This window comes from Ptychodera flava, chromosome 13 (genome assembly GCF_041260155.1).
Source record: "Ptychodera flava strain L36383 chromosome 13, AS_Pfla_20210202, whole genome shotgun sequence".
NCBI classification, from domain to species: Eukaryota; Metazoa; Hemichordata; class Enteropneusta; family Ptychoderidae; genus Ptychodera; species Ptychodera flava.
This window is the reverse complement of record NC_091940.1, coordinates 15,863,068-15,935,156: the sequence shown is the minus strand read 5'-3', so window position 1 is coordinate 15,935,156 and position 72,089 is coordinate 15,863,068. Positions and strand designations below refer to the sequence as shown.

Below are 72,089 nucleotides of genomic sequence, written 5' to 3'. Positions count from 1 at the left end.
GTGATCACTACTTTTGGCACACATTCGAGCGACTTCGTGCACTTGCGCACAATAACATACGTCGATCGGATTGCTTGCGTTGTTAACAGAATGTGTGCACTGTACCATAGCCGATCCCGACGGCCTCAAAGCCTTCGATCAAACAAAGATCAGCTGTTTGGTCCAACTCAGGACGCACAAACTGCCGGTGTGGCGTGTGGGTTTCAATATAATCCCCTCACACACCACTGTAGAGGGATTGTCTGCCCGTACACTGACGAACGCTATTAATAAACGTCTAAACGCAGTATTCACAGCCTTGATATTTTTTTCAGCTTCAAATCGTATTTTATACAACCTGCACTGAGTCAGTCATATTCCATTGCGCAATGCATGCGCAGCAAATCGATCGATCAGCATTGAGAGTGTAGTATTGCGTCGTTTGTTGACAATCATGTAAACAAATTAACGTAGGCTTTCACGTACCTGCATATTAAACGGGTTTTTCTCGGCCCCAAATAATCATACATAGCACCGGTTGGGAAACATCCGCACAGAGTCATAGATATGGCGATTGTAAATACCAGATTCAACCGTTCATCTTGGGCGCTACAAGAGCGATACTCCCCGCTCTGCCCATCCGAGTACGCTGTACTGTCCACCGCTAATAGCGTTCTGCTGTTGACAGCTGTCATCAGCGCCGTTCGCGTAGTCGGCAAGTCCAGCGGAAGAGTCTCGTTCGGCACGCTGCCGTGTGTGGCGGTGGCATTTTCGTGGCAGAGCCCAGCGAAAAATTCCTCAGATTTAAGCACTACGACAAGCGAGGCCCATCCGTAAGGAAGCGTTGTGAAAAACCCTTCTAAAACAGCGAGAGTAATGATGACAATATTCCTCCACCTAGGTCGTCGCTTCTCACCGTGGAAAGCGAAAAATTCCTTCGTCATAGCGGCTACCGATGCATTTTATCTATAAAACTACACTCCGTTGATAGAGTCGGTATCATACGTATGTAAAATGTCATTGAAGGGTGTTGACCTGACGGAACAGTAAAAATCTTACAGAGTGTTAAATCTATCTACGCACTGTCTGCCCCTATTGCCCGTTATATCTCGTTGGTCGGCGTTTCGTACCGAAAGCGATGATGTTTCTGTATGCTAATTAATTATGTACGTTGTTGCTATTCTACTCAACGGCAGGGGAGGTGCCGCTAAAACAAGATGGCGGGCGTCGCGCGTCGTGTACAAGATACATTGTATACCATGGTCAAATGTACAAATTGTAAGTACAAAATCTGTAAATTTCAGTCCATGACCCACTTTAGGACAACGGCTATTGGTAGTTGAATGGCAAAATTGCCAGTTGGCTGAAAATGATACGCTCCTAGTTCTACTTCCTTCCCTTGACAGAGTAGTTTATTCTCCACCGATTATTAACCTCTGACCTCAATACAGCATATTCGCCCAGCTGAGACATTTCAAAGTTTGTCTCTATATGTATGTATGTATGTATGTATGTATGTATGTATGCATGTATGTATGTATGTATGAGGGACGGGGAGGGAGTGGCAGCGCAGCGGTATTAGAGAGCCGTCGTTATGTACGGGGGGGGGGGTCCGTAGGAATTTCATCTGAAACTCTGAAATTTCGAGTACCCCCCCCCGGCCAGCCCTGATGAATTTTTGTAACACCCCTCTCTAACACAGAAATTTTGACTGACCCCCCCTACTTAGAAAAGTTAAATATCGATAAAAGTATTTGTAAAATTTAAAAAAATACAGCAATACTGAGTAAAGACCTTTCATATACTGGTGTGCCCTGCTAGATTATCATTGGTTATCTCATGACGGTTGAAAAAGGTGAATACAACCAAATGAAATTTAAAGTTGATATAAATGTTGATATAAAAGCTCACGCTATAACCAGTATGCAACCATATAGTATTGATTACTTTGGATGGGTACCATGACAGGGTATTCACTAAGATATCTAACAGTGCAGAATTGGAAAGTACAGGGTAGGCCTACAGGGAAGAACACGCAGGAGACTGAGGGGGGAAGTGTCAGAGGAGGTTGTACCCTCTCTTGCTAGGAAAAAATGAGAAATTGATGTGTGCAATGGTGCAGTCTGGTGCAATCAGAGAGGTGTTTTCAATTTGTATGTTTACTAAGTACAGTGTAAGTAAAACTATTAGAGCATCCCAAGGGGAGAGCGCGAGAGGGGAGTGTCCGCCCTCTCGTATCGAAAATTTTGAGAAATCGATGTGTGAAATAGTGCAATCTGATTCATCCGTCAGTCGATTGTTTGTTTGCTTGTCTATCGTTGTATGTATTTGCTTACTTGTTTGGTTATGTTTTCTTTTTGGCCTTTTTTTTTCCATTTTTTTCTATTTTTCATTTACTTGTTTACTGTTAGTTAGTCAGAGTTCGCTGTGGTGGGGCTTGTTACAACTATTTCACATATAGAATTAAAATCAAGTCATGAAACAGAATTTGTAAGCACTCTCGTGATTTAATTTTATTTATAACATGAATTTTCCAACATATGCTTTGTAGAGCCAGACACGATCTCAGAAATCCACTTGAACTTTGCTCTGTCCTGACAATGGAATTCCCTGCATACAATCACTTGAAAGGTTGTGATATCAGTATGATGGCCCCAATTGTCCAGACCTATAGAGATTATGTAAAAGAATTGGTAACCTGACCCAGTGAACCTTTCTTATCTAGAACTGGTACCTGTACGTAACACACGATACAATATCGCACATCGAAAGAGACTGTTCTGTATGCTTTTCTCATTAATTTCTGATAAAAGCTTGACGTATAGTTCACAACAAAGTCTTAACCCAGAGCTTAATTATTCGTGCATGTTCACAGGTTTACGGGATATCTACTTTGCACAATAATATTGTGCAATGGCTTTTTCGGTTGTCTGTCTGCCGTGCAAGCAAAGGACTCGAAAATGAAGATGTGATATTGTGAAGAGTTTAAAAATCCGAATGTCTCTCATTGGTGGTTATTACAAGTCTGTAAAACAAAAATGGGGAATTTTTTTGTTTTTTTTTCCTCGTGCGAGTCGACCTTCAAGACGAATTAGCCATTTATTCACGTTCGCTTGAAAAATATGGATGTCTAAAACGCAGTGCGCCACTTACGGTAGAAAATGTTAGAATTACGTGTAGGCACTTTGCAGTATCATACAGTGAACTCATACATCGCTTAGGGACGGACCATTAGATCTTGGGAGGGGGTGGTCAAAAATAGAAAAAAAAAATTTTCAGAGCAGAAAGTTAGGAAAAAAAAATCTTCAAACTAGTTTGAAAAATAAAAAAAAAAATAAATAAGAAGACAAAGGCGTAAAAAAAATTTGCAAAAGTCTTTAAAATTTTGAATTTTTTTTAGATTTTACCGACAGTAAGCAACTTTCTGTATTTTTAATACATCCTCCCGGCACATTTTTAATTTTAATTTATACATTTAGAGTGACTGTATCCCTTATACTGGAAGTTGTGATTATCTTATCTTTTCAGGACTTTTGTATTCTGATCACTTGAAAATTATGAAATTATAGAGCCTGTTTTCTACTTGTTTCCTGCGTACAAACCAAGCAGGTACACTAGGTAAAACAATGAAACTATGGTATGGTTGTCAAGACAGAAAGCTGTATTGCCTTTTAAGATCAAGGTAAACAGATGCAGGCCACATCAGTTTCATTTTTTTCACAGCATTTTATTACAATGATGAATGCAAGAATGGGTGAACAAGTAGAAACACGTCAATAATGATAAAACAACATATCAAGTCATTATGTATTATTTTGCTTTTAAAAAGGCATTTTCAATTCTTTTTTCTCAAAAAACAGCCTCAAATAACAACAGCAACACATGTTTTAACATTCAACAATACACTACGTAGAATGCCATCTATCCAACAAATCCCAACACAAAAACACATAAAAGGGTTGAACTTTGAAGTTTCTCGATAGCAAATACTGAATAAATCTGCATGGTTAATCGTTTTTGTGTAGCAAATTTCAAAGAAATTGGACAAGCCCTTTCAGAGAATACAGATTTTTGACCATGAATAGTCCAGTCAATTTAGGGTTTAACCTAGGACTAATTGCAACAGAAATTATTTCTTCACCATGACCTTTGGAAAGGTCTCACTAATGACATATTAAAAGTATAGGAAAATCTAAGGGGTGCAAATTGGTTAAATTTGCATATATTCAAATTAGCTATATATCGCCTTTAAAATGTCTGCTATAATCACATTTTGGGCATGTAAACTGAATTCAAGTGACTATTTTCATTGCAACACAATTTAGTAAGGTTAAACAAGTTATTTCTAAATGTCTTGAACAATAAATATCATGCAAATTAACTAATTTGCATATATTCGCAGTTTTTCCATTATTTCAGACAAAATGAATGTTTAAGCTCATATATAAACAATTTTTTCTCTATGAAATTGTTAGGGTTTGCAAGAATTATCAATTCCATACCAAAAAATATGAGGTTCACCTAATTTGCATGCTAATTATTTTAATACAAAAGGCCTAATTTGCATAATTGGCACAAACTGTCTTCCGAATACAATACGACTACAATAGCTTCCATTGACATTTTCTGGTTCTTCAGAAATGCAATGAATAAAGAGAAGAGTTTCAGAGCATTGCTGTTTCAATAAAGGGAACCAGAATACTTTCTTTCGATATTCTTCCTTCTTTTTCGACGTTAAGGGTATTCATGAAAAATCATTGGATGTGTTCAGTTTTTTGATATCCATTATCAATAGTTCAGTGATTTTCTCCTACAACATGTTCGATTGCAGTAAAATTTTTGAAGGAATTTTTTATGCTTTTGGTCACTATTTTCAATGACGATGGAAATATTCAGTTACTAATAAATGGTTCACACTCTTAACAGTTGTGCCTGTGAATCATCTTTCTCATTGAACATTGAACTATTGAACATCATTGAACTATCATTAGTATAAATACGAACATCATTTGAATCACCATGATAGTGGTGGTGATGACAATTGTTATGATGGTCATTATCATATCATAAATTTCTTCCTCTTCCTCCCTGTTCACATCTTCCTCTAGGTGGTTCATTTGTTTACAGCCAGAATCCTTTCGTTGACAACAGAAAGTCTTGATTTTGCTTTCTGCCGGGGTTATTCATGCTGCTGCAGTTCATTGTAGAACCCATAAGAATAGGGAAGGGTAACTCAATGAAAAGATGTGAAGCAAGGGATGATATAATTGTACCGCGTATCTTATCAGATCTTAGATGTGCAAGTATCACTCATGGGGCTGTTAATGTAATGGACTTTCCATTTGCAGATTATTAGACTTTTGTATCATTACCAATAAGATCGATCATTCAAGGAATTGACAGTCTGGCCAATCTGAGGTGAGACTTCGATAAGGTTCAAAATACAGGATGACCAATTATATGATAATTTGATGTCAAAATTTGATATCTTAATTGATAAACTCGTTAACGGCAGCTTCTGTGATGCAAATCCCTTCACATTTTGGTTTTCTTGTTTCACGGTCATAAAAATTGGAAGAGCTAGACCATGTAACATTATGAAAAGTATCTAGATTTGCTTTTACCAGTGATTTAGATTATCATGATTCAGTCAACAGATTTTTTCAGTTTTTCCTCAAATGCTATGGCTGTGTACTGTAAGATTTAACAGGAAATCTCTCTCTTCAGTCCATTATATGACTTTATATTAATTTTCAATTGTTGTCTTCAACAATTTCAAAATTTTGAGAAATGCAGTGTCCTTTGATTATCGTAATGTCTTTCAGCTGTTTAAGAACAGCTTTGCTTATCACATATTTCATGATAATTGGCAGTATAGTATAATAATTGTACCTCTATATCATCATGATCATTATAATTTCTATATCATTATTATCATAAATTTCTGTATGTGGCATTAACAGGCAAGTTGCACACAGTCAAAAGTATATCTGATTTACCAGTGACCACATAACCTGGTCTTTAATTACATTTTACCAACACTTAATCTATATAAGTAATACCGGTAAGGGTGAAAATAGAAGAAACCATTAGAGCTGAAACACAAATTTTCTTCAGCCTCCCTTAGTACAAAGCGTTGGTTATTTGGTCAAGCATTTTGGTATGCATTAAGATAATCCAAATCCGTCAGTAAGTTCCAAATTTTATTGACATTATGCAAATTCTCTAGATAATTGAAACGAACTATACGAATCAATCATTGTTTATTTTACAGGGCTTTTCATTCTGTATGCCCCATTAGTATATAATCATTACAATGAGTTAAAATACACAGAAAATAAATAATCATGTCAATTTCTTTGTACTGAGCAAAATGTTCATTCAAGTTATAAAATGATTATCTTTCGATACGAAGTACCATAAGTAATAAATAACTTAAACAAGTAGTGTCTCTTAAGGTGAAGTACTACGAATTACGTCAAAATTAAGTTGTGGTGTAATTTTCTTGAAACTTTGCACAAATATTCTTGGAAGTTGTGCAAGTGCAAAAATGAAATAAAAAATGGGGGTCACCACGCTTGTTTCCATGGAAACGGACGTTAAAATGGCGTCGTTAGAAATAAATAAAAATGATATAATTCACTTAAACTAAAGAAAGCAATTATAAAACGCTTAGCAAATGAGTTAATTTTAATAAATACCAAGACTTAAGATCCATATCTATCGATGTATAGTTTCATGATGTTTGTAAAGAATTTTAACATAAGTATCGATTACAAAATGACGATATCGAAATTATATCAGTACATAATTTTCGAACTTTCTTCCTGTCGCTTTGAATGGTGTCATTTTGACCAAACTTGGCGAATAAACTCCTGACATAATACCATTTAGTTTACACTTTTAATAAAAGGGTGTCACCATGCTACTTTTTACAATATCTCCAGGTGAATGGGTAATTTGCGCCATATAAATGGGAGAGAAATGTTAATTTTTCGCTCATATTGAATAAAAACCAGCTTCCTAGGGGGTCAAAATATGACAAGGTTATAGGTCACATGTATTTCTAAGACACTGGGTCAAAAAATTAGGTAAAAGCGCAATTTCAACAATGACAGGAGATGTTAAATACATGCGCTACAAAATAACCTATTTGCGGCAGGCTGGAGTTAAATCTGCGCAGAAACGTTCTAAAGCGTGTGCGCGTCCGAATTTGTCGCCCTTTACCTTAATGTTACTTCTCATTTTACTGATAATATAATTAATTAAAATAAGTTTACGTCAATTTGAAAAATTAAAGAAAATTATTTTAATGATCATCATATAGGATTTATGCACATGAGGAATCGTTCAAAATTAGGTAAAATATATTTAGCAATGTTAGTAAAAAATTCCAATCTCTCTTTACGATATTGTATAACATTTCAGGTTTCAAGTATTACATTTAATACAGTGTAGGCATTTCCTATAAAATCTTTTACAATTAGCCCTGTTGCACAATGTAGATTGTATTAGACTTTGAATATACCTTTTCTTGGACCTTTTAAGTATTTAGGGTGAAGAAATAATTCATGTTTTTTTAAATTAGAAAAGGAAGTGACATGGTTGACTTATTGGACTAATGCGAATAAGAACTTTTTATTGCTGTAAGATATATTTGAAAACATTGCCTAAACTAAAAACAAAAAAATGATCTTACATAGTCATTACAATGTCAGCTTATCTCTTAAATCACTTTCGTAAATAAATTATCAGCACCAGGTTTGTATAGCATCTATGACCCATTTAGCATTTGGGTAAATTAAACTTCATTAAAGGTACTTTTCGCGATCCCTGGGATCGCCTTTGTTCTAGTCTGTAAGAGGATTATGGAGGTGTGATAGCCTTTTGTTTTCCATTGAAATTGTAATCCGGTGGGTTATTTTTCTGATGAGACAATCTCGTGCCAACAAAGGCCTTTAAACTTGCGGTATTTAATTTCCATGACCCTACTAAAATTTACAATGAAGAAATAGTTCTAATGATCTCGGTTGTTTTTTAACATTATATATAGTAATTTATAGGTAAAAGAAAGAGAAAAGTAAAGTGGTAGGAGGGGCACATTGCAGTTATATAAAATGAGGAATCTTAAATGATATTATGCATTGCCTACACACAAAAAAGTACATTAAATAATCAAATTGCTTGAATAAAATGTCAATTTGCTCACTATATTTTAAAGAAATCTATTGACAGCAACGATTGTTTTCCCATTACTAAGTTATATATTTATTCAAATTATGCACTGTCTCACCTCTTCCTCCTAAAGTTTACCAGTCATTTTTTTTGTCATTCTATACATTCAATACACAGTGGAAACAAAAACTACTTGTTGTGTAGATTAAATATAATTTTAAAGTGAAATGCAGTGAAAAGCGAAACACAGTGGCAGCCATACTTGATTTACGCAAATTAGGAATATTTCTCGGGCGATAAAATGTAATCAAAAATATTGCCTGGACAAAAAATAAGATAAATGCATTCAGTACTTGAACATAATGTCGCATTTTTCTCAATTCAATATGCATATTTCTTTTATTAGTGAATGTATTGCACCCATTATCCATTTATATCTATACTAATTAGGTAATGTTATAACTCTTAGATTGTATTGGACTTTTACTATGTCTTTCTAGGACCTCTCTAAAATACACAAAGAAAAAATTATTCTATTGCTGTCAGAAGTAGCTTAAAATAGTTATTAATTAGGGATTTACAAAGAAAAGCGAAGTGTTGGGGCGGCCATATTTGATGTATGCAAATGAGGAATATTTCTATGACGACAAAATATTTCAATCAACATTGCCTACACCAAAAACAAGGCAAATAAGCCCAAAACCTGCATATATCATGTTTAGCCAAATATTTTTAGTAGAAACATTCTATCAGCACCTAGTTTGTAACCATAATCTTTTTATATTTATGCAAATTAGGCATTGTTTACATTTCTAGATTGTACTAGGCTTTTAGTATGTCATTGTAGGACTTCTCTGAAATACACAGTGAATAAATAATTCTATTGCTGTCAGAAGTAGCTTAAAAATAGTTATTAATTGGGAAAAATACAAAGAAAAGTGAAGGTTGTGGCGGCCATATTGGATTTATGCAAATGAGGAATATTTGTATGACGACTAATATTTCCAACAACATTACCTAAACCAAAAACAAGGCAAATAACCCCAAAACCTGCATAACATATCATGTTTAGCCAATTATTTTTCCCCAGAAACATTCTATCAGCACTAAGTTTGTAACCATAATCTTTTGACATCTATGCAAATTAGGCTCTGTTTACAATTCTAGATTGTACTAGGCTTTTAGTATGTTATTCGAGACTTCTCTAAAATACAATGTGAAAAAATTATTCTATTGCTGTCAGTAGTAGCTTAAAAATAGTTATTATTTAGAGAAAAACAAAGAAAAGTGAAGTGTTGTGGCGGCCATATTGGATTTATGCAAATGAGGAATATTTCTATGACGACAAAATATTTCCATCAACATTGCCTAGACCAAAAACGAGGCAAATAAGCCAAAAAACCTGTATCAAAATCATGTTTAGCCACATATTTTAAGTAGAAACCATCTATCAGCGACAATTTTATACCCATGAGCCCCCTTTACATTTATGCAAATTAGGCACTGTTGCACCCCTTAGATTTTATTATACTTTTAGTATGTTATTTCTAGGACCTTTCCAAAATGCATGGTGAAGAAATAATTTCTGTTGCAATTAGTCCTAGGTTTACCCCTTTTTGGCTTAGATTGACTGGACTATGAATGGCATATATTGCCCCAAAAGACAAATATTGAAATTTCAACACATCTATACACATCCAATCAATTTGGACATGCTGCTACAGAGAAATAGATGTTTTGATCAAAAAAGGGCAACAATTGCTCTAAAAACACAAATATGCAAATTTCACTATATTATTTAGCTTATTTTAGCTTCTCAGCTTGTCAAAATCAATTGTAAATCATGAGATATGCATGATGTTTGGTGGGGTGAATGTAGGCATTTCACCACGCAGTAGAAAGGGAAGCCAGGAAACCAAAATAGTCAATTTTCAAAACTATACGAAGCTACTGAGGAGCAAGAGGACCATGTTTCAGAGGAAGATGTGTAATCCGAAAAAAATGCTCCTAAAGTGCCACCAAATAACACCATTTTTATCTCTATTTTTCAAAAGCTCCAACAGCAGCAGGGGGGACACTGACCTCCCCCGGCAAAAATACTCCCCAAGTGCCACCAAATAACACCATTTTAATCTCTATTTTTCAAAAGCTCCAACGGCAGGAGGGGGACACCCCTCCTGACCTCCCCCCGCAAAAATACTCCCCAAGTGCCACCAAATAACACCATTTTAATCTCTATTTTTCAAAAGCTCCAACAGCAGCAGGGGGACACCCCTCTCCTGACCTCTTGCGTGGCCGCTTGTGGTGCTTGGCACCACATGTTTGCCCTCTTTATCTTCAGACAGCGACGAACGAAAAAAAAATTATAAATCTGAAAATTTACTCTGAAAAAAAAAATTGCACAGCTAATCTCAATTGGAAAAAAAAAAATTTCAGAAATTTACAATAGTAAAAAAAAAATTTTCACAATTTCATTGTGACCACCCCCCTCCCAAGGTCTAATGGTCCATCCCTTAGGGACCGATCACAATTAACGGCAGGGGGTGGGGGCGGAAGAGAAAATGGGGGGCCACCAAAAAAAATGAGTGTTCTTGGGGTGGGCCATGAAAATTCCAGGGAAGGTAAGGGGTGGGCCACAGAGAATATTTTTCAGCATTTTTGTTCCTCGTCGAAGCTGGAGTTCATTTTATGTGTAAAATGAGCAATATTATTATTGATTATAATATACTTAGCTGGAATCCGGCAATCTGATTGGCTGGAGCCGGGGTTTATATTCTCAACAAGAAGACCTGCGCGCCGCGTAACATTTTTGAGCTCGCGCAAATTTCGAACGCCAACTTGAGAGTTCAACGCGCCATAATGTCGAACAAGTCTCGAACAAGTCTATGGCTTCAGATTGATTTTAATTGTTATATTTTAGTCTAGTGCAGCTTGACGAACCAACAAATGAAGAGTTTCTGTAAGGAGCGGAGGCCATGTAACAACAACATGATTTTTTAAAGTTTTTTGAGCGTTTTTTAAGTAAAATTATTCAAGTTCGATGTCTAATCGCGATATCGATGCGCTGCGTTGCGTAACCGTATTTTATGAATTCAACTGTGCACGCGCGCGTGTTCTGAAACGTTCTTTTTTAGAGTATAGCTGGGCGCTCCTGAACTCTCGTTCCAACTTCGGCCCTAAATAACGAAATTGCCCACTTGCTTTTAACTTTAGCATAATATAATGAGGTTATAAACGGTGCGCTCGGGTATTTGGTTGCGGATATTCTAAGACCTCTGGGGTGAAAATTAGCATATTTGGGTGAAATAATCACCTCGCTTCGCTCGGTGATTATTTCCCGTCAAATATGGTAATTTTCACCCCAGAGGTCTTGTATCCGCAACCAAATACCCTCGCTTGCCGTTTATAACCTCTAATTATTTATTTCAAGAATGCAAGAATGCTGTTTTCACTAAAGCATACATTAAAAGTTATAAGGATTATATATCTGTGTACAACTTTGTACCTATGTAATCTTTCTTTTTTGGGGAGGGGGCCACAAAAATTTTGTTGTCGGTGATGGGGGGGGGGCACTAAAATTTTTCCTGGTGTTGGGGGGGGGAGCCTGTAAAAATATATGCACCACATATTTTCTCTTCCAGCCCCCCCTGCCGTTAATTGTGCTCGTTCCCTTATTACCGGCACAAGAACATGTACAGATTCTCGCGTCAGGGTTTATGATACAAGAAAACATTTCCGTTTTGTTGTAAACATGCTATTAGTCCGGCGGAGCTTGTCAAATAAAAAATAGAAAAGGAACTAAATGAAAAACAAAACAACAATGTTGCCGCATATCATTTTTACAGAGACCTGCACTAGGTAGCGCGCCAACAGACGACGACTTTTCATAAGGGACATATCCCCTTGCACTGGATGCCAGTCTAGTTATGAATTTTTTATCTATCTATCTATCTATCTATCTATCTATCTATCTATCTATCTATCTATCTATCTATCTATCTATCGATCGATCGATCGATCTATCTATCTATCTATCTATCTATCTATCTATCTATCTATCTATCTATCTATCTATCTATCTATCTATCTATCTATCTATCTATCTATCTATCTATCTACCTTTGTTTCATGAGACAATGTGCAAAAGAGGCATAACAAGGCCGTTCATTTTTATGAGTGGCAAATCACATTTTATAACTACCGAGTTGGTGTTGCGGTCTTCTCAAGCATTCTGATATGACCGACAACAAGTACAAAATCTTCATGACTGAAAGAGAGTCTGCTACCGAGGCAGCAAGATTGTCGAAAATTATAATATTATCTTCGTTCTTGGTTTATAAAATGACACTCGATTTAACTTAAATGTTTATCAGAAACAATAGGAGTTGAGCTAGCAAGTCCGTTTTCCAGCAAGAGTATGACGCCGTCACGAACGACCTCTTAAAGTGTATGTCCCGCATAAATTCAAAGTTAATTTTGCTTAAAATGAGCCATGCTATATGGTTTTGCCATCCCTACGTTATCAAATAAATGCATCATCCCAAGGAAACGACGCGGTTATATATTGTGAAAAAGCAATATGTTGTGCGATTTTGAAGTTGGCTGCCTTTCGGGTCGTTTCGGAATTCGCGGGCATTGCCACCGGAAATGATTCGTACCAAACTTATCATCTAATTTGGGGAAAAGAAGAAATGTTTGTCCACAATCATAGATAAATGATACAAAGCCTATGAATTAAATGGTCGCATCGTACTCATATAGTCCGAACTTGAAAACCATTCTGCTCTTGAGGGCGCCCCTACTCCCCTCCTCCCACTTCTTGCGAAGGACTAGCTATATTCTGTTTGTTCATTGTGATTCCCCTCTCAGCGCGACCCGAGCAACGGGTCTTCCAGTCTACACATTTCAGGGAAGAAGGAAATTATTCACTGAATAACTCTATTTCAAGCATACTGCACTCTGTATTGTTCGCATTTATGGCGTCGCTTCACGAAAAATAACGTATACAATAACGTATTTAGGATCTTGTTACTGGTTGACCGCAACTTTCAGGTCAAGTGGTGTTTTGACTTTGTTTGGGCTGTAAAATTTGGTTACATCTTCCTATTTTTATTCAAACTTAATGAAGTAGAGATTAAGCCAGGTCTTTCACAATATTTCAAAGGATACGCCTATGTAATTACTCATCTTACATCTTACACAATTGAATTTTATATTTGCACTGCCATAGAGTACAGTGATAATGGCTTTTTATCATAAACCTAGAGGGTCTGACAAAAGGACTACAAAAACCGAAGAAGCTAATAGGACTACATCACGTGACATCGTTTGGAAAAATGGCGGACTCTGGTAGTGAATCTGAAACTGAAGTTTGTGAGGTTTGTACTCTTTTATTTTCACCTTGCTTTTCAAATCGCTACACAAAAGATGGTTTTCGCCATGTGCAAACTTAAGGAAAGATCTGCAACCGAAACGCCTCCTCAGTAATTCGTACGGAAACGTTGCACGGTGCGACGCGACGCCGTTTCGCGTAACCGTCACTACCACTGAGCCCCACTGAGCCGACCTGTCAAAGTTACACCAAACACAGTACGGAGTTCCTCCAGATCTACACCAAAATAACTTACAATACAACACAAGATTCCATTATTTCAGTCATCGTTTAAAAATACGAAATATCTGTCTTGCAGAACAACGTAAAAGGAGGACCACTCAGTGTCAGACTGTATGGCTTGTTGCTTGTTTATGTTCAACGACCCCTGCGTCCTAGTTTTAAAGTGAAATGAATACATAGCCCGGGCACAAATAAGTGGCGGCTTTCAGGGTTTGCCATGGAACCTACATGCGCTTGTAACCGCCTTCCTTCTATAGTTGCTGTGTTATCCATTGCCATTGATCATACCACTGATCTCATTCACAGTCCTATGCACTGATGCATCGAAGCCAAGAGTCTCCCGACACATTGCGGTAGATTCCATTGTCAAGTCAACTCTCGGGGTCAAATATGCTGGTAGCCGAGGCTAAACATCTCGCCAAATACAAAATTTGGTGTACTCTTCTGAGCCCCGTGTGCGTATATACAATGGCAACCCTACTGGGCGCCTGATTTACTAGTACTCTCGAGACGTGAGGAATCCAACTTCCAAGCCGGTTTACCCAATGTTCTGACCTGAACAAAGTTTGATTTTGCTCTTATTTTCCAGATGTCTTTCATAGTTTAAAACTGTTCACAGTTATGACTGTACAGTTGAACATAATCAGAATGTAGTGTTGTAAGTTTGTGTTCATTTTCTTCCTCACAGTCAGCTTTCACTGTACTATTGGCATACAAAAGAATGTTTAACAATGCACATGAAAATGGGTTTTGCTAAAGTCATATTTGTGTCTCAACAAAGATAATGCTGTATCCTATCTTGGCAGAGTGAGTCCCTCCACATTTTCTGGAGGAACCATTTCTACTATAGAAGATGGCATACTAACTGTTGTATACCTACTGACTACTCAGAGGGAGATTTAAATCTGTTTTAGTATTTATACTGTGTGTGAACTTCTCATTAAGTGAGTAAGTGGTCATCTTAATTTTCCTGGTATTCAAAATAATTCCAGCAGTCACGGGCACCCCAACATGCAGTCAGAATTTAAGCTCTCAGTTACACAGTTTGCATGGAAGTAGCGCACAGATGGGTGTTCTTGTATCTCTCAAAGATTCGGATTTTTAGGATATGACTAGAGATCCCTTCAACCATACAGAATATGCCACTTTTAATACAGTCATTCTGAAATTGCATAAACCGTATCTATAGCAGGGCATTTGGTGTCATATGAAACATGGCGTGTTAACCCTTTTCCTGCCAGACAGTATCACTTCCCCATCAGCCAAGTTAGTAAAAAGTGGTATTGAGCCAAAACATGATGTATTTTCACCCACTTGGCTTGGTCTGTTATAGCATCTTTAGTCCAAAAAAATCATGTTTACAATATATTTATGTTTTCAACAGTTTTCAAATGTACAGCATTATGTTAAAATACACCATATGGAATATGTTGTGTTTCATTAATTTGAAGCATCTTGACCTTGTGGTGAAATATGGACTTGGCGGGAAAAGGGTTAAAGGAAAATGGTTAAACAATTTCAAATTATGTATGTTATGTTTTCAAATTATGTACATTTCCATAGGTTCAGAAGATTCTCAAAAGGCGGAAGGTGAAGGGAAAATTGGAATATTTGATCAGATGGAAAGGCTTTGATTCGTCGGAGGACTCCTGGGAACCAGAGGACCATCTTATTGACTGCAAAGAAGCTTTAGAATTATTTAACCTTGTAAGTGTAGGATGAATTATATTGTCACTACCAGTGCAATGGAACATATTCCTTGATATTATCATAGACTCCAGAAGTTTTCCAGGGTCTGTGATGTGGTTCACCATTTGTTCTAAATGTGTACCTATGTAATTTACACTTTGCAAGCCTTTGTATTCCATTGACTTATTTTTTTATCTTCTTAGAAAGCTTTTTTTATCATGTACTGTATATGTATATCATATACCTGTATTAACAAAATTTACCTCTAACACCGCCTAAACATTTTGACACATATAAACAACGATATTTACCGACGTGACCTAATAATAATTTGTGTCATTGCAATGTGTACCATATGGTCTGAGAAAAATGAATATTCGTCATTGATGGTGACTCATTAGCATCTGATTTGCATACTGAAACAATAGCATTAATACACTTTAGATAAATGAGGACCATTATTTTGAATTGCTCCTACTTGTTCTGATTTTGAAATTTTCCAGAAGTACCTAAACATTGACCACATATATTTCAGCATTGTGCTCTTTCTTAGGTATATTTTAGAAATGACATGTTTTATTGTTTCTCTTTATGCAATGATGTACACTATTGCTGCGACCAGACTTTCAACATAAACAGATTATCGTGGAAAAGCTACTTGTTTACAGTACAAATGAAAAAATTGAGATGTACTCAGTGTTTTTATCTTGGGGGGGACCTTGGTAAATGATTTGTTAACCCCAGTAACATTTCTGCTGTCGCAGTATCAGATTGCATTGATTTCCAAAAGGAAAACACTGGTAATAATTGGACTGTGAACTCAAAAGAAACTAAAACAAAACAAAACAAACTAGACAGTCCCTTAGCTTTTCTCGGCAGCAGTTACTGGCTGTTGGCCATTGTGTTCAGCCTATGATCTATGAAATAGCCTACCACTAACGCGACAGTCTGCTGAAGTTTATCCTTCAATTTACTCTGTTTTGATATTTATACGCCCACAGACTTGGAGCAAGTCTAAGTGTGTTGTGTTTGTACCAGCGTATTTTAATAAGCGCTGCAAATACAATGGCCTTCAGCAAGTTATGGCATTCATGTTATCATTTTTATAGGATATGAATAAAGCCAAAATTGTACATATGAGATCGACACCGAAACCAACACCCAGGCAGAGCACCAGATCAGAAACAAGGAGCCGTGCATCTTCTGTCAAGACGTCAGTGAATAGTAGTTCAAATTCAAGTGTGAAAGAATCAACAAGGACTACAACGACGGTGGAAAAAACCACTGTAAGTAGGTCATCTGTGGTGGCAACTTCCACTTCTAGCAAAAATCTCTCATCCGAAACATCAACAGCAATCACAGCCACGCCGACCTTACCTGCTGGGTCCGTCAAACACGGCGCTTTGTCCAAGGTGACGGCCATGTTTTCTGGTTCCTCTACGACAAGGACTTCAACCGGTGTCTACACATCGAGGGCCCAGAGTGTTACACCGTATATACGCCCATTATCTGAGCTGAAAAGACCCCCGATAAAGGTACCATATATGTGTGGGTTGGCAGAGGTGTCTATGTCAGAAAATTTTGTCTCAAAAATCCTGTCTATTATGTCCCACCATCTTCCTGTGTCCTGACCTTCACCCTTTCCTTTGCCGTGGTGATTGTTTATTGCCATGGTGATTGTTTGTGGCCATGGTGATTGTTTGTGGGTTACATTGCAAATTCTCTTTGTTTTTCAGAGCATGTATATTGTTTGTTATAAATTCAGTTGCATGGGCAAGGGCTCACTGTGTCTGATTTTGTAAGGTGTTCCCTGTGTTTGCTAGGGCTGTGCTACTCTTTATGGTACTTTGCCAATGTGTCTGTCTGTCAACATCTCAACTTTCTTTAAAATCCTTTAAATAACAAGCTTGATGTCTCACCATCTGTTACTTGATTAATTGATTGCCGTCTTACAACTTAAAATGCTCTCGTGGACTATATGATGCATTATGCCACCCTCTTCCCGGTATTCCTGATATTTACCTGAATTACGGTAACCGTGTCTGTTCCGTCTGAACTATATTAAAGCTTTTGGTAGCTGTAACTCAAAGTAGCTGTGTTGATGTGAATGTCAATGTCTGCCACAGCGAGGTCAGATAAATTGAAAGTGCAAGTTAATCCTACAAGCAAGCTGGTGACCTATGTCATTGGCAAGAATAGCTGGCTAGATCGTATGCCCTGCATTGATTCATGTATCTACACTCAACCTTGCTCAGCTCATATTCATTCCCCGGCAATGAATTCAGTGTTCTCCACAGCTTAGCAAAACAGGCGTGGCCTCTTTACATGATAATGCATAATTTGCATTGTCTTTTATCGTGAAAATGTATTCTTAAGTATGGGTATTAACATAAGAAAATATTGCTCGAAAAAACTGGGGTTTCCTACCCCTCAAAATCCCCTTTATGGCAAACACCGCTAATTCATATCAGCAACCAAGTAAATTAACATTCATCCACTGTATTATCATTATGATGACATTCTGGTGGTATGGTTTGCCCTTGACTCCTATCTTCAGACTTGAATTACAGGCAATTTGGAAAACTACCATTATGACGGTGTCAAATGCTGTCTTGTAGATTCATTGTACAAGATATGTACTGAGAAGTATGTTTTAAAGCTTGCATTTTGATATATTGAACAAATTATTAGTACCTATTTGATGTTGTCAATTTAGGTACAAGTTTTAGCAAAAATTGATTCTGTCCCCATATTGAAAATGAACCACACCACAGCTTGAAACTGGCGACCAAATGTAAGTTGAGATTTCATTATTTGGTAAGGAAAAAGTGTTTGTGTTGAAATTTGTCATGACTGAATTTTAGCATTTGGTGAGAATGTAAGATCCCATGTACTGGCCACCAGGCTGTCTGGATTTCAGTTATAGGGTAGTACATGCCTTTGAATTGTGAGTCTAAAAGCTTTTGCTCAAACTTTCCTTACAGACACATTAAACCAGTCCCCTTTGAAATCAAGAATAAATATCAGGGGCAACTCTGCAAAATTTGGTTCAAGAGAAACAAATTACGAATATTTACTGTCACTGGAAATTCAAAATGGCCGTCATCCCTGTGGGATCAAAATTTTCGATTATTTCAAAAAATAATCCAATGAAAACTTTATTAATGCCATGAGCTTCAAAATGAGCCCCCACAAGTGGTAGGCAAAATTGTATTGTAAATGTTTGAAAGTCCAAATATCTGTGCCGTGGGTGCAGTCTACCATAAGATTTCATGTGTAACATATTCTCTTTAGAATTGTATGTTGGTATTCCCTGCACTCTGTCATGTGGTGATGGATTCAATGGAAATGCATGCACTGTGAACTCCTAAAGTATGCAGGAGTGTCCTCTTTCTCTCTTTGAATATTCTCTGTGAGTGTTATTTGTCAAGGAGTATCCAATCGAGTCTATGAGAATGTTCAAATCAAAGATGAAAATGATTACACAAACAGTATAGAAGATACATGATAACTTGACCTTGCGATATTTCAAGAGATATCAATGTCCATGATTTTACAGCTGATTTTCATACATATTCATTTTATAAATAGATACAGCATTCAAATATTAATTTGCCAGATCATCAATACACACATATATTTGAATATTCACGCCAAGAATTTTATCAAATTACATATACTCAAAGCAGTTTAAGATTGACTCAATTGCATGGAACTTAGTTTAATCTGATGTCAGCTATGAAATTGGGTGCAAAATATGAACACAATAACTATCTGTACTTTCTTGAATATGATGTACAACTAGGCATGGTGAATATCATGAAACTGATTGAAATTCTTTACAGAAAGTACATGTACAATTTGTAACATGGTGGACAGCAATACCAGCAATCTCGTTTGGTGTAATTTGTGCATTCAGTGAATTTAAGTCGATGCACTAAAGTACCAACAAGTCAAATTAACAAATTGTTTCCTCATATATGTTCTGTCCAAATCACATTGGTGAACAGTTGCTACATGTATACCATCCAATCAGAAGCTCTCTTTCATGACATGTCAACAGCCAATCAAACATTGCCTCCCTCTCACCATAGGCAGCTCCATTGTCTATGCTCACACGAAATACTTTCTCCACTTGTTGAGTAACATTAAGATATATTTTTTTCTTCCTTGGCAGTCAAATCCTATACTAAGTACTGGTAAAATCAGCCATAGCGAGAAGTCTGTCAGGAGAACTCTGGACTTGAAGGAGGCATCATTTTTCCAACGTCATCGATGTTTAGTCATCGGTCTCTTGATGGTGTTCATCGCCATTACAATAGCAGCTGGTTTGAAGATCTATGAGAAGCAGACATCACAGTAGAACGTGTTAAGTTTACAGTAGTTTCCACCTCAAATATTATTTTTCAATATTTAAATTATTTATCACGTATTTTAATATCAAGCTAGGGTTTCCAGCCCTTGGCAGTGTACACTGATGCTAATGTAGTTGCATATGTCGTAGGTTTCAGTCTTGAATCCTCACTGGAAACCAAGGAAAAGGAAAAAAAGCTTTTAAAGTTTAAGTGCTATCCCGCTAGGTGTGGAGATGTCATGTATAATGTGCTTTTAAACTTCTAATAATCAAATTGCCGGTTTTAACAAATCTTGTAGTTACAACAAAGCCACTTATGGGAAAATCTGATGTCTACAAGTTTTTCAACATTGGCAAGATGACCAATTGTGGTATTGTAAAATGATATGTAAAATTATGCATAAATAGTTGTTAGGCATGTACATGTTTTTACGTCAATGGACCTGCCAGCCAATGCAATGCATCATCAATGCTTACTCACCCTGTCACCACAATAGTTTGTCCCAAATCCATTGTTATCAATCACCAGTGTGGACCTGTTTACAAGGGACTTGGGTGTGAACAGGTTAAAATGTCCACTTCTTTCACCGGCAAAACATGTCGGCATTACCGTTATCTTCAAGGCTGAACAGTAGGGAGATGCTATTTTCCAATTTTAGAAAAGTAAAATTTATTTTATCACTCACGTAAAACCATGCAATTTTGCTAAACAGGCATGCAAAGCTCAGTTGATATTGCCTACCTATCTTATTCAACATATACAAGCACATAGGGGTATTTGATCATAAAATCACGTTGCATAGGAAATACAGTTCTCTTCAGAAGCAGACAGGGGTAGATCACCCTTTCCTTTTTTGGTCCACATTGCGAGAAAGCTGATAAGCCGGCCCTGTGAAAAATATGAGTAGACAAGTATGAAAGAAAGTCAAACTATATAATGTAAGTTGATCAAAATCCAAAGCTGGGAGCTGTCAAAAAACTGATAACATGATCAGTTACATCATGAGCTGTCTGTTTACCAATATATATATTTCACAAGCAACGTCACAATCTTCTCTCTGCAATAACACTTGCAATAGGAGTTTCATTTGGGTCAGATGTCACTGTCGGCTCTGATAGATACAAATCACATTTCCCATGCATCAAGTTTTTTTATCGATGTTCCCTTGACCGACAGAAGTTCCAACAATAAACAATCAACTTGAACTCAGGTGAAAGATGTGTATGGTTTTATGAAACAATCAAAAATATCCTAACTTTGTCCACTATTATTATTTGCTAAGTGTTACATTGAAATTGTAATATTGGTGTAGGGTTAGTGGTTGTTACGTAACAATACATGGCATTTCTTCTTCTCAATCATGTCTACCTCAAGCAATACAGCGAAAAGGTAATGAGCATTTCTTTTCTTACAACAGTGTAAACACAGAATAGGATTTTGACACTTTCTGTGACTTCATTTTGCTGTGTGTGTGTGTGTGTGTGTGTGTGCGCGTGCTTTGGTAGGGTCCATATGCTCCTTGATAGTCTGTGTAAATGAAAATGATTACTGAAAAGTCTTTGAGAATTGATAATCTGCCCACAATTTTAGTTTTCAACATTGGCAAGATGACCTGTTTGTGGTATTGTAAAAATGATATGTAAAATTATGCATAAAATGATATATTCAATTGTAAAAAATGGTGTCTGGAAAATGGTATTTTTGAACCTCAAAAAGTGCTTGAAAGTTACTTTAAAGTTCATGAATTTTAATTGAATTTGAGTGCATGGACCCTGGACCATAATCTTGGTTACCCAGACTGCTCTGCAGGGCTCTATTCAGTTGTCCCAACACAGTCTGGGGAAATCCCATTCGAAAATCGCTGAGCAAGATGTCGCGACATGGACAAAAGCAACGCATCCTGGTAGCAACCGATTCTTGATGTAATTACTACGCATTGAGACAAAGTCACGAAAAATACAACTTGAACATGTATCGGGCAGCTGGATAAGAGCCCTGCAAGGCAGTCTGGGTAACCAGGACTACCCTGGACCATAGAATATGATGATGTGTGTCGACTTCTTGAAACAAATATAGTTTAATAGAAATATCTCTTTGAAGCCAGTAATGTAACTTTTAGGGTTTCTAGAATAATATCAGTATAATGTACACTGTTCTTGTTGTTTCAATTCAGAAACTCAGAACTTTTTAAAGTTCAGTCACAGTAAGTTGCTGCAGACTGTTTCTGTCATAAATTAATTTTCATAGTTCAAGTTCAGCCGCTTTGTTTGATATTAAAGTAATAGTTTCACTGGAGACTGTTTTCAGCTGTAAATTTTAGCGCTTTCATATAATTTTGAACAACCTTTAATATATAAATAACTAGTCTGTCTTTTTTGTGTGGTATGACTAGAATATAAATTTTAGAACATCGTAAATGATAATACTAAGTGTAAGTTTGCAGTCCTTGAATCATTTTAAATGGTAATTTTGACTTTTTAGGGAGAAGGGAAAGATAATTCTTGTAATTTTATGAAGACTTTTAACACACTTGATAAGTACTATTTGGTTTTATTGGTAAACATCTTTCAAACTGTCCAATGACGCACAAGAATAAAGGAAAGCGGGTGTAACGTATGTCGTTGTGGTTTAACACAACTCAGTTGTTTTGATTATCAAGACTGCTGTTCAATCTCCATACCTCCACCCTTTATTCCTTCAGGATTTTTATTCTGTTTGTAAAATAAAGTTTATGGCACCACTCTCAAAATTCTGCCATTAATACAGTCTTTATTCATTATGTTGACTTTTCTTGTTGACAGCTGAATTTAAGTCCTGGCTGAAATTCAGTTTTCGACGATAACATTGCATATACTGTATTTGTACTTCGGGGCTGTCAATCATGAAAGCTGACACACCAGAAAAGTAATTCCTTGGTTAAGGGAGGAGGGGGGGAGGGGGTGGGGGTGAGTAAAAGCCCAATTCATTTTGCGTGCATCAAAATCGCAATGAGGATTCTGTTTGAACGAGACACAAATCAGACTGTTAAACCATAACAAATAAGGTATTTTAATCGCAAGATATGAAAGAGCTAAAAGTCACAGCCCCAAGGTATGACCTATCTGTTGCACAAATGTAAAACAAGACTTTCTTGACACTGGGAAAATCATAATATTGACACTCTGTGAACTATCTTCGGGCAGTTTACATGTGTTGTGTCCTGCCACTCTCTTTTTTGGTACGTCAGAAAAGTGTAAACATATAAAGTTTGTTTATTTATATTCATGTGTAGATTTTGCATGTGTGCGTTAAAAACAGATTAATATTCTCCATACATAGACATCACAGTTTTCCTTAACCCTTTCCCCACCATGGTTTGGCCCAAACCCATTGTTATCAATGGCAATTGTGGACCTGTATACAGGGAATGGGGGGTGGACAGGTTAAACCAATCTCCTATTAGGGAATTTTGTTTTTGAAAGAGGGGGAGGGGGATTGACACCAAAATAAATAAGGAAATTATGTTTCTGGTGCGTCAGCTTTTATAATTTGCGACCCCTTGGTTCTGGCAAGATCAAGACTATATTTCAAGATAAATTTGGAAAATAATGTACTTTGTGTTACAGAACAAAAATAATGATAATTACGTTGCTTGTATTAAAAATCATTTTGTAGTAAGGTGTACTATATGTATATCGGTGAACTAATTGTGTATTGTGTATATAAATATGTGATATGACAATTTAGAAGAGAAAGTTTTTCATTTTGAATTTTTGATACCACAAAGTGCCTATCTTTTTAAACACCCTTAAAATGTGTTCCAGACAATACAAAGCTGCTCAATGTTGGTGCAGTTGTTGGCACTAGATATTTAGTAACTGTATTCACATTACTCAATTTCACAGCTTATTCAAATCTGACAATCAACCTGTACCAGCAGAATTTCATGATTCAAATGTGAAGTATTTGCAATTCACCTGTATTCAGAATTTTTCTGGTCACTCATCAGGTGACCACGCAACCATCATAACAGAAGACCTTTATCCTTGTTGAAAAAAAAACCCCGAAGGCAAGACTGAACCATACGGGACCCACATCAAACAATTTCGCTAATTAGCATGATCCTAGGGGTTCAAAATGAAAGCTGCACCCCTCCCCTCAGCCCCCAAAATGGTGATGGTTTTGGTATGGAAAATTGCCCTAGTGTTCTTCAGATGGGCATAAAGAATTGACCCTTTCACCACAATGGTTTAGCCCAAATCTATTGTTATCAGTGGTGATTGTGGACCTGTTTATGAGTAAATTGGGGGTGAACAAGTTAAAAAAGAAAGCACTGCACAATTTTTTTCTACATTTTCCTCTGTGTCAGCTCTTCTGAATGGCACTTTCCAATCATTGATAATCATGTTGAATTTTTGCCATTTTGAGCAATCCAATATGCTGCAATTGCTTTTACTATGTCAGATTTTATAGTTGTTTTTTCTTTTATATAATTCACAAATAATTGAAATAACTGGCTAACACAACAACACACAACTGCATCATAAGTCATGAAACTCTTGCCTCAGAATTGTATTCTCACACTGTAATGTGCCACTTCTATCATGTGGTTAAAAATTTGGAAAAAAGTTGGCCTTTTTTCACTAGTTAGACAATGAGCCTGATATTGCAATGTCAGCAAGATGGATGCGTTGGCTGACTTTCTCTCAGCTCATGAAGTTCTTCGTATAAATGAAGAATATCTTGGCTGTGCAACTGTGAGTGCATTTTTCTGTAATTTTCCATGAACTGATTGTTATACACCCTTCATTTGGAAAGGCATTCTTAATTACAATTGTCAGTTATACTGTCTTTTTTCAGATGGAGTCTTTTCACATTCCTACGTCTATATTTTCTTATTAAATGACCTGATCTGCTACTGTCAATTTTCTCATGTGTGTAATTTTTCTGTGTATGCTGCGTGCCAGTGTGTGTCAGTTTTGTGTGTATTTACATTGCAAAGCTCACAGATTTTCAGATGTTGAAGTAGTTCATGTATTCTCTGTCCCTAAAATCCCCAACCTGTACATGCTCACTCGGTGATTTCCATTTTGAAAAGAGAGTGGGAGATGGAAGATAGATTTTCCAAGAGACCAATCTTCCAATGGATCTGTATAAAGGTCTATTCCTATATATTGCTAGGCTGCATATACATGTACTTTACCTGGCGATGTTGGTTTTATTTCAGCCAGTCTTTTGGAATCATGACTTGTCTCATCAAATTTTATATAAACCACGATAAGTTCATAGAATACAGGATGCCAATCGTAAACTGTTATTTAAATACCATTGGCAATGTCAGGTTTCTCTTTGTAGAAGCAAATTTTCTCACTGCATCAATATTCCTTTTACCAGTTCCATCATGCAGTGCATGCTAGGGTAAACAAAGTGAATGTTACTCATAGAACTTTTAAATCATAGGGTACACGTAGCGCGTGTTACTCATAGTAGACTATGACAGGTTACACCGTGACCTATATTTACGTCGCCGATGGATACAAAAATACATAAGGCATTTTTGGCATTGCAACTTTTGTGTCATTCTTGTATAAAAATCTGTTATTCAACACAAAATCAGTATGTGTGTGTTGTTTTGAATGTGTCTATTCAGCCACAGCAATGCATTGTGGGATATCCAGGAAAAGGCCTGTTGCTCTTCATCAATACATAGATGACCACAGGTGTAATTGTATTATGGGTCAATAAATCTCTGTTCAGGAAGGTGACGTTGATCGAATCCAAGCAACAACACAGCTGGTTTCATTTTTCATAAAATGAACTTTATTCTGCTGAGTGTAGAAGAACCTTGACCTTTCTATATTTTTTCAGAATAAGTCATATTTTTATTTCAAAAGGAAGACCCATATGTAATATGGCATAACTATTCCATTCAAGCCTCCAGTAGTTGCAGTACATCTTGTCGAAAGACAGAAGTATCATTTGGACAATTTTGGGGATTCCGATTCAATAATCTTAGAGGAAATGCAGTCACTTCAGCTTTCCGTGATTGGTGACTGAGGAACAGTTAGTGCTGTCTGACCATGCCAATGTGCAGAACATCAACATGAAATTTGCCTCTAAATCTTTATTGGCTCCTGTTGGACTGGTGTTACGTGCCATACTTCTTCTGCCGTAGACTGCCAGGCAGACTCTCAGCTAATACGTGCAGTGGCTGCTGCACTGCCACGAGCCAGTTGTCCTTCAGTGTGTCCATGAACAGCAATGGCTAGAAGAGAGAAATATATTTTCCAAGAATTCTTATTTATATTCTGATGTTGATTATCCTCTGGGCGGACATTCCTACCTGTCTTGAAATCCCATGTTCTTACCTCGTTCCTTCATACAACTGTGTGGGTAATAAAAGGCACTAGAATGCTTGATAAAAGTTACCATATGACCTGATTATTCTAGCTTATGGATAGTTTTAAGGTAGTTTGTGCCTCCAAATTGAAAGATTTAAACTTGCTGCTCAAACTTTCCTCAATTCTCTTACCAAATCAAGAATGAAAATCAGGGGTCACAGTGCAAATTACCTAAAATTTACTGATATTTTGAAATTCAAAATGGCCGCCATCCCTGTGTTAACTCTATGGGGGAAATGTTGATTTTCGAAAAACTAAGATGGTAAAAATTTTTCTTACCCTATGAGCTTTAAAAATGCTCCCCTCCCCCCCCAAAAAAATTTGAGAGTCCAAATATCTGTGCCTGAGGTGCATTCTACCACAAGAATGGTGGTGATTAGCATACATTGTTTTTTACTCCTGTCACACTAATTACCCCAAGTATGGATGCATAGACAGTGATAAAGCTGTATGTACCAAAGTATGTACCAAAGTCTTATACTAAAAGCAGTGTGTACAAATAGATAGCCAATTTTTGTTTTATGGAGAGAGGGCGTAGGGGCAATTCTGGTTTTATGGAGAGAGGGGTATTGCATTCTGTTCACGACATTAACGCTTTCCCTGCCAGACAGTATCACTTCCCCATCAGCCAACTCAGTGAAAAGCTGTATTGAGCCAAAACCATACGTACTTCCACCCATTTGGCTTGGTCTGTTCCAACAGCTTTAGTCCATAAAAATCATATTACAGTATCTGTAATTTCAGGGGCCTTCAAATATTCAATTTTTTTGTTAAAATGCACCAAATGGGACATATTGTGCTTCACTAGTTTTAATGAAGTTCACCTAATGGTGAAATATGAACTTGGCAGGAAAAGGGTTAAACACTGATATTTCTCACACTGAGTAGGATTACAAAATCACTTTGACTCCTGTGTAATTTTCCACGAAAATCACATGCACAGTTTATAAGAGTTCTATCCGAATACAGCTTAGGACAACTGTCTTCTAGCACACTACAGAACACAGCTACCGTCTTGAACTTCACAAGATGCAAAAGCACGTACCTTATATTTTTTACATATTGGAGTCTTCTTCTCTTCCAGCAGTTTGCTTCCCTTTACTTTTCCATCTTGCTTTGCTTGTTCATACTGCAATCAAGGTCATTTCATCGCTGTGAGGTTAAGACTTGATAATTACTTAAAGGGGGTGGTCGTCTGAACTGCGCGTGCGTGACGTTCTTGTTTATAAACAATGTATTTCATGCATGATATCTATATGCATCACTTCAACATAGCTGCAACTTATAAAGTTTACGATATTCATTGTTAACAAGCATGTTTCAACTTTCATCAATCGCCAACGTACCTTAGATACAGTATTTATATCGGTCGCAGGGGTCCCTGGCAACCTTTGAGCAGAGTTCCGACGACCACCCCCTTTAAGCAAAACAACTGCACAGATGGTGTATATTTTTCAAATTTCATACTTTAATGACTGCTGCCAACGGTGAAATTTATAGCTCTAGCCAGTTGGCAAGATTTACATTTGAATTTTGGATGCATCAACTATCAATTATGATTAGGGATAAATCTTAGTACTTGGCACTTGCGGACGTTTTTCATGACAAACAAAATAATTTTTACCTGTTCTCTTTTAAGTGTAAGCATTTTCTTGTCGAGCACAGCAAACATCTCCAAGTCCTGCAGGAACACAGTATCTGGGTTGGTGGGACTGTAGGCTATCTGTGTGATATTGGTTTGCCTGAAATCCCATTTCTTGCTTATGTCCCGGCTGTACAATTGCCAATGCGTGTAAGCTTTCTGCATAACGTCATATTCCAAGACCTGTGGAGAGTTCACACAGAAATCGCATCACACAATGACACTGTATTTGCATGCGGGTGACCTTTGAACCCTACTGTGACAGACTAATAAGGTCTCCACTTTTTTTGCAAGTCATCAGGGATAAAATAATCCCAGCTGGATCAACTGACTTGGATCAAATATTTTCAGAAGCTACTGATCCCAGTTGCTGGTAACTCAATTGGCTGCAGTATATATATTAAGGTAGAACGCACCTCGGGGACAGACATTCAGACTCTCAAACTTTTACAATTCTCTTCTGATATACCACATGTGGAGGTTCATTTTAAAGCTTTTGGTGAAAGAAAACTTTTTATCGGCATAGTTTTTCGAAATTCGAAATTTTTTATTTTTCTCCATAGAGTTAACACAGGGATGGCGGCCATTTTGAATTTCTAATATTGGTAAATCTTGGGTAATTTGTTTCTCTAGTACCAAAATTTGGACGGTGACCCCCTATTTTTATTCTTGATTTTGAAAGAGAATGATTGAAAGATTCCTTGAGGAAAGTTAGAGCAAAAGTTTAAGTCTTTCACTTTCGAGGTGCATACTACCTTAACATGAAGGTACTTGAAAAATGTATAGCATAGCGCCAAAAATGGCCTGGATATCATATATGGGCTGCACCACAACATCATACATGTATGTCACTGTACACCAATCATATTGCAACACACATTAACATGCATGTGTACATCACCGTGCATCCTCCTTGTACCGACATTGATTAAAAATCTAACTGCTCAGATAGGTTTGTGGAATGTCTTTGGACATGAAAAGCCCCATAATAGAACGGCCATTTGGTGACCATGTTGGATACATATATTATAGTATAATGTGTTGTCCCTCTACAAAATTTTGGTGAAATATGTTCAACCAATACCAAAATCATGGCTCTGGACATGGAAAAATCATGATACAAACGGCTTTTAGCAGCCACTTTTGATTGTATGATGCATACGTGTGTAATAGTACATTGTCCTTGTATCAACATTGATACATTGACTGAGATCAGTTCAAGTACATGTATGTTTGTGTAATAGCTCTAGATGTGAAAAACTTAAAACAGAATGGCAACCTGTCGGCAGCAATACATGTGTTAGATCATGTCATGATAGAAATTGACAGGCTTGTGCATGTAAAGGTACAACTGTCTTTTTACCAAGATTGAATGAGACATGGCTGTGGACATGCAGACATGCAGACAGACAGAGCTAAATCCATCAATCTCGTGGACTTTGTCCATTGGGATTGATACAGGCATATGTATGATAGGCAATGACCGATTAAAATGGCTCATCTCACCACGTATGATCTTGATGTGACAGACGGGTGAGATGGGAGGAAATCACCATTTTTGAATTTATCATTCACTCTGCAATTGTGGTCCTGATAATGGTATTAGCTAAGTTGATTACACATATTTGCAAGTACAACGCTTCACTTCTGGTTTGGACGGAGATGGAGATTCCCCTGTGCTGAACTCACCTTTTGGTTACAGTAGGCCACTATCAGCAGTGAATTGTGCGGGTTGAACGCCATCGCTGTGGGTTGGTGTGAGAGAGTCGGTAAACTGCATTGGTGCTGAAATGAAAGTGTAATGACGGTACCGGTGTTTACAAAGCAAAGTGCAGTAAAACACTTGTCTATTGTGTGATATGGAGGTAGATCCAATGCAGTGAAGAAATAAAAAGAACAGTTAATCAGCTTGATTTGATCTTTGAGAGCTGTGGGTGTATGTGTCAATCAAACCACAGTGTGGTGAATGGCAGCCATATCACAGTGCAGGGTCGATGTGCAGATGGGCAAGATTCTTGATTTTGCAGAGAAGATAGTTCAACTATTATTCTTCTATGTTAAATGCTTACAGCCATTCACAGTTCATATCAAGGTTTACTATATTCAGGATGCAGTTATTTTTTACAACTTATTGTGAAATAATCACTGATTTGTTTCCATGATTACCAGTAAGGTTCCTGACATCAAATTCATCATTCGTATCACATTCAAATTTTTTTCTTGAATTGTCCAAATACTCTGTTGGCATATGCACATAGGCATTTTTAATCTCATACCTGATAATCGTCCAGGCTATAAACGTTGATATGGCTAGAATTGTCGGCGGTGGCCAACCACCGACTGTCTTGGGAAACGGACAACAGATGTAACGGCTGGTCCTTTGGCTGGGAGGTATGCAACAGGCACGGCTGAAGATTGTCCACTTGTAATACTTGTACCGTGCACTGGTTTGTAGCTATGACTAGTTTGCTGCTGTCCGCTGTAAATACCATACAGTGCGCCGCATGGACTTCCTCTGGTATCCCTGCAACCTGTACGACAAGATCAAATGCAAAGAATTTACCAAAATGTTCTCGCTCCAGTTATGATGATAAGGGGTTGTCAGACGAGCCATTTACTGGCACACAGTCCATATAGCCGACAATGAGATGCAAATAATATGCGGTACAGGTCTCCTCGACTAACTTTCAGCTCGTTGCTCACTTTCTACTATTTTTATAGTATTTTATACAAAGGCACAGACTTATTCTATCTTCAACTTAAAACTGATAGTGATTTTGTAGCTCATTCTTTACTATTTTTCATAGTTTTTGGTAGCCAGTAACAGACACTTCGTGTTCATGTCGGCTACATGGACGATCTGCCCATTTACCTTATTGACTACATTGTTTGGCTCTTATAAAGGTGCATGCAAAAGGTATGCCAAATCAGCAATGTTCAATCAATGAGGATAAATTAATTTACAATGTCCATACACTCAAAGTGTACTTAATATATCAAGGACTTTTTCAACAATTTTCAAGTAGGTTTTCAGGACAAAACACCATTTGTACGTATCATTCTTACAATAATTCTTGTGTATCATTTTACAAATAATTTTTGCAATATCATGACTGATCATGACCCTATACTACCGGTGCACATCTGCCCAGAAATTTCACCTATGGAAGCCAAATTTACAAGAATATGAAGATTGAAACAACAGAAACAAAACAAAATCATTCTGTATTCCTCGATTTTATTAACTTACAACAACAAAAACAACAACACCAAATAACTAAGTTCCCTGCACTATCAACTGCTACTGACCTTTGACACTGACGGCGGGTATGACGAGATATGGTACATTCTGATTTTATTGATGTCTGAGTAAGCAGCCCATTTACCACAATTACTGAAGGCACTGCACGCTATGTGATCGTTACCCTGTGAAAAGAGACAGACACATCACTTGAGGAGAGAGTGTCACCAACACACAATTTTAGGTGATGTACTGCCACATTTGCATTCGTAATCTGCAATTAGCTTGAACAGATGAACCACAACAAAAACCTCTTTTTAGACCAAGCTCTGGTCTGATCAAAGTCTTTTCTATTTTCATTCTTATTCAAGCTACATGTAAAAGAATAGTCAGGTGAAATTGTTACTGTAACAATTCAAACTTGCAAAATCCATTTGCGTACAGGATCTAAACTCTCAGAGTTATCTAAAATTCAAGGACTTTCAAGGACTATGTCAGCAATTTTCAAGGACTATCTTACATGTAGGTCCAAAAGACCATTTTCCGGATATCATTTGTACAAAATATCAGTTTTATACATCATTATACATATCATTTTCTGGATATCACGACCAATAATCTTGTTATTTTTGAAAAGTGTGCATGGATTATCAATCTTCTAGACTTTCTAGCATTCATTTTCGCAGACTTTTCCATGACTTTCAGGAAGGCTTCAATATTCAAAGACTTCTAAAGACTTCCAGGAGTGCTGTAAATATCTGATGATCTGACTTGTTTGTTTCTGCATAGAGTCTTTATGGTAATATGCACCTCAAAAATGTATGACAAAAGATTTGCTCAAACTTTCCTCAATGAAACTTTCGACCATTCTCTTACAAGGCAAAAATAAAAATCAGGGGTCATCATGCAAACTTTGGTACTAGAGAGACAAATTTATACCTAAGATTTCCCGATATTTGAAATTCAAAATGGCTGCCATCCCTGTGTTAACTCTATGGGGAAAAATTCAATTTACAATTTTTGAAAAACTAAGACGGTGAAAACTTTTCTTTCATTAAGAGCTGTAATATGAGTCCCAACAAGTGGTAGATCAGAAGAGAATTGATAAAATTTGAAAGCTCGAATTTCTGCCCCCGAGGCGCGTTCTACCTTTAACCATGGTACCTCTATTGATCACCACTTTTTCAAAGCAGAAAATACCTATTGAAACTAATGATGACAGACTTACCTTGGCCTGTAATAGTAACATTTTAATGGGTTGTCTGACCAACGGTAACACTTCTCCATCCTTTCCTTCTGAAACTGTTAATAAGAGAAACAGAATTATTCAGATATACAATAGAAGCCTGAGGAAGTTCATATTTGGAGTCAAGTTTATCTATTAGATGGTTTCAGGTTCACACAAGCTCAAAAAAAAGAGTCTGAAATATAAAATAACGCAGAGTGTTTTCTTCCAGAACAGGAAATTTTATGGTGACAGCGCTGTCAAAAGATTCTATGACTGACGGAATTTTGAACGTGGAGTGGTTTTGATGACTTTGAAGAGAGGATAAGCAAATTAGGGTCCACAAACTCAAAGTCATTCAAAATTAAGGAACTTTCAAAGCTTTTTTTTCAGCAATTTTTAGGATTTTTTGAGGTCTGAAATACTATTATCCAGATATCAGTGAACAACATAAAATTTTTTATACCATTCCATTGTGCTTTTAAGGATAGCACCACTGATTGTCTTGTCATTTTTTTGAAAAGTGTTGGTCGATTATTAATTTTCCAAGACTTTCCTGGACTCCAGTTCTTTTTTTCAAGGGCTTTCCAAGGAATTTTCAAGAAGGCTTTCCAAAGTTTTTCAGGCAATTATTGACAGTTAGCAATGGAAATTCACCTGATGTGGCTCCAAGTTTCCAAAACTCAAGGCATCTGTTATGTTGGAACATCAGCATCTCTGCATTCTTGGCAATGTGTACCAGTTGTCTCTGTGGTGAAGAAAACAATTTTTTTTGACATCATCTTTCATTTGTCATTCACCAAAAGCCAGCATATTGGAATGACAGGCATTTAGTTTACAATTGCCTTCTAAGAGTAAAATTGATGATTTGAATCGGAGGGCCTTGTTGTAACCTGGGTACATGGTCTAGGAATCGGGCAGTACCAGTATATTGGAATCATATCAGAAACAACATGGTGACTTCTGTTTACGTGTGTGCATGTCAAATCACAGCAGAACTAACAATCAAGTTCAACAAAAGATACCAGCTTCATTTGAAGGCTTTAACCCTTTCACCCCCAGTTCCTGAGCTATGGCCAGTAGTTGGTAAAAATGCACGTTTCACATTGTTGAAGCTATCGTGCTATGGGCAATTGTATGCCATTGTACATTATAGAACCCAAACGTGTAGGACAAACTTGCATGACTAAACACTGTAAAAGTCTGTACGTTAGACATTTTAGACACGTTAGGTCCGTACACTTTAGGTTTGCATGATACACGATAGGTTAGCATGATTGGCATGGTAGATTTGACCGATGTTGAAAACCTAAAATGATATACACGTTAGACATTTTAGACACGTTAGGTCCGTACACATTAGGTTTGCACGATACACGATAGGTTTGCACGATTGGCATAATAGATTGTGACTCATGTTGAGAACCTAAAATGACATACACGTTAGACATTTTAGACACGTTAGGTCCGTACACGTTAGGTTTGCACGATACACGATAGGTTTGCATGATTGGCATAATAGATTTTGACTCATGTGGAGAACCGAAAATGATATACACGTTAGACATTTTAGACACGTTAGGTCTGTACACGTTAGGTTTGCACGATACACGATAGGTTTGCATGATTGGCATGATAGAAATTGAAGTCATGTGGAGAACCTAAAATGACATACACGTTAGACATTTTAGACACGTTAGGTCCGTACACGTTAGGTTTGCACGATACACGATAGGTTTGCATGATTGGCATGATAGAAATTGGAGTCATGTGGAGAACCTAAAATGACATACACGTTAGACATTTTAGACACGTTAGGTCCGTACACGTTAGGTGTGCACGATACACGATAGGTTTGCACGATTGGCATGATAGATTTTGACTCATGTTGAGAACCTAAATGACATACACATTAGACATTTTAGACACGTTAGGTCCGTACACGTTAGGTGTGCACGATACACGATAGGTTTGCACGATTGGCATAATAGATTTTGACTCATGTTGAGAACCTAAAATGACATACACGTTAGACATTTTAGACACGTTAGGTCCGTACACGTTAGGTGTGCACGATACACGATAGGTTTGCACAATTGGCATAATAGATTTTGACTCATGTTGAGAACCTAAAATGACATTACACGTTAGACATTTTAGACACGTTAGGTCCGTACACGTTAGGTTTGCACGATACACGATAGGTTTGCATGATTGGCATGATAGATTTTGACTCATGTGGAGAACCGAAAATGATATACACGTTAGACATTTTAGACACGTTAGGTCCGTACACGTTAGGTTTGCATGATGATTGGCATGATAGAAATTGGAGTCATGTTGACAACCTAAAATGACATACATGTTAGACATTGTGTCTATAGACGTCAAAAGTGTACGTCATTTTAGGATAAGTAGAATTGTATCATGGCAATCATGAGACATATTGTATAACGTGCCGACCTAAAGTTGACAGAGCTAACGTGTCTAAAATGTCAAACGTGTATGTACCAATGTCAAAATGAGTCAAGAGCTATCATGACAATCATGCAAACCTATCGTGTATCGTGCAAACCTAACGTGTACGGATCTAATGTGTCTAAAATGTCTAACGTGTATGTCATTTTAGGGTCTCCAGATAAGTTGAATGGTACAGTCATGATATACACGTTAGACATTTTAGACACGTTAGGTCCGTACACGTTAGGTCGGCACGTTACACGATAAGTTTGCACGATTGGCATGATAGATTTTGACCCATGTTGAGAGCCTAAAATGACATACACGTTAGATATTTTAGACACGTTAGGTCCGTACACGTTAGGTCGGCACGTTACACGATAGGTTTGCACGATTGGCATGATAGATTTTGACCCATGTTGTGAAACTAAAATGACATGCACGTTTGACATTTTAGACACATTAGGTCCGTACACGTTAGGTCTGCACGATACAAGATAGGTTTGCACGATTGGCATAATAGAGTTAGACCTTACCGTGTTTGTAGGCCATCACGTGAATCTTGAGACATATCGTATAAGGTGCCGACCTAAGATTTACGGAGCTAACGTGTCTAAAATGTCTAACGTGTATGTCATTTTAGGTTGTCCACGAGTCAAAATCTATCATGCCAATCGTGCAAACTTATCGTGTAACGTGCTGACCCAACGTGTAAGGACCTAACGTGTCTAAAATGTCTAACATGTATGTCCAGATAAGTTGAATGGTATGGGTACCATATGTCAATCGTCCAGATAAGTCGAATGGTATGGGTACCATATGTCAATCGTACAGTCATGATATACACGTTAGACACTTTAGACACGATAGGTGCATACATGTTTCGCGTGCACGATACACGATAGGTTTGCACGATTGGCATGATAGAATAGGACTTATTTGTACGCCCTAAAATGCTATACATGTTAGACATAGGTTCTTTAACGTTAGGTCTGCACGATACACGATAGGTTTGCACGTTTGGCATTTTAGGCACGTTAGTTCTGACCTAACATGTCAAACATGCACTACTAAAATGTAAAATGTCTAAAATGAAAAAATCCCGACTTCTGGCCATGGATGCCAGTTCCCTGTATACAGGTCCAAGATCACCATTGATAACAATGGGTTTGGGTGGAACCATGGTGGTGAAAGGGTTAAATTCATGAATTTGTGATATAAATGCAATGACAATTACACGACAATAAGTAGTAAGTTAGTATTTTGGAAGATAAATCATCTGCTTTGGTACACGGAATACGCAGAGAAGATTGTCGCAACTTTCCACATGAGCTTTTGGAAAAGCATGAAAAAGACTTATAATGTTTTTTATTTGTGTACTTCAAATTGACAGAAAACTCACACCGTAAACACAGGCTAACTGAAAGCGATAAACGTGTTTCATTGTACACATCAAAAGGTGAATCTGACATTGAAAATTAGGACCACTGAGCTGCTTAGGACACAGGTCGGAGTTGCCTGTCATCTGGCACAAATCAACAAACATATTTGAAACATCACCTTTTAATACTCATGTCTGAGGTGTTTAAAGGCCTGTGTTGGCACTAAATTGTCTCACCAAAAAATTTACTTACTAGATTACAATTTCAATGGAAAACAAAAGGCTATCACACCTCCATAATCCTCTTACAGACTAGAACAAAGGCGATCCCAGGGACCGTGAACAGTGCCTTTAAGGTAGCGGTAAAGGCTATTTTTGCACCAATTCTTTTCTCAGAGTTAATGTCAAGTTTCAAGTGTTAGAATCAAGATATTTAGTTCAAATTTTCAGGATAACTCCCTTAGTTAATACTTTCTCCGAAGAATATACAAATTGTATATTTGTAGCCATGATTTTGAAATATGACACCATCAATATTAAAATTTAATTTTTCATATATTTTTTACATATTTGAATTTAATAATAATTGGATAGTATTAATATTACCAAATTAGTTATAAATATGTTGACACTATTAATTGTAAGATTTGTACGGCAGGATTTGTAAATAAAATTTGTTTTTATGATTTTACATGGGTTTACATATCAACAAATTATTAAAAATTCTTTCAAATTTCAAAATGTGATTTTTCAAAAAGTACTTCAAATACAGGAAAATTGTGCCGTACAAATCTTATCTGTAACCTTGTTAATAGGCTGTAAAAATTCCATGTCCATATCTCATTTCAAAGGTTGGATTAAATTGGTATAAAATTATGTAGGAAAACTGTTATTCTGTCAAAAATGTTGAAAAGAAGCCATATTTGCACCCTCTTTTGAAGTCACAGAGCAGTTTTTTTTGGTTAATCTCACTTTAGACACCTCTTTGACACTCAAAGAATCTAAAAATGCATTTACAAAAGCAGTCATGCATTCTGAATGCAAGCACTGCCTTGTCAAACTTTCCTGAAAAACAGTAAAAAATTACTTTCCCTTTTCAAACATTTTTTTAAAAGCTAGGGGACCTCTGCCATAGTTAATACACTAAGGACTCCCCAACTTCCTCTTATTTGGTCAGTTTTTCAGAAGTTTCAACGGGCTATAACTCTGCAATGCCTATGACCCCAAATGTCTAGTTTTTTTTATTCCACAGAGAATGTTGACTACTTTTATGTTTTAATAGTTTTATTGAAGTTTATAACTGACGCTCTAGCCTTTACCGCTACCTTAAAGAAACACACTGAGGTGTAGTTTATGAAATTGCTATGAACAAACACTAGATATACCATCTTGAACATCAATTTCTGGCTGTAACTGACGCAAACAATTTGACAAAATTCAAGTTCAGTGGCAGAGATGTGCATGTCCAAGGAGACTAACACAAAAGTTAGAGGGTGCCTGATTGAGTATGTAATTCCACAGGGGTCAGTAAAAAGGGCCCTGGGGAATGGAATCACATTCATGCCCCAGGGTCCTTTCTACTGATCCCTGTGGTAATCATGTCCTCTCAGCGATTTCTTGCAGGATGATCAAAGCTAGAAGACTCACGTGTTGAGGATAGGCATTATTTCTCCATGTTCTCTGTTCATATAGTCTGAGTCCAGACTTCGGTCTCTTGTTGCTGAAAACTGGACTTGCTACAAGAGTTGTACCAACACCTGTCCGGCAAACATTAGAACCAGATATGAACTGTAAATGCTCACGTGTTTCATTATATATTGAAGTTATGTGTAAATTTGAACCTTTGCCACATGTTTGCAACTTCATTGAAAGTATTATGATCAACATAATGAACAATATTCACCGCAGATTAACTTTATAGGTCATTAAGTATTCAAATACGCAATTAGCTGAAATAGAAATAATTAATTTCTTTGACTGCTGTCATTGTATCACCACTAAATATATAGCAAGTGTAATTGCCTTTGGTCAAGTCCTTCGCTTCAAACTATATATATATTCTAAACTTTGAAAGCTCATTAGATATGCAAACTATAAATAAGCTGACACGAAAACTTAAGTGCGAAATGACTTTCAATATTGGTATAACCTGGTATAATCATCGATGCACATAGCATGTTATGCCAACTTTGATCAAATAAATCCAACTATATATATCTCTAATTAGGAAAGTTCATTAAATACACAAATTAGGAATTGGCTGAAGCAAAAATGCTTAATGCCTTTCAATAATGTTAGCCTACATAATAGTAACGTTAATGTACATAGCAAGTTTCATCAATTTTGGTCATGTAAATTCAAATATATATAACCCTAATTTCAAAAATTCATTAACTATGCAAATAAGGAATTGGCTAAAGTTCAAATGCTTAATGACTTTCAATAATGTTCTATCATAGTATCTTTAATGTACATAGCCAGTTTCGTCAACTTTGGTCTTGTCAATTCAGATAAATACCCCTAATTAGGAAAGTTCATAAAATATGCAAATTAGGAATTGGCTGAAGTAAAAATGCTTTATGACATTTAATAATGTTCTATCATAGTATCTTTAATGTACATAGCAAATTTCATCAATTTTGGTCATGTAAATTCAAATATATATCCTTAATTTCAAAAGGTCATTAAATATGCAAATTAGGACTTGGATGAAGTAAAAATGCTTAATGACTTTCAGTAATGTTAAATCATAGTATCCTCAATATGTATACCAAGTTTCGTCAATTTTGATCAAGTAAATTCAGATATATATGCCTAATTAGTAAATTTCATTAAATATGCAAATTGGTTATTATCTTTCATGTCACCCCTTAATAACTTTTACAGCTGATATATCTTGATGTGATCAAGATTTGTAGCAAATCTAATCAAATTGTGTGCAGTCGTTCTCAATGTATATCCGTTTTTTCTAAAATCATTAATTATGCAAATGAGCAAAAAGTAAGCAAGCCATACCCACCAAAAACTAATCAGTTCTTGCCATTTGCAAACTGAATCTTTGATTCTGATCTGATGAGCCGTTTTTGAGATATTGAGCACACAGACAGACAGACAGACAGATAGACAGACAGACAGACAGACAGACACACAGACAGACAGACATCGCTGCGACATATGCTCACGTGCGTAAACACGTGAGCAAAAAATTACATTTCTACCATTTAGGTAATGTTAACAACAACTTTTGGATTTCTAAGAGAGAAAGCCAACGTTCAAAAATGTGAATATGTTGTCTGTATTTATTGTTGAAAAAGAAAATTTCCTTCTGTACTAGATTGCATGACTTTGTATCAACAATAGTGAACGACGATGAGATCTGTACACAGATACGAAAGGTTGAAACTCAATTAAGGTAGTTCGCGGCTTGAAAGTGAAAGACTTAAAGTTTTGCTCAAACTTTCCTCAAGTAATCTTTCAACCGTCCTCTTTAAAAATCAAAAATACAACATCGGGGGGGGGTGGGGGGGGGGGGGGGGGGTTCACCATGCAAATTTTAGTGCTAGAGAAACAAATAACCCAAGATTTACTGATATTTTAAATTCAAAATGGCCGCCACTCCTCTGTTAAGTCTTTTGAGAAAAATAAAATTTTCGAATTTCAAAAAACTAAGCCTGTGAAAAGTTTTCTTATACGAAGAGCTTTAATCCCCATAAGTGGTATATCAGAAAAGAATTGTAATAAAATTTTGAGAGTCCGACTATCTGTCCCCAAGGAGCATTCTACCTTAATGCAAAAAGCTGCTTTGAAAGTCTGATAAGTGATTTCATTCATTTGATCTCTCGTCATGTCTTCGATTTTGAAAACATTCCATCCTCTGGAAGGACATTTCCTTTATATTTTGAAATAAACACAAGCTGCCTTGCAAGATTAGCTGATGACACAGTAAGTCATGCATTCAGAGGTCAAATGTATCACACAATCAAGAAATCTGCAGTTTCACAATGATAAAAACAGTAACGGAAATGGAAATTGCGAGGTACTGTAGGTTATTACAATGGCAAACAAGAGCAACATGTTTGTCATCAATCTTAGATCATTTTAAAAAGCCTCATTTCTATCCAAAACATCCTGCAAAATATGACAAATTCAAGTTTAAAATACTGTCATAAAATACATCGTACTATAAAACATAAAATGTGTGGCTTTGCGCAGGAGAAGTTTTTTGACCTTCTCACTCTAACGAAACTCAACCGGGCAGTCGTGAACTTTAACCCTGGGGGGATGCAAAGTAACATAACCTTTTTACCTCCTGAAACCAGAAAGTCTTTTGTAATTGCCAGTGCTCTAACATCATTGGAATGGATGTTTTCCAGAGCTTTAGACTGTACCCAGGCCATACTGCCACTTTCCCTGTCAACTCGCACATACTGGAACTGGATCACCCGGCAATCAGCCCCAGCACAGTAGACAGAATCTTCATCTTCGTTTATACACAGTGCCAGTATGTCAGCTCTGTGACTGTGATAAGCCTAGGTTTGGCCGAAAACACAGAAAAACAAGTTATACCAGTAGTTATGATTTGAAAGTTGCTGAAACAATAATGCCTGAAGCATTATCATTCCCACATACCACACAAGACCATCGCAAAATAAAAACAAAAGAAAAAGACAAACAAACAAATACAAGAAGATTAGTGTAAAGCCCCATGAGCTGTATCTTTTCAGCATATTTTTGATAAGATGGTTTGAAATCAAATGCAACTTATTTGAAAATGTGACCATAGCATTTTTTCAAACATTGGTAACCAATGTACAATGTAGGTTTTAAAAACAAAATACTACTTGAGTAGCAAACTCAAATATGGCCACTGCAAATACACACATAAGTGCCTGAATTTAATCTTCCACATTTAGCACCAAGGATTGAAATAGTGACAATTGGGCTTAACACTGGGAATAAAAAAATCTCTTAAAAGAGTGAATGAAATCTTTTTTCCGAAAAGTAAAATGCATGAGATACAGGGCTTTGATTTATATCTACAACAATTTTTCCATCCCTTTCCCCCCCAATTTTTTCTTTCTTTCTTAATTTGGTACTTAAAACACAAGCCAATTTCATTTAACCCTTTGCACCCTGACCCCCTGGTGACCTATGGCATCACACAGACATTTTTTTCTGAGCCAGATTCAAAGGATTAACCCCCACAATGCTCTTTCCCAGTGGAGAGTCCCATCTTCTTTGCACAAAACAATGGGATTTGGCCAAAGTATTATTCATAGTGAAAGGGTTGCAGCCATCTTCCGGCCACCATGTGCAGGTACAAGGACTGCAACAACTTGACAAAAAGGGATTATTTTAAAGTGTCTATGCCATGCCTAAGATAACAACTTTTAAAACCAATCTCTATGCCTTGGAGATAAGTTCTACCCATATCGGGCATTGAGATTTACGCGCTGTTGATAGTTATAAGCAAGTAAAGTTGCAGGTGGGTGTGTTCCCCAAAGCCAAGGCGGTCCGACTTTTTCGCCTTTCGGAAGTTCTCACGAAGGTTTATCTAAGTATTTCACACCTCTAAAGCTCTCCTTGAAAATAACTGTGAATTGCAAGGCATTCTGTGGTCACCGTGGTGGTAATAGTGCTAAAATGGTCAGAGATTTTGGTTATGTCTGTATAAACGTACAACTGATTAGATTTTCTCTATTTGTGCGCACATACACATGAGAACATATGTAGAGAAACAACGTGCCTCTACTATCTCATCTGTATTCAAAAAGTAATTCAAACAAACCAAAATCACAAAACGTGAGAATAAACCACTTTTCAAACATATCTACCTTTATCAGAGTTCCGTGCTGGCCGTCCCAGAATTGAATCCTCCCTGTGGAGTCTGTACTGATGATGGTGAAATCCTTGGTGATGCATACATTCCAGACAATGGTTTCCTGATTCCTGTGTTTTCTGTTCAGGGTTATTCTCTGTGTTGCATGTCCTATGGAACCAACAACAGTGATCATCATGAACAGCTCTGCATACACTGAACGGTCAATTGGATATTTCCTGCCTGGACTACTGCAGTCATATTCCATACTGATTAGCAAAGGCATTCGTAATTAAATATAACACATGAGAGCGAGGGCAATATCACGATTTATTGCCTGCCCAAGGGATGGTGGTCATGATCGAAATACTGATGATGCCCGAGCCGTAGGCGAGGGCATCATCAGTATTTCGATCATTTATTACACCGAACAAGCAAACATGCAAAGAAACACAAACACAAAGACTTCTTAGAGTACAGTTCGCCTTCTGAGTCCGGACCTCAGCGTAACTTGTCAGTGCCGAGTCTAGGGTTGCCGCTAAAGTTTGCCGATTTCCTCGGTGGCGTATCCAAATTTGTTGCTTGCATAGTCGCTGAACACAGAAATTGCATTCATTGTTGCCATTTTCGTTCGTTTGCTGTTTACTTGCATCAAAGTATCGTCTAACTGTGCCGGTGACAGCTCTGCATGACGTTTCGAAGCCATATTTGCCGACTGCAAAAGTACAACAAGCGAACGACAATTTGTTTTGCGCAGAAAGGATGTGCAGTAAGTAAAATGACGTCATCCATGTAATATCAAATGCAGAGGGCATCATCAAGTTCGCAGAGGGCATCATCACATTCGCAGAGGGCATCATCACGTTCTTTTACATGTCACGTGAGTCGTGTTTAACCAATGGCAGTGCACGCTGAATGAGTGAGGTGTAATAACTAATATTATACACCTGTGTCTGTAACTTATGGAGTTTTGTTATACAGAAAGTTTAAGTATGGAAGGACACAGAATCCAATAACTTTGATGCGGAGCACAACAACTTCAGTTGTTATTGGACGCTATTTGACCTTTGACCTCATGACACCTTTACGTCAACACACAGGAAAACCAAGAAGATTCTACAGTTTTACAAAAAATAAACATCTACGCATATCTTCTACCTACCAGCCTCAAAGTGTCATCTTCTCATAAACTCTCTAACCTTAAAACCCTGCTCACCTGATTGGACATTCCATATCCGAATATTATCTATGGAGCCTGTCACGATAACAGACTCTGAGTCGTGCCATGACAGGGACAATACCCTAGTGTCTTGTTTACTCAGTGCTCTGTCGTACATCAACCCTGACTCTGTGATTTCAAACAGTCGAACACAGCCGTCTTCCATTCCAGCCTGCAAAAGTGATGTGATGGTAAAAACGGTTAAGGGTAGGTGGTCACTTTCAATTTCAAATACCCTGGTAGCATAACTTGTAAGCTCGGCTCACATCAACAGATTTTCAGGCGCATTCAAATATTTACAAAGGATTCTTATAATATGCAGCTTATTGGATTTTCACTGGTTTTAAGTATTGTTTACTATGACAATGCATGTAATAGAGATGCTCCTTACATGGGTAACAGGCATGATAGACAGTGCGCCCTCTATACCTATATGACGTGGCACAAGGCAAAACGATTGCCTGTGATGGAAACAAAATATTCTTTTGGTTTACTTGAATAGATACAGGGTTGATGCAAAGGAATTTCCATGATTCCTTGAATGGACGCAAAGTTTCAAGAAACGCATGTTCGTTAGGAGCACACTGATGATTGAGATACTGAATGCATGCTTTTGAGATAAAAATTTGGCTAAAAACTAATTTGCACAGATTGATGTACTTACTGCAATGTGTGTCTTGGATTTGTTGACTGTCATACACCAAACAGCGCCACCAATGGAGTCGACTGAGACCTACATTTAATAAATATAGTTTGCATGTCAGATGACAGTTGAATATATATAAGTAATGTGAATCAAACTTAAAATTTATTGCTTTATTTATGGTTTTCATAATCTGCTGCCACAGTGAGTTGCTTTCTCCTCCTGTGATCACAATACTCAGGGAAGGATAGAAATAGGGGTTGGGAATGGAAACAACTCTGTAGGCAACTGAACACCTGTGTTATATAGGATAAATCCTGTAGTTGACAACTGGATCCCACTATGTAACCTGTGAAACCCCACAGTTGACCACTAAAGGGTACCGTCATGTGGCCACCAGTTGGCGACTCCTGCTTTCTACACAAATTTCACACCAAAAACTACCTTTAAATTGGAATTTTATGCCAAATATATCCAATGAGAAAATGTTTCGAGAATACCCAAGTGAAGTTTCCTTCACAAACTCTGTTTTAATTGATAGGAAGAAAATTGAATTCTTGTGTGTGATTAAAATGTCCATTGGTGTTCACAAGAACCTATTCCCGCTCCAAGTCTAGTTTCTGGTAAAATTCTATGCAACTTTATGGCAAGGCATGCAACTACTTGATTGTAGAGTTATACCTTTGGTGCTATCTTTCTCAGATCATATTCTGTGATGTCGCCAAGGAGACCAGCTGAAAATAACCTTCCGTTGACCCATACAAGTGCTTTCACAGATCGGCTTTCAGATCCTGGGATAGTCTGCGATAGATATTGCATGTCAGTCATGACGCATTATGTTACTACGAGCCATGGATAATCAAAATATATGCATTATAGACAACACTCATCGCATGGAACTTTCCTTCTATTTTGATTACTACACTTCAGTGCACTATGCTACGGTTATGCTAAGGAAACCATGTCGGCAAACATTTATCAGCCTGAACCTCTGTTCTGATTTAGTCTTGGAATGTTTGTTGTTCAAGGAAGAATGCACCTCGGGGACAGATATTCTAACTCTAAATCTTTTACAAAACTTTTTTTGGTTTAGCACTCGTTGGAGCTCATTTTAAAGACTATAGAGTAATAAAAGATTTCATGGGTTCATTTTTGTGAAAATCAAATATTCTATTTTTTCCCACGGAGTTCATACAGGGATGGTGACAATTTTGAATTTGAATGTTGGTATGAAATGTTGGGTAATTTGTTTCTCTTGTACCCAATCTTGCAAGGTGACCCTTGATTTTTATTCTTAATTTTGAAAGGGAATGGTTAAAGTTTCCTTACGGGAAGTTTGGTTAAAAATTTAAATTTTTCAATTTGAGTCACACACTACCTTCAAAAACCTGTCCGTAGTTTAAGTTTCTAAAATCAAATTTGAGCAATTTATTGTGATATTCAGAGAAGTTAAAGTCATAACTTCATCATCAGATTTTCACGCCTCCAAACTTCTGTTTGCGGGAAGGGGTTCAAGGTCAAGTGAAATGAGCTTTGTTCACCATGTGTGCGTTTTCATTATCCACAGTCCCTAAGACTAAGAAAGACTAGTAGTCCTGCGTTATAAGTAAATACAGTGTAACTCATTCATTTCTAAAGGCAGTATGTGCCTTGAAAGTGAAAGACAAACTTTTTGTAAAACTTTCCTGACAGAATCTTTTCACCATTCTCTTTCAAAATCAAGAAAAAAAATTGGGGGTTTTAGTGCAAATTTTGGTACTAAGGAAACACAATGACTTTACCATTTATATACTGATATTTGAAATTCAAAATGGCCGCCATCCCTGTGCTAACTCTGTGGAGAAAAACATAATTTTTGATTTTCAAAAAACCAAGACGTTGAAACTTTTTCTTACATCAAGAGCTTTAAAATGAACCCCGACAAGTGGTAAATCAGAAAAGAATTGTCAAATTTTTAGAGGCTGAATATCTGTCCCTGAGGTGCATTCTACATAGCTGCAAAATTGTAGCGCTACGGTGAGGCGGTCGGTGATTTTTGGTTTTTGCGATTTTGCTCACCAGTAGCGCTACAATGCCGAAGGCCCCAGGGAGTATAAAATAAGCGCATCCAACTAGACCAGGCGTGTTGATGTGAAATGCTACACATTTACTGCATTTGGTCGTACCGATTTATCACTACTGAAGACTAAACACTACACTACACTTACCCTTGTCGTTTATGGGGTTTGGAATTTGTTCAAACACGTCGATCGCTTTCCGAAAACATTGAGCGTGGGGCATCCTGGGAGCCGCCATTACTGGAAGTTGGTAATGCTCTTATTTTATACTCCCCAGGGCCATCGGCATTGTAGCGCTACTGGTGAGCGAAGTCGCAAAAACCCAAAATCACCGACCGCCTCACCGTAGCGCCACAATTTTGCAGCTAAAAACCATAAGGAGAGCACTGCAGCTCTTTGATGGTTGAAGAAATGTACCTGGTTTGGCCTGACAAGTTTGTGAGAAGTGAAAAACAATTACAGAAACTGTGCACATATCACTGCAGTAATGTGGCTCTAACTCGATGAAATTCTACCTAGAACGATCAGTCCATTCCACGAGAAATGTCAGTCTTACTACGCAAGTACCCACCTTTTCATGATACCAACAATCTGCTATACTCCATAATTCTATAGAGGCATCAGATCTCGACACAGCTACCCTATTGGTCAGTTCATCAGGTGCAATACAGTGGATAGCATTGGGCCTGTATTCAAATAACTGAACATGATGGACACGAAAGTCGCCCATATTTCCTCTAGCGTGTGTGGATATCTGGAAAAGAAACAGGAGAGATGCATGAACAATCTTCCCTTATTGTTTTGATTATCAGCCGTATGTCAAGGTACTACTTTATAATACCATAATTGATGTGTGAAGGTAAATCTATCCATGGAGGTCTCGCTTCTACCTCCATGGTCTGTCTGGACCGGGGACGCATTTTGTAAATTCTTTGTAATGTTATTGTATTTCCCCAGAATTTCCAAAATATGGAACACTCTCTCTCTTAGTGTCCAAATCCAGAGACAATGTGGCAAGATCTGATGAGAACAGCCGAATAATTCTTTAGCCCTTCATTTTGTTATTTACACGGTCAAAAGGTGAGCTATTTGGCAGAAAAGTATTAGATGACAATATTGGATAAGTTGAATCTATGAAACTGGTTCGGTTGGTTCATAACCCACGGAAGCCATAAAGCTATGGTAGTAATACATTAGCCTAGAAAATGACATCTTATAATGATATTCAGCTTGTATAAAGAGTACACAAGTATTTTGCATGCCTGGCTGTACAGTTATATCGGTGAATATAAAATAATAGCACTTACATTGACAGAAACAACCGAGCTTCTACGCTGCTAGATGTAACTCACACACGCACGTGTGATGGTTGATCGCAAATCGCGGTATCACTTCCGGGGTCAGCCACGCCGGTTGGTCATGAAAACTGTAATCTCGCGCGATTTAGGAAGTGAACGCGCGAAATATCAAAACAGCTGGACCAGACTCCGTCTGATGTGGTCATCCTCGCACACAACCATCGCAAATGGTTCAGTTGTTTATAAAGATGTAAGTAGATCGAAACGTTTTCAGTCAAATGCTTTTCACATAGGTTTTGAGAACAGTTCGGAGACTTATTTACCGACGTTGTGTTTCAGCCACAGTCACTTGTGAATGGTCTATTCCGCTCGGCGTCTATGCCCCGTAGACGTGTGTACATTATGCCTGAGAAAAACCAGGCATATGTAATGTACACACGTCTATCATTGTTGCCATAGCAAACACATGCCAAGGAGTACCATCATAATACTGGGCTTCCAAAGCTGTTAGTAGAGGGGAGCCACCGTGTACAGTGCCGTGCACTCTCTTCAATATACTGCGCAGTTCACTGAAGTGTTCAATGCGTGAAAAGATAAGCATCCCCGTCAGCGCGTCTGACTGCAACTTTTTATGAGCTGTCAGGCAATTGTCACATGAAAAGTTTAACGCGCCAAACTCAAAACATTGTGGCGCGAAACCAAAAACATTCACTCGCCAAAACAATTTTTTAAAACCACGCCTCCAAATGTATCATTTTTTTCGAGAAACGTGGTCTTTCTTGTACTCAAGTCTGAGTCGCAGACAACATTTTCTCGGTACTGTACTGACGGTAGCGTGATGAGGAATAGCCTTGTTCACGGTTACAGGTTTGTTACTAAATATAGCTGTACGCGCGCGACATCGGACACGCAGCTTGAAATGCGGACAAATTTTATCAATGTTGCATGCGTGGCTGTTTTTGCAGCTTGTACTCTGAGTCGTGAATATGTTTTTTAGTATTCACTGTTATACTAGCAGTCGCCCACTGAGATGTATTTTCGTCGTTCTTGCATGCGTAATTTTCAAAAGCGTAATCTAAAAATGCGGACAAATATTTATTTTTGCATATTAATGAGAGAACAGTGACGTAAACTGTGAACGGCCCTATAACGTAAATAGAACGCCGACAAGGGAGAAGCAGCTAGAATCGTGGCTAGAAAACATCGATTCTGAACTCCTGAAATATCTGGGAAGCCTTAAACATGCGGGGTACACCAGCCTGCGAGCCATGGCCCGGTTAACTCCCGAGGACATCCAGGACTTTTTACCTGAAATTCCCACAGGACATAAACGCCTGCTACTGTACGAATCGGCGAAGTTACGAACTCCTATCAAAGATACCGGGTCATCAGAACCAGCTGAGACTGACAAGATACCCCCGAATCTTCAAGCTAAAGGCACAGGCAGTATCGTAAGTTACTCTAGTGGATGTAATTCCACGAACACTACCATCACAGTCTCTGCAAAGAGAAAGCGGTCACAGTCACCAACAATAAATGATGACGCGAGTACCGCGCAACAGTATGGCGGACTTGAGGAGACCCCACATAAGTCACGGTCAAAGAAACATAGTAATTATATGACACCTGTCGAGCAAATGAAGTTTGACATTGAAATGGGGATCGAAGATTCTGATATGACTTTAAAACGTCTAGAAAAAGAGCTGAGCTGTATGCAGGAATCTTTTCGGCCAACAGGTGCAACGAAAATTGGGCCATCTTGCAGTAACTGTCACCAAAGATTGGGACATAATGTGCTCAACTGCCAATTTCCTAAGTGTGAAAGTGCATCCTTTTGCAAGGACATCGGCCGCAGTGAACACAGGAAGGAGAGAAGAAAGATGATCAACATCGGAAACGAAATCAAGTCAGTCAAAGAGAAAATGAAAGAGAAAAAACTCCAACTGAAACAGTTCAGTACGGGTATAAAAGCTTCCCAAAGTACTTATGCATCTAAAATAAGACAGAAGTTAATCAACAGCAACAGGGACAAATATTTGTCAGGCGACGGTTCAGTGAATTGGCTGGAAGTGAACACCGATGCCAGAAAACTGGAGACTGCTTTGAATGGTGACGTACCCGATGAGTCAGCAGATTTACAGCAGCTCGTCAAAAATTACGCAGAGAAACTCCCACGTGTAAATGTTGCAAAGAAAGCTGAACGCAAAGTTATCAGTCTGTGGAAAATGAAAGGAGTGGACTGGCCAGGGCAGAAGACCGAAAATGCTATTGAACCTCATCACACATTGAACACACTAGTGATGTAGACATCGGTACACTGGCCAAACAACATGATGACCTGCTACTGAAGCTAGGAATGGAACAAAGTATGAAGACATACGAAGCGGAACGACAAAATGAGCGCGACTCTGATACAGGCCCTGGGACAGATAGTGACAAAATAATAAACAGCGTATTTGCAGTTTTGTCAAATATGCAGGAACAAATATCCATACTAAGTCAACAAGACACAAGAAGTGTCAAAACAAAATATAATGCACCCCCTGAGTGTTTGCCAGAACCAAAAAACCCTCAAATTCCACCTCAAAGTTTGTCTCTGTCATTGGGTCGTCAGTCTGACAATTCAACATTTGATAACGGCAAATTTCAAAACACGCCTGAAGCTGTGCGTAACAGTACTCGAAGGCGTCGGAGAAAAATATGTTCACTGTTGAATCTATGTTGTCAAAGTCACCGCCAAAACAGCAAAATAGCTATGATGAATGGATGGGTTTTAATTCCAACAAACCATAATATTATTAACCCTCTAATGTTTAGAGTGCCACCAAATATACCCTACTGGTTATCACTGCCACTGCAGCAGAGTTCCTACACATGGCCACACATTGCAACGAGTGGCCAGGGCATTGCTCAATGCCATACCATTCCTGTGGTTCAACCATTGGAAAACAATGCAGGCGATTTGAGTGAACAAGCACAAAGCCTGGTAACTCAAGGTGGAAACAACCTGTGCAAACTATTGTATTATCCGGCCATTTTTGCCGGTTGCAGTTAAATCTGTCGGAGATTCCATGCAGCCATTTTGTAAAACATTTTCCTTGGCATCTGTAACTGACAACAGTCATGCAAACAGTGTAAAAATTGCATCCGTATTCCACTGATGAATACTCAATCTTTGAGTACAGTTTCATTACAACAAAATACGGAAGATGAAAATACGAGTAATCTGATGGCATTGTATGAATCAGCGCGTCTACTTAGAGACTTGTAGTGAAAGTTCCTGAGTGACAATACAGATTTAAAGTCACAGTTTTCACTGGGATACTGAGAACGATAACTTGATCTTGCTCTGCACGTATCACAATTTTGAAATTACTGCGATAATTTTGAAACTCTTCACATCATTTCGTTTACTTTGGATTATATGAGTATAATCAGCATCCGATCTCAGATAAACATTAAACAGCTGGATCATTAGAAATTATTACAAACTTCCTCACTGTGAATTTAAAAATCAGAAGTCTATATCAAATTTTGGTCAGTTTAATACAAAACTAAAAAGTTCACATTACCGTATACGGTAAATGTATTCATTTGATAATTATAGATTTTTCATGTTATTTGCGAGTTGCAACATTTTTCTTGTTGCTCATTTGTAAAAGATGAAACTTTTCATGCATAAATCATAGATAATTGGTAGAGCAGACCGAGTTGTTTGAAATTTCATGTTGTTGGTGTTCATGTGCTTTTGGCTTTTTCTAGTGTTACAATTTCAATTTGTTTTGATTTTACTTTTTACCTTGGGGTATTTGTTTACGATTCAGCCCATTTGTTATGGACAAAATATTCAACTTTGAAAATCTGTATATTGGCGTGAATTAGAGGGTGACTTATTCAAGACTAATCAAATCAAAATTGTGTCTGTTGTGTCGAAAACAGTGAACTTCATGAATATCATTCCGTCATGGTCAACTCAAGTTTTGTGACGTCATAAAATCAAACTGGCTTGCATGCGTTTATTAAATACTATAACATGTATTCATATAAATATTACACTTCGTATTTACGTAGCTTTGCCAGTTTTAAGAAGTAACTGTCTAGTGTATTTCTCGTATACGTGTGCTCTACAGCAGGCAAGTTACTTGAAGGCTATGACGATTTGTTTTTACGTAGTTGTTTTTTGTTACTACTAGTCCCTGTTTGGTTGTTTTAATAAAAGTTATAAAAGTTACATTAGTTTCCTGTTGATTTTATCTGTAGTATTAATGATTTGTTTGCAATAATGCGCTTTAATTTTATAAAGAGAAAATTCATGACATTCAAAAATAACGCGATGTCCGGGTGCAATCACGATCGAACAACAGTTTTAATAGACATTAGAAGTGTGAACAAACTAGATATGAAACTACGCTATGTTATGTCCAACAAGAGCTAAATGTCCCAAATCAGAAAGCCAACACTGTGATATAACCGAGAACATCTGATGGTTTTATCTCGCGTAAAGCTTCGAGAACCGCGAGGTGTAGGCCGGCTCTGGCCAGAGCGTTGAAGTCCGGTCTCGACAACGTTTTCTTCAGTTTTCCGAAAACGAATTCGGCAGGGTTTAGTTCAGGAGAGTAATATGGCGTGTATACTAAATAAATACCCATTGAATCAAGCCAAGCGCCCAAGTATCGACCTCCTTCATGGTGATGAGTTGGATGGTTGTCGACGACAATGAAATCACCATATTCTAAGACCGGCCGGTTTGTCACTAGACGTACGTTGTCACTTGCGTCTTCAAAAAACTGTAAAAATTGTATGGTATTGGTGTTTTCTCTGATAACTTTGGCATAACTTACCCCTTCTAGACTGACCATCAAATGCAAAGTTACTGCAGGAGATCTCATATACCGCTGTATTTCAACTGCTCTTTCGCCACGCAAAGCGTGACCATATCTGGGGTTGAGATCTTGGGTCAGTTTTATACCAGCTTCATCAAAGAACTGGATTTTGTGCGGGTCTTGTTCGTGCAGAAAGTTCACGAATTCGTTGCAGTAGGAAATATTCGCATCAGTGAATTTCTCATAAGCAACTGGCGTCACTTTTTGAACGTCCAGGGCCCATCCGATAGACGTGTTCTCACAGCTCGTCCAATCGTACTGATGGAGATATCGGCAGTATCGCCATACTCCGCTATCTTTCAGTTTCTTGAATAGTCCTGTACGTCATAGATGGCCGATAGCGTTTTAATGTTTCAACCAGTTCAATGTCACCATCTTTAAGCTTCGGGTACGATCCCCTGTTTCCCTTTATTGGTTTACATGATACAAAGCGCCGCCATAATTTTCGCACCCCATGATCACTAAAACGAAACTTTTCAGCGACCTCGCGAAAAGAAGAAAAGTTACCAGTAACTGGATCTCCGCCAAGCAGCAGTATTTCCTGTACAATACAGTTCTGCAAATCTCGGGAGGCAGTTTTCCCCCTTTTCAATCTCCGTCCAGTTGAACTTACAAAATTATATTCTGCCATGTCGCTAAATATGCCGGTCTGCTGACGTGAATGTGGCCGTCGAAGCTGTTTGTGAGCCTTGAAAAACGTGCAACATAATATTATCATAGTGGGCGTGTCTTTGACTTTGCGGTTTGGCGAGTGAATGTTTTTGGTTTCGCGCCACAATGTTTTGAGTTTGGCGCGTTAAACTCTTTCGTGACAAGTTGCCTGACAGCTCATAAAAAGTTGCAGTCAAACGCGCTGGCGGGGATGCTTATCTTTTCACGCATTGAACACTTCGGTGAACTGCGCAGTACATACGGGTTCAGGGTTCGAAATTCAAAATTTTACTTGGTGGTCCACTTGGACCACCAAGTTTGAATTTTGGTGGTCCATTACAGCAGATAAGTGGTCCACCACATTTTAGTCAGTGTCACTGCCAGATTCATCAGGTGCTTCACGTGGACCATACGGCTGAACAGCTGGTCGTCTTCTTCCAGCATCCACCAGGCCTGGATTACAGGCTGGGGATTAAATAGGGGTAATGGCGGACCTGTTAATTTGATCCTCATTAGTTTATCGAGAGTTTCTGTTCTTAAATTACATCGCCAGTCTGTCTTGATTTTACCCATTATGGAAAATCCTCGTTCACACTCACTTGTGTGAATGGGAATTAACAAGATAATTTTCACTACAGTGAGTATATTTTTAAGAGAGTCTGGCTGTTGCCGTAGTAGCCGTTGCCAAAAGGCATGATAGGTCAGTGCTGGTTGATTTACTAGAACATCCCTAGTGGTCAGTTCAATTCTGTCCATTCTATCGGAATGTCATTTGTGTCACATTGTTCTCTATTCAGAAGTTCCTCAAAATGTGCAATTAAGTTCTGTAACTCCACATTTCCATACTGATTCAAAGCATTGATATCATCAACTGGCCAGTTCCTTGGATCAAATATTCTACTGTTATTCATGACTTCATTGTTTTCAAATGATTGGTACCTTGCCTCTAACTGTTCAATCGTATTTTGGATGAGTACAACTTTGTCACCATTTACTGCTTCATCATACTGTTCTCTTGGAAGTGTAGCACCTCTCTCAGCAACTAATTGGATACCTTTGAAGGTGACATTTACACCATCTTCATCCACTGTCACAAGACCATCAAATTCGATTTCTCGGGGACCAGGATTGGTAATTAGATCCCGCAAACAAGCTACTGCCACTCTGAAACACGTCTGCACTGTTTCAACTGATGTAGTGTTTTTTTGAAATGTCAGTGAGAGACGACTTAGTACTCTATATACATCCATCAGAACGTACAAAGATTTCACACCGGTATGACTTTAGGTGTCGCACGAAACCTCTAGCCTTATTCTTGGCATCAGTTGACTGGCCCGTAAGTACAACTTGTTCGAGATGGGTAACCATTTGTAGGTAATCCTTCACAACGTTGATGATAGCGCGTTCATGGTGTCCGATCCACCGTGTCCCTATCACATTGGATGGTTTGTATACTCGCTCATTCATCGTTTCTCCGCACAATTGAAGACCCGTCCAGTTTAATGGCGAGTTTGTGTAGAATTTATAAATGTTAACAAAGAAATCTTCAATGTCTTTAAAATACCGACACTTATTCAGAGCGGTTTTAATTGCTAGTTCGAGCCGATGTGCTACACAGTGGACTGATATCAAATGAGGAACGTCATTACAAATGAGTGAAGCAACTCCGCGTCGATGTCCAAAATTAACCGCAGCTCCATCTGCTCCGAAGCCAACTATTTTATTTCTCCATTGTTGTTGATCTAGATCAAGTTTCTGGTTAAAAGCAGTATCAATGGACCTGAGAATTCCTTCACTGTTTGCACCGCGCGAGTTGTTGTAGTGAAAAATATACTGTGACTGGAAGACCATCATCAATCAAACGTAGATACATGATCTCTTCGTCAATGACAGCGACATCTGTTGCAGAGTCAATCAAAATAGAAAACAACTGCTGCCATGTAATTTCCGCTTCAGTTCTTCTCGCTGCATCTCCGATATATAGTGAATAAATGTCATAGCTTGTTTGTCATTCCTGTATGTTTCACCGAGGTTGACGTCGTTACATTCTTGAAGTTCGCACAGTCCGGGGAAGTCGGTAATGGTCGTTCAGCTATGGCCAAGTAATATGCAGTACGGAAAAGTTTTTCTAATTTTACGATCTGTTCCTTTTCCGCATTGATCATGCACTTTTCCATCGGAGTACTCTCGTTATCAGCCAAATTACGTACCGCATTAGCACCAGCAGCCTTCTTATGACTCTCGCTTTTCTCGTGTTGATACAACGTATTTACACGGAAATTCGTGCATCCACGATAAAATGCATTTCCTGTGTCACGGCCGTACTCACGGCAGTAAGAGCAATACATAGAACCATGTTCGGAATCATACTCAAGCCATGGCCGACCAATTTTCCAATTTGGAGCAAATTTTTGCTGACTTTTTTTTTCTTTGCCGGTGAATCAATCGTCACAGACTCACCGTGGTCGTCTTTCGTGTTCTGAATTTGTTTTTTAGATGTCGTACTTGGTGTTTCAACTTTGCTTGATGACTCTTGGGCTTCATTTGACGATTTCGAAGTAGCTGTTTCGGAACTCTGACTGGAAGTACCGGGAGAAACATCGGGGTTGTCCTTAGCCGCCGTCTTCTTAAAACCAAACTTGAATAAAGTATTCATACTTTGCATTTCAAACAGTTTGACACCATAGAAGACTAGGTCGCGAGGTCGTGTATAGACTATTGCTGTATTGTATTCAACTGCCCTTTGAACACGTGCTAGACTTTTAGATTATGAATATTCACAAGCTATGTTTTAACCAATCAAAAGCACGGATCAACGTGACGTCTACAAAATAATTATAAATTCAAATTATTTACCCTACAGTTTCTAGACTTCCATTCCGTATAGCTAACATGATTACTGATTTTGATTTCCGTGCATCATGAAACCGTCTCTAGCCAGCTCCTCTGTCGTGTACACGCTACAACTGCGACGGGTGTACGGAAAGATTGATCGATCGCCAACCCAAACCTTCTCATCGGCGACGGCACATTACTTATCAGAAAAAAATGGTGGTCCATGTGGACCACTAAAATTCAAATTTGGTGGTCCAAAGTGAAAAAGTAGTGGTCTTTGGACGCAAAACCACCAGTATTTCGAACCCTTCGGGTTGTAAACTAGGCAGCCTTCCACTGTCCCAGCTCACACATCAGATTTTCAAGACAAGAAATCATGGCCTTTTCATTACCGATTTTTCGAAAAACTACATGGCTAGAAATAGTAGAACAAGATTTTAACATTACCAATCAGTTCCAGCCTTACTGTGGTACCTTAACATCTTGAAAATCAGTGGAAAAAATGCGATTTTCACATTGTATCAGAAAATATTTTGACCACTGAACGAACCTAGCCATGCTAATGCAGCTGAGTGCAGCACTTGCACTTGTTGAACAGATTGAATGGTCTGTAAAGAGCAACTTGACTTGCAATCACTATCACAAAGGTATAACGTGATCCTTGTCTCAGCTAAGATTTAGTTGACTGTTTACACTGAAAGTAAATTGCACGATATCACAAGATTACTTCACTACAGGATAGTGTAAAAATGTAGCATTTTACAAGAATTGACACAAATTTTCAATGTCACTAGAAAGTACCAATTTGACTTTTTAACCCTTTCCCTGCCAGACAGTATCACTTCCCCATCAGCCAACTCAGTGAAAAGCAGTATTGAGCCAAAACACACGTGCTTCCACCCATTTGGCTTGGTCTGTTCCAACAGCTTTAGACTCACTATAAAAATCATGTTTACAGTATCTCTGATTTCATGGGAATTCAAATGTTCAATTTTTGGTTAAAATGTACCAAATGGGACATATTGTGCTTCACTAGTTTTAACGAACTTGACCTGATGGTGAGATATGAACTTGGCAGGTAAAAGGGTTACAGCAGCCAATGAGGTTATCATAGAGTAGTTGTGGAGATTCCTGTTGAGAATATTGACACCAATGTACAAATCGGCCACTTTAAACTGTATTCACAATTTATTGGTTTATTGCAGTGCCAGTAACGATGGCTGTAAAGAGTGGACGATTGTTGAACTCCAAGGTGAGCTGGTATCTCGCTATGAAACAGATCTGTCCGGGAATTTCATTGGAGACCTGCATTTTAATAAAAAGGTATGCAGCTCTCCAGCTTGATTTCTTTTATCGTCAGCAATCAGAAAGCATTGTAACACACCTCATCCGCAGTCTGTATTCTAATTCGCCAGTTGATAGTCACGTGGGATGCATTCTTTTTGTGCTGATCCACGTAAACGACGTCATCAGGCATCATTTGTTGGAACTGTTGCCTGCCAGGCATCAGTTCCGAAAAATGATGCCCGCTGACGTCAAAAACGACATTGACGCGTGCGCGGACCGGAATGTAAACAAAGATGTCGTCTGCGGCCGATCGAAACGATAGTCGAGAATTTTTTGGTTTATCCTACTTTCTGAAGAAGAATTGAATGCTTTGGTTTCCACAAGGACTCGAGGTGCATTGAACGTTTTGCAGAGGTATTGCGATCCTGATAGGAAAAACGTTTTCTTACTGAACCACTCCAACATATTACATCGTAGGCCTATATGAGACAAGTTTTGTGTATAGTACGTTCTTGTGCATGGCTACGGATGAGATGTGTTACAAAACACATATTGACTGGCCATGAGGGCAACAGCATACGTCTTTAACCCCTCGGGCCTGTGAGTCACCCCCAAAAACAGACTGTTTCCCTCAGCCTACGGCCTCGGGAAACAGTCTGTTTTTGGGGTGACTCACAGTCCCTCGGGGTACAGACGTATGCTGTTGCCCTCATGGCCAGTCAATATGTGTATACTGTCTCAGTCATGTGTGTACCATGCACGATGGATGCTTGTGTGTGCTTGATACCAAACAGAGGTAGTTCTGTGTGAAGAAAGTGCGCATTCTTGTTGGTGAACAGCAAAAGTCTTGGATTTAGCCAACAGTTTGTGCTGCATTTGCGATACATGTTTATGATAGTTGCTTACACAAATGATAGGGACCACTCTATTTGACCGTACTACCGTAAAATTCCCAATTGAGGCCGCACCTCTAATTGAAGCCGCACCCTGACTTTGAAACATTGTCTTGGCTCATTGTTTGCCCATTTGGGGTTTTTGAATTGTACCATAATAGAAGCCGCACCCCTTCTCTGAGCCCATCATGAAACAATGCATGCTGAAATTCACACCAGCTGGCTTGCAATGCGTCATTGACTTGTGCTAATGATTGACAGGTGTCTTTCTTACAGAAAAAAACACAATAAAAAGTTCCTTTTTAACACTTCTACCATTGTGCATTTTGTCAATGATAGTAACAAAAGTACAAACAATGCCCCATGTATTGGTACGTTTGTGTGTATGTTTGAACACGGCCGAAGTTTTTGTCAGTGTGGTAAACACCGCCATAGTCAATACCTGATGCAACAATTTTGAAGCAACGGTGTTTGTGTACAAGTTAAAATAGTTGAGAGATTGAGATACCATGTTTCAAATACGTAGTTTTCATTCAATACCCACGTACCCTTACCGATGCCTGACGTACAACACCACCACCTGCATCATATTGCCATAATGAACTGCCATGCCTATACTGTACTGTGGCTGTTGAATGACCATGGTGGGTGCGTATAAGCTTGTAAACGTTCCGTTTTTGATCATGAGAAAATAAAATTTGACCGCAAAATAGTTCACAAAAACATTGCAGTAAAGTTACCAAAGGTCATTCACTTGCCTTTATTGCACTATTCAAGTACGAGCCACCGGTTCGGCAACACAAGACGGCTGTAAATCAAGGGGACCCATCTGCAGTGGACGCTTAATTTATGCTAATTTTATGCACGATTTTTTTTCAACACCATTTGATCTTCTATTGCTTTCAAAATCGACTTACACGTCCAAAGAAATTGATTGTACAATCTCTGAGTACAGAAGTGACATTTTTGTGAAATTTCAGCGTCCAAAACCCCTTGAAACCACTTGAAGTTGAAACAAAGACATCATGCCCGCTGCTGATCAACATGGCCGACCTTAGTGAGACTATTCTATTTAGAGGACGGGGGTGACCAGGGTCAGAGAATCAAGAAAGTGCTGGAAAAACGTGTCATTTTCCTTACGATGCTGTCAAGGGAACTCGAGTTTCCCATTGTTTTAACATCTTTTAATAGTTTCCTTATTATCTAAAAGGAATTTTACCAAGTTTAACGACCAAATACACTCTCCTAACGTTTCTATATTGGAGTTACACTAGGGTAGGGACTTTTTATGCGGGTAATTTATTCACGCATTGGTACTAATTTGCATAACAATAGCGATTGCCCCTGCAATGCTTGGTGAGCATTGAGAAAAATATCGAAACACAGGAAATGTACGTAATTGAAGCCGCACCATGACTTCAGTGCGTGGTCCCAGGGGTCCCTCAAAAATGTTTCTAATACAAGCCGCGGCTTCAATTGGGAATTTTACGGTACCCTTTATTGTGGCAGGCTCGAGAATAGCGGTCACTGCCCTGACAATTGACCAATGTGTAGCAGCCCTGGGTGAAGGTTATACTTGACTGGTAGATTGTCCTAATTTACTGCAACGTCTGGAGCCGATTGGCTGATTAAAAATGATTCAATAACAACGAGTTTCATCCCAATCAACCAACCAACCAATCGCTGCACATTGCCAGCAAAATGTATTTCCATAGAACAACTATTCTGTTTTAGTTTAAAATCTTGCCTGAAATCTGCCAATGTTTGTGAAGTCATGCCCATGCTACAAAACCATTCAAGCAAAATGTGCTTACAAAGATCTTTCTCTCTGCATTGTAAACATTGCAGGGTGTACCAATACTGATCATTGGACATCACATACTCTATGGAAAAGTCACTGATCTTGATAAACCTTTCGTCGTCCTCGTGAAAGAGGAGAGCCAGGCTCTGCCAGGAGATGATGTCGCCATGGAGATCGACCACAGCAAAAGAGACAGACACTACACTGTTACCGCTGTTATCAAAAGAAAGATACAGTTCAGGACACGGCCTAAACCAATCATTGCCAATCTACCAAAGAAGGTCTAGACCTAAACCAATCATTGCCAATGTACCAAAGAAGATCTATACCTAACCAATCATTGCCAATGTACCAAAGAAGATCTATGCCTAACCAATCATTGCCATTGTACCACAGATGATCTAGGATGGCATTTGAGCAATGACAGTACTGTTTTTGTCAAACTAGATCAGTGGAAAAATGTTGGAGTACTCTGTAAGGCACACTGTAAGGATTCACTCAAACTTATAGAGCGCCATCAGGAGGTCAGATGTGAAAATTCTTGCACCATTGCTTATCGCCTTAGAACTATGGCAGAATAGTACATTTTTACCTCATACATTGCAGAGAAAGCTGCATAGCACACTATCTTTCTTCACTGCAGTCATTTGACATTTTATATTCAAAGCATATCATGCCATACATTGTAAATTTGACAACATGTTGAGAATAGTTGCTCTCACTCATACTTCAGTATCAGCATCTATCTGGCTTGAACACTATGTTGAAATTTACTTCAGTTCACGCTAATGACATTTGCCAACCAATTATATTCCTTTCCATTTGACTCCCGTTCCAATCATCAACTGGGTCAGAAATGTATGTATAGAGTGTACCGTATTTCAAAGATAGTTTCTCAATAACGTGTATAAATATAAGACATAACCGCAACAATTTACGAAATCTGATTTTTTAGCAATAGTGTACAGGCCTCAAATTTTATCCTCACACGCAAAGTTTGTCAATGAGTGCACCCAAGAATCTTTCATTGGCCTTCAGCACAGGCCATAGGCCAAAAAAAAAAAAAAAAAAAAAATGTTTCTGGTCAGGTCTTTCTTTAAAAAATGGTGCGGTGACGCGCATTTTATTTTTTTTTTATTTTTATTTTTTTGCCTCAAGGGAGGGAGGAGGGTCAGTTTTATAGTTTTATCAATATAGTCACATATATACTGTTCATGCAGTCACTGATCATTCCCCCAAAGAATTTTTTCTTTCTCTTCAGCCATTTTGGTTTGGTGTCAGCCACGGCCACCGGCCACAAACAGAAAAAAAAGGGTGACGCGCTGTTGTTCAAGTGACGCGCGCGCTGACCAGAAACATTTCTTTTTTTTTTTTTGGCCATACTGCCAGGCCTGCATGAAAGAGGGGGAACTATAACAGCGCCCTCACCGGTAGTAGATTTTTTTTCTTTGGACTTTTTGTGACCCATCAAATTTATTGACCCCATCAGTTTTATACCCATATAACTTTTATTTGCTATGTTCAGTATACGTTATATGTTCCAAGTTAACTCTTACACTCACAATGTCCAGCAATGAAAAACTCAGTGTGATAGACGTGCAGACTACCGACAGTTTGATTTAAACCTTTCAACTGTATAAATATTGGTAGGGTATGATTATTAAAACATGACAGTATTCTTGGAATTGTACCTTAATTTTCTACAATTAGAGTATTCAGGAACCTATTTGAATTTTCTTTTTGAATGTTTGTAAATGATGAAAATATTCCAAAGACATGATTGATTTGATGACTAGGATAATAAAAGCAGGTACTCCCAAATTTTCTACTTCTTTCCACCTCACTGATCGTGCCAACAAGCACAGGATATCATCCGCCAATTTGGCTTACTGTTTAATGAGAGTATTCAGTCAAACGAAATGACTGTAAGATTCAGACTACGCCAAGACCAAAGATCAACTCACTACTGAGGAAGTTACACTACATCTTTGGACGAAAGTGAAAGCTGGAAAGGATACGAGCATAATTTACAGATATGAAACCATAAGTTTTTGTTTTCACTTTGTTCACATCGATTCTGATCAAGGAGTGACGAAACCCCTTTTTCTACTGTCTGTGACCAAACTACATGTACTTACACGTGTGTGCATGAACAAACCGACCCATGTTATGATAAAGGTAGCCTAGACCCTATACTTCACTTCCGACCTTCGTACACACTCCACGAAGGCCAAATATCTAAAGGCAAAAATAGTTCGTCTAGGGATTAGGCTAACAAATGTTAGGCCTATGATCAGCCACAGACGGTAGAGATTCCCCTTCACTGTCCGGGAATCAGTTTAGGCCTACATGTGAAATTGTCTAAGCAAAGGTTATCGCTCACTTTTTGAAAGTAAATGCTTGTAGCGTCTTTGCCTGTCCGATACCCTGTTCAACCATAGACCCTCGAGAAAAACTCGAGGGTCTATGGTTCAACAGTTTGTTTCCTATTTTTAGACTGCACATTTTTAGACTGTAGAAGTAACAAAGGAAATAGCTATTTGCTGCCATGCTGACGTTTGCATTTATATTCGCCGAAAGAGGGCGTCCTGTTCGCCATGACCCACACTCGGACTCGGTTCAAGACAATGTAAACACGAGAGGTAGACGCACTTTTAACCGTGTCTCCGCTTCAGGCTCATTCAGACGGTATAAGTTCGTTAGCCCCGCTACTGGCCCAGAGTCCGGCTATTTTGAAACGTGATACCATTCCGCACACGCATATACTGCGTGGGATTTACTATTGTATTCAAAGTTCGTTGCTTTAGTGCAATTTCAGTTTTCCAACTACGCAATTAGTTTTAAGAGCGAGAGTGGTGCCCACACATTGCCAGTCCCCAATAAGGTTGCCGAGAGCCAATTTGCATACAATGACTAAAGTGATCCATTTATAAAGGAAGGTTATCAACAAGTTAGTATTAGAGCTGTATCGGACACCCTCAGAAGTGCTCAGAACGTTATCAGCTCCGTTGAATCTACTGATTATAAGTCGAGGATCAACGTGTGTTCAGCAGGTTTGTAAGGACACTTTGCCCCGATACCAGTTTGACGAATGGTCATGCCGTGACGGAGACGGGGCATTTGAGCGCAGCACTTGAAACCCATGCCGAAAAGATTTTTTCGTACGTTTGTACTGTCGCACGTTGACTGTACAAAACGCAGTTGGATGTTTACACTCTTGTCCTGACCTTGCCAGTGTCATTGAAGTTCACGTTCGCTCGTCACAGCAGCCGGTTGGAACCGCGACGGCCGACGCATCGTAAAAGTCAGTGAATGTCTTCTGATTTAAGAATTCTGATAAAACATTACATCAAGAGACTAGAGATGAGCGCCAAAAGGAACATTATCATCGTTGTCTGTGTTTTCACGGTTTTCACTGGCATATATTTTATGTACTTCAACCATGCCGACGCGGTGGACATCCTGGCCGCCAACAAAGAGATGATGAACGCCAAGAAAAACTACCCGTTGAAGAGCCATCAGGAGATTCTCCACTCCGCCAACTCGGCGCAGAGACACGTCGCCGCCGCCGCCATCATCATCACGGAGTTCGGCGAATCGGCGGCACCTGGGAACGCAACGAAAGAAGGCGCAGCGACGAAGAGCGGCAACGAGACGAAAAAGCTGCCGGAGGTAGCCGGGGAACGCGCCAACGTTGTCATGGAAATCAACGAGGTGGAAATAGTGCAAGAACAGGAGAGAGTCGAAAACACGGTTGACGTTAACCACAAAGTCGATCCGCAAGATTTTGACTGGGATAAATGGGTTTTTGATAACGATTACGTATCAATCGGTGATATCTACACAAAATGTGGTGAGTTTTGACTTAACAGTATTTTCCGTATCTTAGAATTAGACTGCCCATAGAGGCACAAGTGAGCATCTCCATCTCCAAGTGAGGCCCTGTCCCTCCATGGACTGCCTGTACGTGCGAACAAAACAAGTGAAAACGTTTAAGTCGCAATGCCGATGTTCCTTTGTTTGTATCCCTAGTCCAGCAAAAGAAAAAAATAATATGTGAACATGCGCAGCACTTGTTCATAAATTTGTTTTTTTTTGCGAGTGAATTAACAATTACAAGGCAAGGGCACAGCCCATAGTCTTGCGTTTCTGTTGTTTGTAATATATTTTTGACAGGAAGTTCCTTTGTTCAGAGAAGTTGTTTACGTTCACTGAACAAAGACGACTTTGAGGTGACAGCATTGGTACTCAAGTTCGTCCGCGCTGTTTCCGATTGGTTGGAAGACAGCATTGTAAGCAAATGTCTTCTGTGTGACCTATGACACTAAGGACTTCCGCCCAAATGAGCCAACGTCTTGATTCGAGGATTTTGTTCATTGTGGAGTATATGGACTGTAGGTAGTTGCAAAAGAGGGCGATATTCCTCCACCTACATCGCAAGCTCCTTTGATTCGGCATTTAATTTTCAAGTTCATTTCCTGTACGGAGTCTTGCTTATTCAATCGCCACAGGAATATTTTTGGCAAACCGCTTTGCCAGGTAATTTATTTTGAGGTAGAAAACTCCTTTCAATGATTAACAGTTTTTTCCGTCGTTCTTGCCAGAACACCTCATTAAACAATGTTAATCGCCATTCCGTTCATTAATTCCCATTTGTTTTCTTTGGATTAAGTTTGACCCCTTAACCATTTGTGACGAGGATTAGATTGCGGTTAAAAGGGACATGCTGGCCGGAGTTGTGTTTCCATATGCGATTCCGTCGTTGCGATTATGGCGGGCTTGTCGTTGAACCATAGACCGATCCACTGTTTATGGTTAAACCATGGATGTAAATTTTTTTTTAAATACATGGTTAAACCATGGAGCTAGAAACGTTTCCGTTTCTAACTACATGGTTAAACCTATGAACACATTCCGTTGCAATACTAAACCGTTTTCGCCACTCAACCATATGTACAACCTGTGAGTCATCCATAAGTCATGAAGGTAGATAAGTTGACAGTACGCGTCCTTTACTTCTGCCTCAGACCCTGGGGTTATGCAGTTTCTGCGTGAACGTTGCAGGAATGCATTTATGAATAGGTATTCGTATTTATTGCACCTGGTTATAAAGCAGCACAAACAGTTATTATTAAACATGACCGGCATTTCCACACCTGTTAAGTCCTAGCCCACGTATTACGTTGCATTCATGTGAAATCGAATACGCGTAAAAAGGTTTTGAATAAATATTTGTATTTAAATTTTGTCATGCTTTTTCTTGAATCGAAAGCGAATGACCCGGATGTGGGCACCTTTCCTGAGGGACGCACTGGCCATTGTCCGGCCACCGGGCAATGTCGAAAGGATTAATTAACTTTTGTTAGTTGTTAACATGTTGCGAATGAATGTTTGATTTTCGAGTGACAGAGATAACAATAGATAGCCTTTGTCCGGCCCCTGTTATCATCATCATAATCACCGCCATCAGGATAAGCAGCCTGTGGTTACAAAAGTTTGTTGACACGGGTTTCCCCGCGGTCAGCACTTGCGCACATCTTCTATCGAAGGAGAACCGCCTCAATACTTTCAAACTGATGTGGCGCACTTCATCTGATTTTCGCTACATTCATGTACTTGGATCAACTTAAAATCGCAACCAGCGCGGCCGTTTCTTTGGTAGACTGACGCTTTTATTCAAATTTTATAGATTTCCCTAACCGTGTCTAAGCTATTTTTTAACGATGACGTGTGACGGTGTGTTTAATCAGCCAAATCACAGATCACATTCCAACTTGTACGATCTTCACTTTTGTTTTCCAATGTTTTCACTCTTCCATCAATACTATTTTAAACTAGCAGTATTTGAGAAGCACCGTTCAACGTACAGTATGCTGACCTTTGTTATTCCATGGACCTAAAAAATAGAAGGTCCATGGTTATTCGGTAACAGTAATATAAGAACACATTCTCTCGTCTTACATGTACCGTGGACAAATCGTATTTTCTCATCAGCCCATTTTAATCACTGAGTAGAAAACTATTGCGAATTCTCTCTCTCTCTCTCTCTCTCTCTCTCTCTCTCTTCTTCTCTCTCTCTCTCTCTCTCTTCTCGTCCTCTCTCTCTCTTTCCATCACTCTCTCTCTCTCTCTCTCTCTCTCTCTCTCTCTCTCTCTCTCTCTCTCTCTGAAAGAGGTTTACGAACTTTTTGAATGATACTAATTTAAAAGAACATACTATGGTGTGTTGGTATTCGTTAAAAAGTGCGTAAACCCCATATCCTGTGTATACAACGATTAAACTTTGCTCTATGACTAAGACCTTATGGAATATTCCAAACATGGAGAAACAAAAACTTTGCTACGAAGAGCGTTTTTCTAGTTTTATAAAGTTCAGTAGTCTTTACCCACTGGTAATCTATTAAGTATTAATCGATTGTTTTGCATTTTTTTTACAGACGAAGATGGACGGAAGTTGGTTGGCAAAACTCTATTGATGGCAGACAAAGAAAACGGAGGGGTGAAATCGGTCATTCTTTTCAACATCACATGGCGTAGGTTTATTATACCATTGTACTCTTGTAAAGTTTGTCTTGTGTGAATGTACGGGCTATATAATGTGGAGGGACCGTGATAATATGTCACCTGACATGCACGCTCGTTCCGGGAATGCCCCACGTTGTCAATAATATTTATAGGAGGCAAACCAGACAAGAGTGATTTATGAAAAATAATTTAGTGGCTCATATATCAATCATCCCTCGGCCCGTCCGCCACACGTCAGACGGCGTGAGACCAATGGATGAACACCGTTGCCAACAATCCCACCCACTGACTGCCACGGAGCTAGAAAACATGCCACCTATATCATGTCTGATGTGAAATAAAGACAGAATTCATGATGACCTTGTGTTACATTTTACTATTAACGCTTGAAAAGTCGCAACTTCTCGGGGAGTAGGGGGGGGGGGGTCGCGAACGCATCCAGCTATAAGCGGTGTTTTATGCGTCAGATCAAGGGTCGGGCGGCACTTGTCTGCAGCACTTGGTTGAAGTTGTTTCTTCGATGCTTTGTGGTCAGTGCGGTTGAGATGGTATGCGACTATCGCTACAATCGCTCATCTCGTGAGATGCTTATCCTCTTCTGATAACAACCGCAGAGGGCCACGTTAAATTGGGTCATTAAAGAAACGTACTTTGTGTGTCTGTCATTGGTGTGTACAGATTTTTAAATGCCATCGCAGGCAGAACTCCCCTACCACGCTAAGTATACCTTGTCCCGTAGGCTTTTATGACAAATGTAGTTCAAGTCGTCATTTTGAGAGGACCAGATTCGCAAAAATTACACGAAGAAGTAAAGTGAAATTCCAAAATTTTATACTTGGGCAAGAAGATTCACATAAGTTGGTAATGTCCATACGTCATTTGATGATTGCGTCACATTCAACACATTTATTTCAGAAAATCTCTGTCGTGTTGGTTAAGAAATATCACAACATCATCTCAACTCTAAATAGAAGTTCTCAGGGATAAGCACGGTTTGTAACTATACATATCATTAAATGTATTAAAATATTTTTTTTCAGCCCACGAAATAGAGTATGGGACAATCCATATGTCAGTAAGGTACGACAACATGGAACTGTACAGCAATAAATTTGATCTATGTACAGTAGACGAAGAGCTATTCCAGTGCCCGCTACCAGCCGGTAAGCTATTCGCTTATCATTCTGAATATGAGAGAGAGAGAGAGAGAGAGAGAGAGAGAGAGAGAGAGAGAGAGAGAGAGAGAGAGAGAGAGAGAGCGAGAGAGAGAGAGAGAGAGAGAGAGAGAGAGAGAAGAGAGAGAGAGAGAGAGAGAGAGAGAGAGAGAGAGAGAGACAGACAGACAGACAGACAGACAGACAGACAGACAGACGTGTAGTGGACTGCATATTGTTCGACCTTACCCTTGAACAATTCATCTCTCTTCACAGGACCCATGGCTTACAAATACGAAGTCCATGTTCCAGCATATGTTCCAAAGGTAAGACTTTTCAAACACACCGTGCCGTGTTATCATGGGGCACTGGGTGATTTTTCCGTCGATAGCAAATGTTTCCGGCTACTAATTGTCAGGCTTATCGGGTGTAATTAGTCGCCACACCCATGCTCATCTTTCAAGGACTAATTTGTGGAAAATAACTTTTTTTCACATAAATTGGAGTGAAAAAAGAGACAATTCTGGTGTAAATGTGTCCATATTAGTTATGTCTTTATTTCCACAATGTATTTATTTCAATTTCTCTAGGTAACACTATAGCTCTTCTATCTTGCACACGAGAAAATCCGTTTAGACTTTGATTGATCTTGACATTGTCCATTTCACTCAATTTCAGGGCACATTTTACAGCAAAGCCTTTCTGGTGGATCAAGACGAAGTAGAAGTGGCGTGCGGAATCAGCGAGTTCAACAATCTATGATCTGTTTCTCTGTTTGAATTGCGCGACAGGACCCGTCATCCTTACCCGACATTGGTACACTTGTAGTATATACAAAGCTGGTCAACACTGTCACTGTGACTGAAATAATTGACATGTTATTTCTTGATTTACACCCAAGCATTTACAAACTAAAATGGCGCCACAAGCACATGTCAATGAAACCAGTCTTTCCGAGGAATTGAGTGTGACGCAACATATATTTTCCATATATTTTATCTTCAAACTTACGCTGCTCACGATAAGAGGAATTCTCAGCCAATTACAGTCCCGAGACTTTCACGTATAATAAGTGTGTTTCACGTATAATAAGTGTGTTTACATTTGGTTTAATCAGTCAATATTATAGTGTTCTTTCACCGGTCTATGGTTAGTAATTTTGTAGGCCTGGCTTTTCGGGGGAGACGAAAAAAAGAGAGCGCGCCAGTCTGTATCCTTGAAGTACACTGTACAGAACGCATAACCTACTTTTGTAACGTGTTTATCAGTATGCGGGAGAGGTTTTTTATCAACACTTAACCCTAGACAATGCCAGACAATGCAACGAATCTACTTTTTGACGAAAACCTTGATTTCAGAGATTAATCAAAACGTGTGTTCATAAACCGCGCAAGTAAACAGGTTGCAAAGATGCTACATACTGTAAGGGTCTATAAAATTTAGGAAAGTTAGTGTTGGTCCTTACTGCGTCATAATTCACCAATAGCTTTGTAATCTGTAGATAATAAGAGCAAATTTTCAGATAATCAAGTTTGGAAATCACACACATGCCATGATGAGGAAATCTTTATAACCATGGGGGCCTTTTTTCCATTTGCCTGTACCTAACTCAGGGTGTCGGTATTTTCGATGCCAGATTTTCTAAGACACTCACCAGAAGCAATGTCGACTCGAGTTTAAAATGTTTACCGAGATGAGCGTGTTGCGAGGAGCGTAGACTGGAATTTTGAGATGAGCAGGTTGTTCTTGTTATGTTAGCCGTGCCATTTGTCGTTCACATATTTTGTAACAGACATGGGATACTATAATTCATGAGATTGTAGGTTTCGGGACCAATAGGAGTTGATTGATTGATTGATTGATTGATTGATTGATTGATTGATTGATTGATCTACTGCAGATGTACAGACAGACCTCGGAAGAAGGGAGTTAATACCGGCCAGTTTAGCAATTAATGGTGACAGATATGAATTATATGGTCATTAGGACAGCAAATACGCACAAGAACTTGTACCCTAGGCCAAGGTCCCTCCATCGCAGAGACTATGCCCTGGCAGTCAGTACAGTCACAAAGTTTACTGACTGTGAAATTAAAGAATGGTTCACGGGTGTTATTCACAAAGTCTACTTTTTTTTTCACTTACATTTTGTTTTAACAAAGTATTTACAAGCATAGTATGTTTGTTTGTCTTTCCATTACGCCATGTGAACTGTTTTGTCAACGTGGCATGTTCTAAGTTTTTCGTCGTACGTACTCTACATGGATATGACGAAGAAGAAATAATAGAATAGGCAGGGGATGATTTTTTATCACAATGGCAAAATATTATCTCTGACAGAATATTGTACAGCTCAATGTAAAACTTTACAGTGTGAATTATCGATGTGAAGTACGTGTAGTTGACTGCCATTTGTACATGTTGTAATTTTTGAAGGGACAAATCAGCGCAAAAAAACGGACGGTGGTTGATGAGTCGGCGCTTTGTTACGGCCTGTGATACAAATTCCCATAGCACGAGAGACTGCGCATGCCTACACACGACTCGAGCACCAGCTGCGATTTCAAACTGCCAAACGTTGACATTGTACAATCGGAAATACAATCACTAATTGCGCACATACAATTGTTACCCGCATAAGACGCGCCTAACCATACGTAAGACGCGCCTAACCATGCGTGTGAATGAAAGTGTTCCTACAAATTAGTTTTGTCTAAATGATTACATTGTTTTGGTCTTTCTATATGATTCGAACTTCTATGATGTAAGTTATGAAAATTTTTTTTTATATAAATTTGCCAAATGTTAGTAAATTTGAAATGAATTCAAGTGTGTTCCCTTTTAAATAATATTGATTTCTGCATACTCATGTAATTTTTAGGCGGCAATGAAGTTTTTTTTGTAATTTTTTAAACATTGTTATGATGCATTAGAAGCAATAACAGAAGCGGAATGTTATAAGAATAATTCACACCATTGTTAAGCATGTGGCCAAATTCCTAAAGAAATGGCGAAAATCTAGCCTGATCTGTGTAGTTACGTTCGACGCTCGGCTGTGCATCGACTGACGGCTCTCGACTGCCGTATCAGTGCGGTGAAGCCCTACGGAGCTACCGTCTCTTGGGGCCGCACCGTATCAATGTTTCCATGGGAACAGTGAAAAACGAAACGCCAATTGGTGCGTACTAGCACATGTTTTCTTGAATCTACAAGATATATTATATGCACAATCAGATTATTGAACTTGTGTGGTATACCAAATGACCTCAACTCTTACAGGCCTGTACTAATACGCTTCTTTTAATACTTTAACATTGCATTTGTATACTCCGTGAAAGTTGTCAATATATATCTGTCAGTACTATATTTTATTTGGTCTGACTTTTTTACGAATAAAGATTTTTGATAAAAATATTATGTATACTAGCTCCGTCTTTCTACAGTAAACTGTTTTAAACTTCTCGCCTCGAAAATGAAAGAATTAAACTTTTGATCAAACTTTCGTCAAACAAACTTTCAACCGTTCTCTTTCAAAATAAAAATAAAAATCTGGGACCACCGTGAAAATTTCAGTAGTAGAGAAACAAAGTTCCCGATATTTCCCGACATTTGAAATTTAAAATGGCCGCCGTCTCTGTGTTAAACTCTGTGGAGAATATACATTTTTTTCGATTTTCACGAACTGAAAAACTTGTGGTAGACCAAACCAATGTTGTAAAAGTTTTAGAGTCCAAATCTCTGTCCTCGAGGCGCATTCTACCTTGACGGATCCATCGTCGAAGTTAACTCCATGGGAATTACTTTGCATATTTGTCTAGTTGTATTTTAAACTTGCGCGAAGCCCAATCTCCAAAATGTACAGGAAAACTAAGTTTTAAACGACTTAAAATATTTCATAAAGTACGGACATTAGACAGTCCAGGTGGAGCGGCATGACGGAACATCGGTGCCTGGTACTGCTAAAGGTCATGATGTCCAAAGTTCATACGTTGTCATGGTGATGATGGGTATTCTCCCCCATGCGACGTCGTCCACACAGGGCCGGGTACAGGTCACGGTTATAGTACATTCGATCTGAAGCCGTTTGCTTCCCGTCTGTCGCACTCACATATTTAGTCACAGAGAGGTAAATATGTGATTAGCATGGTAAGGCCAAAAAAAAATTGATTTGTTATTGGTCAGCGCGCGCATCACTTCAAAGTGTGCGTGTCAACTCTTTTTTTTCCTGTTTTTTCATTTGCCCCCTATGGAAAAAAGGGGAAAATGTAATCAAATTCCACTAAAAATAAAAAAAAAAATGAAAAAAAAATCGCGTAGCCGCGTCATTTTTGCCACATGTCAATGACCAGAAACAAACCGATTTTTTGGGGGGGCCTAATGCTGGACATCTATAGTCTGTCAGTATCATGGTTTCAAGTTCTTTCCAGGTATAGCATGACATCACATGACTGTTATGGCTTGGGTTGAGTTTGTGAGCCAGAAGAGCTCACCTTGGAAAATCACTGCATCTTGCATGAACTGCATGATTTTGAAAGATTTTCTGTCCAGAATTTCCTGCAAAAAAGTATATCAAAGCAAATAAACAAGATGAAAAATGTACGTTGCTAGTTTTTGACGACCTCAACAGAGAATGTGTACCGGGGATAACATTCTATCGTCAGCTAAATTACTCGCAATGTTGTCAAATTGCCAAGGAGAATGACTAATCATGACATATTAGTGATTATTAAATGCTTGAGATCAAAATAGTTTCTGAAATACTGTTTGATCCACAATCATTTTTTCTGTGTGTGACACAAACACATTGTCAACGTCGGAGCATCTTTTGATTAGGATGTCAACACTTACATTTATGGCCAGATTTTAAGATTAAAATTTGCATGTT

At 38.4% G+C, this 72,089-nt stretch overlaps 5 protein-coding genes across 6 annotated transcripts in view; 3 read left to right on the top strand and 2 right to left on the bottom strand.

Annotated features, from left to right (window-relative positions):
• LOC139147574 (equilibrative nucleobase transporter 1-like) overlaps nucleotides 1–1,068 on the bottom strand; it is a 26,580-nt gene extending 25,512 nt beyond the window's left edge. The window contains exon 1 of the mRNA XM_070718700.1: nucleotides 466–1,068. Coding sequence (XP_070574801.1) covers nucleotides 466–923 — 458 coding nt within the window. The 5' untranslated portion in view covers nucleotides 924–1,068. The remainder of the gene's footprint in view (nucleotides 1–465) is intronic.
• Nucleotides 1,069–13,395: 12,327 nt separating this feature from the next.
• On the top strand, nucleotides 13,396–20,212 carry LOC139147572 (heterochromatin protein 1-like). Of its 2 annotated transcripts, none has more exons than XM_070718698.1 (4): nucleotides 13,396–13,532; nucleotides 15,332–15,475; nucleotides 16,567–16,743; nucleotides 19,635–20,212. In XM_070718698.1, exons 1-4 carry the CDS (start codon nucleotides 13,491–13,493, stop codon nucleotides 19,818–19,820), a joined length of 549 nt encoding a protein of 182 aa, XP_070574799.1. In that variant the 5' UTR covers nucleotides 13,396–13,490; the 3' UTR covers nucleotides 19,821–20,212. The 2 variants fall into 2 exon arrangements, with proteins under 2 accessions (XP_070574799.1, XP_070574798.1); XM_070718697.1 differs by having other exon boundaries at nucleotides 16,567–16,992.
• A 5,376-nt stretch (nucleotides 20,213–25,588) lies between these two features.
• Nucleotides 25,589–47,299, bottom strand: LOC139147571 (U3 small nucleolar RNA-associated protein 4 homolog). The gene is made up of 16 exons (XM_070718696.1): nucleotides 47,186–47,299; nucleotides 46,450–46,632; nucleotides 44,503–44,622; nucleotides 43,843–43,911; nucleotides 43,176–43,350; nucleotides 41,976–42,130; nucleotides 40,448–40,670; nucleotides 37,789–37,898; nucleotides 32,958–33,048; nucleotides 32,304–32,377; nucleotides 31,144–31,260; nucleotides 30,111–30,365; nucleotides 29,524–29,619; nucleotides 27,817–28,017; nucleotides 27,238–27,321; nucleotides 25,589–26,056 (listed from the first exon to the last, which is right to left on the bottom strand). Exons 2-16 carry the CDS (start codon nucleotides 46,606–46,608, stop codon nucleotides 25,940–25,942), a joined length of 2,046 nt encoding a protein of 681 aa, XP_070574797.1. The 5' UTR covers nucleotides 46,609–46,632; nucleotides 47,186–47,299; the 3' UTR covers nucleotides 25,589–25,939.
• A 2-nt stretch (nucleotides 47,300–47,301) lies between these two features.
• LOC139147573 (chromosome transmission fidelity protein 8 homolog) lies at nucleotides 47,302–61,339 on the top strand. Its single transcript, XM_070718699.1, has 3 exons — nucleotides 47,302–47,426; nucleotides 56,751–56,868; nucleotides 59,574–61,339. The coding sequence occupies exons 1-3, from the start codon at nucleotides 47,404–47,406 to the stop codon at nucleotides 59,811–59,813; spliced, it is 381 nt and encodes a 126-aa protein (XP_070574800.1). The 5' UTR covers nucleotides 47,302–47,403; the 3' UTR covers nucleotides 59,814–61,339.
• Nucleotides 61,340–62,142: 803 nt separating this feature from the next.
• LOC139147570 (uncharacterized) lies at nucleotides 62,143–70,618 on the top strand. Its single transcript, XM_070718695.1, has 5 exons — nucleotides 62,143–63,379; nucleotides 65,964–66,059; nucleotides 67,092–67,214; nucleotides 67,482–67,531; nucleotides 67,884–70,618. The coding sequence occupies exons 1-5, from the start codon at nucleotides 62,839–62,841 to the stop codon at nucleotides 67,965–67,967; spliced, it is 894 nt and encodes a 297-aa protein (XP_070574796.1). The 5' UTR covers nucleotides 62,143–62,838; the 3' UTR covers nucleotides 67,968–70,618.
• The last annotated feature ends 1,471 nt before the right edge of the window (nucleotides 70,619–72,089 follow it).

Bases quoted from the DNA above. Each gene is read 5' to 3' on its own strand.
- LOC139147572 (XM_070718697.1), top strand. From the start codon at position 13,491: ATGGCGGACTCTGGTAGTGAATCTGAAACTGAAGTTTGTGAG. The intron at 13,533-15,331 runs GTTTGTACTCTT...ACATTTCCATAG, and splicing joins CTGAAACTGAAGTTTGTGAG to GTTCAGAAGATTCTCAAAAG. The intron at 15,476-16,566 runs GTAAGTGTAGGA...TCATTTTTATAG, and splicing joins CTTTAGAATTATTTAACCTT to GATATGAATAAAGCCAAAAT.
- LOC139147571 (XM_070718696.1), bottom strand. From the start codon at position 46,608: ATGGGCGACTTTCGTGTCCATCATGTTCAGTTATTTGAATACAGGCCC. The intron at 43,351-43,842 runs GTAAGTACATCA...TCACTTTTGCAG, and splicing joins AATCCAAGACACACATTGCA to GCTGGAATGGAAGACGGCTG. The intron at 33,049-37,788 runs GTGAGTCTTCTA...TCTTCACCACAG, and splicing joins ATAATGCCTATCCTCAACAC to AGACAACTGGTACACATTGC.
- LOC139147573 (XM_070718699.1), top strand. From the start codon at position 47,404: ATGGTTCAGTTGTTTATAAAGAT. The intron at 47,427-56,750 runs GTAAGTAGATCG...GGTTTATTGCAG, and splicing joins GTTCAGTTGTTTATAAAGAT to TGCCAGTAACGATGGCTGTA. The intron at 56,869-59,573 runs GTATGCAGCTCT...TAAACATTGCAG, and splicing joins ACCTGCATTTTAATAAAAAG to GGTGTACCAATACTGATCAT.
- LOC139147570 (XM_070718695.1), top strand. From the start codon at position 62,839: ATGTCTTCTGATTTAAGAATTCTGATAAAACATTACATCAAGAGACTA. The intron at 66,060-67,091 runs GTAGGTTTATTA...ATTTTTTTTCAG, and splicing joins TCTTTTCAACATCACATGGC to CCCACGAAATAGAGTATGGG. The intron at 67,215-67,481 runs GTAAGCTATTCG...CTCTCTTCACAG, and splicing joins CCAGTGCCCGCTACCAGCCG to GACCCATGGCTTACAAATAC.